Source organism: Panicum virgatum, chromosome 5K (genome assembly GCF_016808335.1).
Source record: "Panicum virgatum strain AP13 chromosome 5K, P.virgatum_v5, whole genome shotgun sequence".
Lineage (NCBI taxonomy): Eukaryota > Viridiplantae > Streptophyta > Magnoliopsida > Poales > Poaceae > Panicum > Panicum virgatum.
The window spans coordinates 48,101,455-48,166,786 of NC_053140.1; the positions used below are offsets into that span (position 1 = coordinate 48,101,455).

The window sequence follows — 65,332 nt, forward strand, 5'->3', positions numbered from 1 at the left end:
GTGCCGCACTTGGGGTCACCTCACCTCAATGTGCCCAACCAAGCAATTGGTGAAGCAACAAGAACCTCAACCAAAACCACAAGTTGAGCAAGAGAAGGCACCCCAACCTCAAGTCAAGATCAACCATGATGATCAAGTTGATGACTTGAAGATGATGAAAAAGAGAACAAGAAGGGGTGGCAAGGCAAGAGCAAGGCATCCAACTCATATTCAAGATGCCAAGATGTTAAGCAAGAACAAGATTCAAGATAAGAATCCACATGCTCACATCAAGTGCTATAGTTGTGCAATATTGGGTCACCTAGCTTCGGGTTGCCCAAACAAGTTTGAGAAGAAGGCTCAAGCAAACAATGAGAAGCAAGGCAATGAGAAGCATCAAATGAGTAAGGAAGAAAAGACTCAACAAAAGAGAAGATGCTACTTATGCCGGGAAAGGGGACACATGGCTTATTCATGTCCCTTAGGTAATAATTCTAAGCCTATTTCAATTGATGCAAATATTATGCTTAGAAAGGATGGTAATGGTACCTCATTTGTTACTATTGCAAAACATCCCGCTATTCATACTAAGGCATTGCCAAAGTATGTTGCTCCTAACTTGAGAGGACCCAACCTAGTTTGGGTACCATCAAAACGTGGATGAATGTGTGTAGGTACCAAAGGCATTGGAGGCTTGATTCAAATAAAATTCATATTCTTGATCTTATGATTGAATCAAGGAATTCAAATTTTCTTTGCATATATACAACCCAATGCCAAATCAAAACAATGAAGTCCAAGTGCTGCAACATACAAGTTTCTTTTTCTAGTTGTGAGAAATTCATTGGAAATATTTGTTGGCTTGCTAACTTATTTGTGTTAAACCTTGCTTTTGGATGAACAATCTTTTTGCAAATTGAAAAATGAGTTAAAAGTCATTTTCTTCTCAAATGTGGCTTGAAAACTAGTTCTTATGACATTTGGTTCTTTTGTGCACTCCTTGGTACAAAATTTTGAATTTTTGAGGCTTTTATGGGCTATTTATGAGTTTCCTTGATTTTACTTGATTTATTTTTGATTTCTCGTTCTTACTCACTCATATGAGTCTTTGGATGGTGTTCATGCTAGTTTTGAGATTTTTGGAATTTTATTTGAGCAATGATCCCAATTCAAAGTTGAAATTGTGAAATTTGGAAAAATTCTGGGCTGTCTGAAATTTGGTAGTGCGGACAGTCCGCGGGTAAGAGGCGGACGGTCCGCCGTTAATGAGACTTGTTTACCAGAGGCTCTGATCAGCAGAAAATTAAAGCGCGGACAGTCCGCCCATGGATCAGCGGACGGTCCGCCAGATGCACCGGTAAGCTTCGGTTACACCGATGATATGCCCACTATGCAAGCGCGGACGGTCCGCCAAGTATACCGCGGACGGTCCGCCTGAGACAAGTTGAATCTGCCCAGAAAAGTGACAAATATTGGATTAATCTTGAGTCACTTAAATTGAAAGGTCCTCAAGTTGATCATCTTTACAAGTGGTTGAGGAACCTAGGTTTGGTTTTGAAATAATCTAGAAGCATGACGAGTATTGGGTACAAGGCCATTTGATTGTGAAGTATTTTTGGCACACTTTTAGTACTCAAGTTGAGAATCAAGACCAACCTCAAGTAGAAAGAAAAGGACTTAGAGCAGACTCCAAAATTACTCATCATAACAAGTCCATTGTCTGATCAATCAACTAAATTCATCTCAAATGAGTGTCAAGAATGGTTCTTGGATAGATCACTTCTCCCTAGAGAGGGACCAAGTCGCCCAACAATAGGATTGACAAGAAAGGTGCTTGGAAGGCTAATATGGAAGTGGTGATCTAGAGTCATTGGAGATTCTTAGTTGAAAATATCAAATGAGTTGATCAAAAAAAAACAAGCAACACCCAAAGTAGAGAGATTCATGAAAATTCAAGTGATATTCAAATGGTATTCTCTCATGCAAGCAAGGATCAAAGAGATGAAGCAAGCCAACCACAACAAGATAGTGCATTTGATGATAAGGGATATTTATTTCATATGGGTGAAGAATGGTTTTCATATTGACATTCATTGTCTTCACCAAGCTATTATAATTGGACTTCATGATACTAGTTGGAGGGCTAAATTGGAATCTAATGACTATCCTCTACTCCAACATAGCAAGGTGAAATTGCTTGACATATGCATTCATACTATGCTAAGGACATGATTAATGCATATAGTCATATATAGTGATCATTCATGAAAAATAAAATAAATTTAAATGTTTTATGATGCCACTATTGCGTCTATGCTTGATATGATCTAGTGGTAACATATGACATGTTCATGAGCTAGTAAACCCAAGTAGTTGATCTAGAAAATGAGCTTTCAAGTGTTTAACTCAACATTGTCAAGATAACCCTTAGAATGAGGTGTGAAGAAGCTTGTCATTGGTTCAAACCGAGTTGAATTATTTGGGCAAGTAGTCTAGATCAAGTCAAAAAGAAAGAAGCTCATGGAAACAATCTAGTTCAAGAATTGGTTATCAATGTCAAATTCCACAAGGTGATCCATCATAATTTTACAAATGATACTAGATTCAACAAAAGGTATATCATTGTATCTCTACAAGTGATATACATGGTCATACAAGTGGTACTCATTCAAGTAGATCTAGTACAACAATGGTGGTTCCACAAGTGATCCTCAACTTTAAGTGATCAATTCAAATTAAGAAAGCTATCCTCATCAAGAAGAGCTCAAGATTCAAGTAGATTGACAAAACTCTTTGACATAGGGGGAGGAGCCCCACTACAAAGTATCAAGGTCAAGGATCCTACTAGTATCCTACATGTGGCATTTCAAGGTGATCTTCATGCTTCCACATGTTGTTGTTACAAGTGGTGTCAATTCCAATCAAATTGAAAGTGTCCATCAAAAATGAAGATTCAAGACTCAACCATCTACCCAAGTCCAATTCTTTGTATCAAACCACAAACGCTTCATATGATTGCCTACAAGGGGTATTCAAGTGGTAACCCTATAAGTACAAGAGGTATAACCTCAAGTGGTAGCCATTGATCTTCACATGGCCAATTTCATGTGGCTTCGGCCCTTTTTATGGTCATTGATGACAAAGGGGGAGAGAAATGAACAAAGATATGAATTATCCTTGGATGACAAAGGGAGAGATGAGATGAGAGTACGATCATGGACATGGATCAAGAGGGGCAATATTGAGGAGGATCAATATTCTTGGACAAGAGGAGCACACAAGTAGGGGGAGCAAGCTCATGAACTTAGTTGTTTGCATTTGATATGTGCATATTCATGTGCTTGCTTGCATTTGCATAAGTTTTAAAATTTATATATGCATTGCTTGTGTGTGATGTATGCTAGTCATAGAACTTAATTGATGATTTGATAACTAGCATGCATAGATTGTAGCTAGACTTTTTTTTACAAGTGAATCAAGAGCATTGCTAATATTGTTGATCTCATGAGGTATCTTGAGTTTTTGATGAATGTCTAGTTACTCATTGATGCTAAGGAATGAACTTCAAGGATGCAACTCAAGTTGGTATCATGCTTCAAAGGTTTATCTTATATACCTTAGCATCACTTAGTAGTGATAACAATCCCACAAATTTCATATTTATGCATGTGTGAGTTTAAAACCAAATCTCTTGAGCACACATGTAGGGGGAGTTATCACTACCAAGTTGGATTTTTATGGTGCTTATCCAATCTTTTACAAGTGGTCTTAATGGTGGATAAGAAACATAAAATCCAAACCAAGTTAGCTATTTACACGTATGTGAAGTGCTAGCTTGGAATATCCTTAATTTCCATATCTTTGTAGAGTTGTCATCAATTACCAAAAAGGGGAAGATTGAAAGGCCCTTATTTGGTTTTGGTAATTGAGTGACAACTTATGTGGACTAATAAGTGTTTATGTTGAGATACACAGGAGATTAGTCCACACAAAGACACTAGTATGAGCAACATGTGACATGGAGGAGAAATGGCTAAGTGTTGATGCTATGCTCATATTGTGTGATCGAGGAGCTCATTGCATATGAGACATGACATGGAGTTATGTGACCAAAGTGGAGAAGATCAAGACAAGGCTTGGCTTGATGGACCGGTTGCAATGGAGAAGGGCAAGTCAAGACTTTGAAGCGAGGGACCGCGAGGCGGTGAAGCTTGGGCAAGATTTGGCGCCGATGGACCGAGGCAACGGTGAAGAGCGAGCAAGGTCAAGATCGATGGACCAAAGAAGTCATGTGATGATATGGAGTGGATCATATCATTTAAGAAAGATCAAGCCAAGTGTTGACTCATAATGATGATCAAAAGGCTTGATGGAGTTTGGTGCTTGTGTGGCATCAACATTTGGGAAGATGAAATGGAATGCGCAAGGCAAAGGTATGACTTGTAGGGCATTTCATTTCACCGGTCAAAGGTTGTGTAGAGAAGTGCATGACCGGATTTAGGATAGATGGCCGTACTATCAAGAGGGGCAAACTTGTTTGCATATCGATCATCTAGTGCCACTTGAGCGATCTAACATTGCGATGTTGCTAGGATCGAGTGGCGTGGTGAGATCAAGTGAAAATCCTTTGAAAATGATTGTGAAATGCTAACACACATGCACATGGTGTTGTTCACGTGGTGGTGTTGGCACATTTGCAAAGGAGAAAGAGTTGGAGTTGATGTTGATCAACTTTGGGAAGCAAGAAAGGTCTTTTGGTTTTCTCCGGAAATTAGGTTGTCTCTTGGAGTGGAATACTGCTTTGATCCATTGTGTTTTGGATCAAGAATTCAGTTGGGTTGTGTAGCCCTCTGAATTAGCTTTCCATAGAGTCCAAGATCACCTAATTTGGACATCGGAGCTAAGATTTATGGCCGTTTTACCGAGTTACATTTCTGCTGGAAATAGACCTGCGGACGGTCCGCCCTAGACCTGCGGACGGTCCGCCCTTGAGGGGCGGACGGTCCGCCGTTATCTCGGTTGAGCTCAAACAGAACCGTTTTTGCCTCTGTGGGTGGTCCAAAATGACCTGCGGACCGTCCGGTCCATGGGGGCAGGACGGTCCGCCTTTAAAAGCTGAAACAGGCGCAGAAACTTGGTTGTTCTGTCTTGGGTGCCCAAAATGACCTGCGGACCGTCCGGTCCTTGGGGGCGGACGGTCCGCCTCCTACTGAAATTTCTGGGACAGAAACACTGCGGTTTCTGTGTGTGCTCACGTTTTGAACTGCGGACAGTCCGCCCCTGGGGAGCGGACAGTCCGCCGGTAACTTCCAGATTTAGTCAGAGACGTTTGCAAATCGGTTGGTTCGAAGTTTTGAACCGCGGACAGTCCGCCCCAGGGGCGCGGACAGTCCGCCCGGGGCTCTAACGGTCGACTCTGACACATAATCATTGCAGTTCTAGCCGTTGGTTTTAAATGGCGGACGGTCCGGTTTTTGTGAGGCGGACAGTCCGCGAAAACTCAGTTTTCACGGGATTTGAGTGTAACGGCTAGTTTGGGGCCTCCCTCTATAAATAGAGGGTGTGGCCGGCCATTTGAGTAGCGAGAGCACCTTGAGGACTTGGTGTCCATGTGTGAGAGTGCTTGAGAGCCCTCTACTCACTCTAACTTGATAGTAATCATCCGATCGAGTGAGAGAGCGATTCTAGTGCGATTGCTTTGAGAGATTGCATCGAGTGGCACTAGGTGATCGTGTTGCAAGCCGGTGTGCTTGTTACTCTTGGAGGTTGCCACCTCCTAGACGGCTTGGTGGCAAGAGACTCCGTTGAAAGCCCGCAAGAAGTTTGTGCGGTGCTCCGGAGAAGAGTTTGTGAGGGGTATTGTGCTCACCCCGCGGGAGCCGCAAAGAGCAACTCTAGTTGAGCGAGACGTGAAGAGCAACAAGTGGTCCGGCCGGATCATATGCTAGAGCTCGGTGTGAGCACTCCACGTGGGAGAGTGTGACTTGAGAGTCACCACTAGCAAGAGGATCGGCGGCAACCTTGGAGCTTGTCTCAACGGGGATTAGCTTGGTGGCAACCAAGTGAACCTCGGGATAAAAATCACCGTGTCAACTTTGTCTACTCTTCTCGGTGGTTTGCATTCTCCAAATCACAAGCATTGTATTTACATTCTTCTATATCTTGTGCTTGTGTAGTTGCTCTCTAGTGATTAGTTAGCTTGTGTAGCTTGCTAATCATCTTCTTGCTTGTGTAGCTAGAAGTAGAGATCCTAGTGTATCTAGTTAGCTTGTGTAGCTTAATTAGTTGTTCTTGCTTAGATTGTGTAACTAAGCAAGTTGAGCTCTTGGATTTGGATTGTGTATCCTTGTCCTTGAGCATCTAGTGAGCTTAGGTTGGCTTTGTGCTTTTGCTCATTAGAATTGTGTAGGAGCTCCCCCGGTTTGTGAAGTACTAGTGCTTAGGCTTGTGTGACTTGGCATTAGAATTATTAAGAGAGCTCTTACTAGCTTGGCACTCCATTTGCTTTGTGTAGGATCTTTTTGGAGGTGCCTTAGAGTTATAGTTAGAGGGGTGTAGTCTTGGCTAAGCGAATAGTTTCAATTCCGCATAAGTTTCGGTTAGCCGGCGCAATTAGTTTTAGAAAGGACTATTCACCCCCCCCTCTAGTCCGCCATCTCGACCCTACACCTCTCCTGCTCTCGCCGTTCACGTTGCGGCACGTAGCTGTGCACGCGGCAGCCTCCGGCCGGTCGCGTCGGTCGTACGCCGCTCGTGGCAGAAGGGAGATCAAGACCAGCGCGTCGTGCTTGTCCGCGGACCAAATCGTCTCCGCCTGAGTCGTCGCGTCCTGCCTCGCCTTGCTGCCGTCGCCTCCTCCACCTCGCAGTCCCAGCGCCATCGCCGGCCTCCTCCGAGCCAGCCCTTTGGCTCGATCACAGGGCCCTCCTCCCCCGTTGGCCGTGAAGAAGGCTCGATGTTGTGGCCGCGGAGGAGGAGGCGGATTTGTCGCTGGCAGCGGGAAGGGCGGGCACCGGTCCTCGCTCAGCGCCTACCCCTTCGGCGGCTTCGTTGCAGCCCGTCGCTGCCCCTGCAGGTAGTGGCGTCCGGGCTCGCAGAGGCGTCGCGCCTCCGGTCCGCGCTTCCCGCATCGTCTCCACGATTCCCGTTTGGGCGGCCCGCGTCGAACAAGCTGCCCATCTTCCTGCAGCATGGAGCGACACTTCCCAAGCCAATGCCGCTTGAACAGCAAGCCATGGTGGGCTCTTCGGAAGGACACTCACAGCAAGCCGGAGGATACCCCCAACACCGCAGCCGAGGGCACCCAGCCCGCGCCCACCGAGGGATCCGCCGACACCGCCCCGCCGGCCTCCGCCGCGAAGGCCACGGAGGCGCTGCTCCCGTCGCTCACCATCTGGCTGCCGTCGCAGCGCACGCACGACGCCGTCGTGTGCTGCCTCATGCAGACGCTCGCGGCGCCCATCGTCCTCTCCCAGCACTACGGCGCCGTTCCGGAGCCCGAGGCCGAGCACACCGCCGCCGCCGTCCAGGACGACGCCTTCGCCGCTGCCTCCGAGTCCGCCGCCGGCGCGTCCCCGGCCTCCGTCGAGAGGGTGATAGAGGTCCTCCAGGCGTAGTACTGCAAGGAGGTCAGCCGCCGCCGCCTCGAGCTCGCCAAGTCCCAGTCCGCCGCCTCACCCCCGCTCATCTACGGCCATGCCCGACAGTGCCGCCACACTCCCTGTGCCGCTGCCCGAGTTCATCGAGCCCGCAGGTGGATCCCCAACATGCACGCGCACCAGGAAACACGACCAAGAAGCCTCGCCTTGTTGCCACTGTCACCGTCCTTGCTACTGCCGCTGCCATCAGCGGAGACGAGCCATTCGGTGTGTTCCTGGGGCAAATCACGAACATGAAACAAGAATGTTGCTGCAAGTATGTGTGCGCATTGCCACCTCTGCACTTTCTTCTTCTGCACTTTCTTCTTCTTTTCAATACCACGAACATCCATTTGGAGTTCTTCCGTTCATCTTAACAATTACACCTTTGATTCTGAACTTCACCTTTGATTCTGAACTTCCCAGTTCCTAGGATTGCTTGCCTCATATTGTCAAATTGACCGTTCCCTATACCTTGACATATGGAAGGCCTGATGCAATATTTCATCTTTGGTTTCACTGAATAGTCACCTGTGTCTGAATCTATTCTCTTGGTAAGATTGTTTGACGATTTGGGATTGTAGGTTGTAAGAAGTAGAGTAGCCTTGGCCCTGAGTGACATTTTTTATTTCAAAATATTGTTTCTCACTATTCAATAAACAAAGATCCAGTGCAAAAATTGTCATGATATAAAAAGTAGCTAGGGACTTGCACAACCTTTAGGATTACTCAATATCAATAATTAGCTTAGTCCTTCAGTTTTGTTCAGTGATAGAGCAAGTCATTTTGCTAACAGCTGCGGTTCAAATAGTCTTCTTGGTTGTCTTCAAATTTTTCAGTTTTTGTGTTTTGTTTCTAGATTTACTCATAGGTTGGCAAACTGAGGTGAGTTTTTTTTTTCTAGATTTGTTCATAGCTTGGCAAACTGAGGTTGAGGTACATGATCTATATGCTTTCACTCATGCTTTGGATTTCTTTGACAAGCAATGACACTAAATCTGAAAGCCTATTCAGAATTTCAGACTGCCTATGCATTCTGTGATACCTTCAGTGTCTCCTATCATGTCCAGCAAGTAGGATTTTGTAAAGGTACAAGATCAGTTGCAATTTTACTCCCTAACAATCTCAAGCTGTATTTTGTTTTTTTTTGTTTCGGCTATGCCTTCTGTCCGTGAACCTGGTTAGGCGGGGCTCAACACAAAATGACATTTGCTGCCACGGTGGAGGTGAGCGAAGGATCCAGTACCAAAATTTAAAATTTCTCTCTTTTAACATACTACCTTCTTTCGTAAGACTTTTTTTGGGCCGAATTTGGATTGTAGGTTGTAAAAAGTAGAGAAGTCTTGGTCCTGTGTGACATCTTTTTTGATAAAAGAATCTATTATTGTTTTTTTATAAATTATCGAATAGTATTCGAAAACTTGAAAGCGTAATATATGTTTTGATCGACCTTAAATATTTTTGTTTGTGGGAACTTGGAGTAGGACACCCTGCCTCTTCAAATTCTTGTGGCCACATCAAGGATTCAAGGACAATAGACATAAGGTCAGGTATCCATTTCCAGCTGTTTTTTAGTTGCCAAATTTATGTGTTCAGATAATTTATAGTTTATCTCTTCCACTAATGTGCACCTCTATGTCAAAACTAATATGTTGATAGCATATTTTCTTTTGTTTAAAATGTATGTGATTGTGTAGAGGACAAATGTCATCAGTAGGGGTATTACATATCTCATGGCTATGGTAATAGGTTTTGTATGTTGAATATTTTTTTATGTGCTTCTGTGCTCATGGGACTTTGGTTATGAGTTGAGCTATTTGCAAGCCGAGGTAGGCTCTGAAACAGGGATGTTAGGATCAGCAGCATGCTACATTTGTCAACTATCCTTTGCTTCGGACATTCAGGCAGATAAGGTCATTGCAATCAATTGGTATTCTTTGTTAAGATAAACAAGTATCTGTGCTGCACTTGCATGATGTTAATCCTCCATGCTTAACCCCATAATTATCTTACTTAACTACAAGTTGTACTTGCAGACATATAACTACATGATAAGTGCAACTAAATGCACACTGGCATGCGCGAACGCTCTACAGGCGCAGCGTTATCGCGCCTACCATCCTAGTTTTGTTATATGGTTCGGCGATCCGCTTCCCACGTGCATGATTTTTGCTGAAATTTTTGCAAACTTCTACCACTGGCAAATGAGGACATCCCGTGGCCGCGGGGTCGTCGTTGTTTCATTCCCAGACTGATTTTTTCCGTTCTCCTTTCTCCCTCTACAGATCACATAAGACATTAAAATTTTGTGGGATTCTAAGAAACTCCATGTCCCCTCTTCCTGATTTTTTGTGCGCCTGACGGCCTGAGCCACCAGCAAATGGCGATTATTTGGTGATGGGGGTGGAAGGTGTTTCATTTACGGTCCACCCCAAGCAAAACTTTCTCCATTTTCTCTTTCCATAGATCACATCAAAGTCTGTTCTGCTGGCTGCGGCTGGTGACTGGTGCTGGTCTGTTGTGAGAGAAAATTATTGCTGACTGGCTGGTGGTTGGTGCTGTTTTGGTGTGAGAAAAAAAATATTATTAGTTGGTTGAAGAAGCCGCCAGCAGAACAGAGTGTGAATTTTTGTATAGGGTTTCTAAGATTAGTTCCGCATCCTATTGTTTTTTTAGATTTTTTTTCGAATCCGTACTGCCGGCAAACAAGGCTCCGCCGTGATCCGTGGCCATTTTTTCCTACACGGAGACATATCACTCTGTTCTGCTGGCTGCGGCTGGTGCTGATTTGTTATGAAAGAAAATTACTGCTGGTTGGCTGGTGGGTAAAAATATTATTGGTTATTAAAGGGGATCGATGACAAGGAAGGACACGGGACGCGTCAGAGCCCCAGCCGGGAGCTGGGGGAAACCGGGAAAGATCACGAGGGAATTTTAGCAACAACCCCTCTGTATATAGTTTAGCTTTACGACACCCCCTAGATTGGATCCAGTCCTGGGCCTTGGCTGACTGTTAGATCGTTTTTGCGGCCCAGATCGAGGCAGTGGGTGAATTGGGTTGCGGCATTTTCGCGTATAGACCCTTGATGACAATACATATAGAGATATTGATCCCTCGAGCTTTGGTCACGGCCGCCCCGTCTAGGAGGCGGCCGGAAAGGGAGACGGCGCGTGGTCTCCCGAGCTGTGGCGGCCACCTGCCTGCGGCCAAGTCATACCTCCTAGCTGCTCATCGAGCTCGGCTCGTCGACAAAACACCTGTGGGCTGCCTGCCACCGCCAACCATGATGGAGACATATCAGTCCGATCCGATCCGTCTCAACAAGTCAACGTCAACACGTCGCCGGCCGTGAACAGCGAAGCTAATTTGCAAATGGATTGACACGAAGACACAACAGAACCACGTGCTCTGCTCACGCCATGGACGCCGCTGTCGTGCCGCTCCTCGTCGTCGTCCTCCTCCTCCTCCTCCTCGCCGTCGCCGTCCTTCTCCGTCTGCATGCGCCGTGCGTCTGCTGTGGCAAGCGGAGGCGCCGCAACCACGGCCCCTACCCGAACCCTGTCCTCGGCAACGTTGTGCCCCTCATTCGCAACCTCCACCGCTTCCTCGACTAGGCCACCGACCTCCTCGCCGCAGCCCCAGCATCCACCATCGAGGTGCGCGGCGCGCTCGGCCTCGCCACTCGCCACCGCGGGCCCAGGAGTCGTTGACCACTTCCTGCGCGCCAATTTCCCCAACTACGTCAAGGGCGGCGCGGCGCGCGCTTCGCGGTCAACCTCCTCGGCCGAGGACTCTTTCTCGCCGACGGCCGCCTCTGGAGCCTCCAGCGCATGCGCACATCCCGCTCGCAGTGCCACTTTTTCTTTTTCTTTTTAGAAAAGAGGTTTCCCCCGCTTCAATTCAGAGAAACAAAACATTGAGAGTTCAAAAAAGTTCAGGCGTATTGGCGGGCGCCAAGGGTAAAGAGCCGCCAACTGGATCAGGTCCTGATCCGACCCTGTAAACTCCGTAAACACAAAAAACGTCACATCGAATATTTCGACATATGCATGGAGTACTAAATGAAATTTATTTATAAAACTTTTTGCATAAATGAGCTGTAAATCGCGAGACGAATCTAATAAGCCTACTCAATCCATGGTTTGCAACAGTGATGCTACAGTAACCATCAGCTAATTATTAATTAATTATGAATTAATTAGTATTATTAGATTCGCCTCGCGATTTACAACCCATCTATGCAAAAACTTTTATAAATAGACTTCATTTAGTACTTTAGATTAGTAAAATTCCTTAGCAACGGAGCTAAACACGGCCTCAGTCGCTCGCTGCGCCACTTCTCGGGACGCGTCCTCCGGGCCCATCTGCACCGCCGGCTTCTGCTTCCTCGCGGACTCCGGCGAGGCCGGTGATCGACCTGCAGGACGTGCGCAAGCGCTTCACCTTCGACAGCGTCTGCAAAGTCGCGTTCGGGGTCGAGAGCTCGACGCTGCTCGAGGCCGCGGGGGATGGTCGCCGGCCCGAGGCGCGTTCTTCAGGGCGTTCGACGACGCCGTCGACATCTCCTTCACGCGCATGTTCGTTCCACCCGACGACCGTCGTGTGGAAGGCAATGGTCACTCACTCTTGAGCGTGTGACTTTACTGGTGACTGCTAGCGAAATGCAAGACGACAAGCGAGGAGAGCTGCCGCTGTCCGCCGGCGCGATCGCGATGTTTGAGTCGCTCTCTAGTCAAAGCGTCCCGGAGAAGATTGCTAGCTCAGTTGCAGCGCAGTCCACCGGATAAGCACGTGGAAGCGAACAAGCGTGAAGCGAAGTTGACCAGGTGGATTCTGCCGTGTTTAGTTCCTCTGGCGTAATTTTTTTGAAACAGAATTTTGCTATTTCGAAGTACTAAATAAAATTTATTTACAATTTTTTTTGCACGGGTGGGTTGTAAATCGCGAGATGAATATAATGATCCTAATTAATCTATAATTAACGAATAATTATTGTAGCATCACTATTGCAAATTATGAATTAAGTAGACTCATTAGATTCGTCTCGCGATTTACAACTCATCTGTGTAAAAAGTTTTGTAAACAAATTTTATTTAATACTTTATGCATGTGTCCAAACATTAAATGTGATGGGTTTTAGGGTAAATTTTTTGGATCTATCAATTTTTCATAAACCACTGAAGGAAAGCAAAACTATTGTTTATATAGCTAAGTCCATTCAACGTCATTATCAAGACTATAGCGTATTTCAAGCTACGCGGTGTTGCACAAATAGAACATATTACTCCAATGGTCTTCTATAACGGTATGTTTTAAAGATTGAAACATTGTGATCAACAGCCGCCAACAGATATGGTGCTTTAAAGATTGTAACTCTGAAAAACTTCTTGAAACCTAGCAATTCAAGACATGTCAATAGACCAATAGGCACCCAAACTAATTGCATAGGCACAGTTGTACTTACAGCTTGAGGAGTGTAGCAGTATTGTTGCCCAAGAGCATCTCCTCCAGCGACCAGCTAAACTCCAGGGGTCGCATGGATAGGTGCTGGGTTTGATGGTGCTACCGACCAAGATGCAGGATTTACTGATATGAACCCGATCACAAAGTCAGGATGTTGCTCAGCAATCTTTACAGTTGCAGCAGTGTAATCTCCCTGAGCAAGGTTGCCAGCAGAGCTCATTTCAGTAAGCAGAAGTAGCCCTCTTCCTTTAGGCAAACCCTTCAATGACAGAACATAACAGTTACCGTGAGCACTACAATTAATCAGCTACTACCATCTGCAACATCAACTTATTTCTTTTTTAAGTCAATATTAATAGTTTCCATGCAAGTAATATATATAAAGCATAAGACACCTTCAGCTTCAAGCCATCTACAATCCCAGGTCCAGGTACAAATGCGCATTAACAATATCAGCCCAGTCCAATATACGAAATATTCCTCTCAACCAAAGTAAAAAAAGGGGGGTAAAAATTATAATAAAGGATATAAAGAAATAAGTTAACATTGATATAAAAACTAATCTTGTTTTCTTACCATTCATATTCCATGGTTACTTTATTTCCGATGTCAGCAAACTTGCGGTCTTCTAAGGCTGTGTTTAGTTCCAAAATTTCTCTCCAAACTTCACTATTCATATATCACATCAAATCTTTTGTCTCATGCATAAAACATTAAATGTAGGTAAATAAAAAAACTATTAGCATAGTTTTGATGTACACGACGAGACGAATCTTTTGAGCCTAGTTAGGTCATGGTAGGACAACAATTACCACAAACAAACGAAAAGTGCTATATTGTGCTACAGTGTCCGATGTGACCATTTTTACCATCATTTTACGGATCTAAACACAGCCTAAGACCAAAAAGTTGTACTTCTCAGCAATCTTAAAAGAAAATGTTGCCAGCGGTGGACGGGTGGAGCATGCTTGGCTCGGCCCAAACTAGGAGAATGGAGAATAAAGGGAGAGAGGGAGAGAAAGGAGTAAATGAGGGAAAATGTAGAGAATGTGAGGACCTTTTTGCAAATATTTGCCACCGTCAGATCCTCTTTGAATGATTATGTGTATGTGTTGCGTTTGGAATCTAGGATGAACCACTTAAAACAGTTTAAGGACTCAAATGGACGATTTAAAAGTGGATGAGGATCTAGATGAAACTGCAAGACAAGTTTGGAGACCTAGGATGCAATTTACTCTAAATTAAATAAAGAAGAGACATGTAAAAGGCAAACATCTTTGTTGTGGTGGAAAACTCTGGTGGTTTATCAACCAAAATCTGGTCTAAGAATCTGTTAGACTATCTTGATATAGGTAGACTGTTCCCAAAGGGGCAGGAATATGGAAACCATGACAGCGAGGGCATTGATTGGGTCAAGGAAACTTTTATCACTGCAAAAAAAAAAAAAGCCCGAACATAACAGTATGAATAAAGACAGTCCTGCCGATATTTGCATTTTCACTCCGGCCAGTCAGTGACCTAACTGGTCAGGTGTACACATCTGGCAAGCCTTACACTACAGCTAATAGTTGGCTAAATTAACAGCTAAAACCAACTAAAAAATTTACTACTGTACATGCTAGTCTATAATCAGGAACAATGAGCAGACGCCTTCGCAACAACGGTCAGGGTAAGGCTGAGTCGCCTTCAGAACTAGACCGCATATAGGAACTGCTACACTGAGCTAGCTAGACCAAAAGATGACGCCGACAGGACTCAGCACAAAATGGCTCCAAACCGCGTGAAAAGATTCCTAGGATACAGTACGCCCATAGCATACTGATGCTAGGTAGAGATTCTTGGACCATTTCTCCTGCAACGAAACAAGAGTACGGTTTATCAGAACCAAGAGAGAGTTGCAATTACTGAATGAGATACAAGAGGCTCATTAACCTTAACGTGCTGACTAGGAAACGCAGACGTCCTCAATGTCTCTTGGGTTTCATCAGTAGGCCGTCTCCTTGGCACACTTAAAACAAATGCAGCCTGATCCCAAGTTGCAGCAGTCGCGGTTATGCGGTAACCATTGTCCCACCTCTTATGGATTCCCTCACTGGGATACAAGAAGTCCAGTTCAACAACCTGGAAATTAATTGCATACAAACCAATAGATCAATATAAAAAATTCAAACCCAAGTGTAAAAAATAAATGCAGAGGGATAGGTGGAGTGAAAAAGAACTGATACCTGATCAGAAAAACCTGCATTACGAGACATGACAACTGCCCATCTAGTTCCAGCAGTTGCCATGGAAGTAACATAGAAACCATCTCGCCATTTCTTGTTTATCCATTTGTAGGGAAAAGTATCACTAACTTTGTAAGACTGTTGCGTATACGTTGTGCCTGGGTAAATTTACCAAGTAGTCAAAAGAATATTTCTGGAGTAAGAAAGGGGCTTTACTACTGCAGGCTTTAGCTTTACCTTTAGACATCACTACCAGGGAGCTGCCATTGTTTGCTCCAGCAAGTGCAGTTATATAGTAGTTCCTCTCCCACTGGTCCATTATCCATTCCTTCATATCAAAATAAATCAACCATTAGATTTCGCAATTTAGAGTTAGAGAACAGTTTACCTAGTAACTTTACCTGATAAACAAAGTGGTTATTTTGTAAAAGTTTCAAGCTAGAATGAAACAAGGTGTAGATCACTCACTTTGTGAAGGAAATGTGGTGTAAGCTCATAAACTTGAGAACTGAACCCAGTGCCAGCATCCATGATTAGAGCCCAGAGATTGGAGCAAGATGTTATGCAACTGATAAAGAGGCCATCTTCATTCCCTTTTTCAATATGCTGTACAAGCCTTGAATCTGCAACATTGTAATGGTACCTGCAAAACTCAGAGAATAGGCTCCATTACTTTTGCTCACCCACTAAGACACATGATAATGTTAGCCATTAAATAAACTTTGGGCGTTGTACGAGTTTACCTTTGTTTCATAGGCCGCCTAGCATTATAAACACTTATCCACTGTGTTGCGGGCATTCCCATCCTGATCTTCTTCTTTGGTTGTTCATCTGCCTCTTCCTCTATCAATAAGCGGCCTCTCTTTTGGCCAACTTGATGTATAAGCTTTAGAGAGTTCCAAGGGAGATTAGATGCAACCTAAGTAATGTGTTTTGAAATGCCAGATTGCAAAACATGAACTTACCTTCTGAGCACCATCAGTGTTAATTGGCCTGATATCTGGGTTTGGGCCCACTACACTATCAAAAAGCGACACACACTTTGCATAGTTGGGTTCCTCATCAAACTTTAAGTTGACTACATACTCTACAAACTCCCTGAAGGGCTGTGGGCAGAAGCAACAGAGAGATTCTGGAGATGTGGCCATTTTCTTCTTGCAGACAAGGAAGCCTTTGTTTTCACCCTGGAGATGCAAAAGAAAAATCAGGTACACATGTACATCGCTCAAATCAATACAACTGGACTGGAGGGCCCACAGTTTACCTGATAACCTTGCCAAGGTAGACGTCCTCGTAGAAGAAAGACTACTGTATATGCCAGAGATTCTAAATCATCTCTCCTGCTACCTATTCTCCCAAGATGTGCATGAACACTAGCATAGCGAACTGTTCCCCTGAAATAGCAGCAATAACATAGTAATAAGACTGGTGTATCCCTTCAGTTGATCCAGCTGTACGTGAAAGTAATTATGAGAGGTAAAACCGCTAAAGCACCACAGAATTACTTGTCACTGATAGCACATTTTGTATCTGAAAAGAGACTAAGTGAGTGATTCCATGTCCGGTGACTCCAATGTTATTTACAGGCATGCAGATCAGGACCTTTTAGCCACTAGTGAACGGGATAGGTGAATTTGTTGTGGCAATGCTGTTGAAGAAGAGTAAAAACTATAGTGATTCTACAAGGCTAAGGAAACATGCACCAATCCATGCACAGAGAGAATACAAAATGGGAGTATACTAATGATTGGCTGAAACAAGTGTGGCCATTTTCTGATGTAATGGCTAGATCCAGGAATTTTGGGAGACGGCAAACCATCACTGGACAGGAAATGTGACAGGATAATCGACATCATCATTCAAGAGCAAGGGTCAACATAAAGCTTGCTTATCATAATTCATAAAGGCTTCATATTGTCACCTGAAAACATCAGGTCGTTGATCGTAGTCAACATGGAGTCCTGTCGCACTGTCCTTCCACTTCGTAGCTGCCATCAGAAGATCAAAGAATAAGAAATTATTCCCACGCCTTAATCTGTCGTCTACGTCTATATACATAACAGCTCAATTCACATCGTTGTCAAGCTGTTGGTTGATCAATAACAAGAAAAATTAACTTACCTAATCCAAGATCAACAAGGAAGAGTTTTTTTTCTTCAGGTGTCCCTGGAGTCCCTAGCAAGAAATTTTCTGGTTTGACATCCCCATGAACATACCTGAAATTGCAAACAATTTTATTTTTAAACTTTGCCAGAAGAAGAAACAAATTCATGAAGAACAAGGTGCTATGAGGAAAGAATAATTAGTGGTGCCGACCCTTTTGAATGCATTTTCTCAAGTATGGAGATAGCTTCAATAGCGATGCAAGCAACCATCTCAACTGACATTCTGCATAACAAAGGAATGATATTATAGGTAAACTAAAAGCCAAGACAATATTTTGACCCAAAAACTATGACTCACGTGTGAGAGTTATTATTCCAAACATCCCATAGACTGGGTCCAAGCATATCCATAACCTGCACTTTTAAAACCAAGTTAACCAGCTTCTCAAAATGATCGCAAAGAAAGAAGCTAATACTCTTAATAATCCAAACTAAGTTCCATACCATAACATAGAACTCCCCTTGGCGTCCTTTGTAGTGGACTCGAGGAACCCCATGAATGCCACCGACGGCACTAAACGCGCAATAACCATGAAAGCTGATCAGCTACGTGTGCCTTAAGCAAATCCCAGAAAAACTTACACCTTCTCACACCCAGAACATAAGATCATAGATACACTTACTTGTAGACTGCCCACTCATAAGGAGGGGCATAGTTACATCCTTTACTGGTCTTATGCTCAAACTTCAATGCCACCTAGGATAGAAAAGATGACAATTTAATCCCAGTGCTAAGACAACCAACGATTCGAGATTCCCAAAACAATTGGTAAAAAGGAAAATCCTCTAGTACCTCAACTGCACCAGGACCAGTAGCTGACATGCGGTGGCCAACATATACTTGGCCAAAACCTCCTTTCCCAAGCTTTCTGTCGACTCTATACTTTGGTGAATTTCCCACCTGGACCTGTATTTATAGAACAAACAGGCAAGGATTAAAACGAAATCATTTGGAAATCAAACAATTGAAAGCAAACTACAAGGTAACGCCTTTGGGCAGGAAAAGCATCAAACAGACTGCCCACACCAACGGACGCTTTACCAGCTGAACCAAAAATTCATTTCTCGGAATCATCTAAGGAGTACCATCACAGAGCTCAACAGAATCCGCAGCAGGCATAATTAAACACCGTACAAACAGCTCACCGTGTCAGGGACAGGAGGGCCGCCCTCGTCATCGGCTACCAGCCTGTCGGCGCTGCGCGCCCCGCTGTCCGGCTCGTCCATTCCACGCCTACCCTGGTCTCCGTCGCCGCCGCCTTCCCCCGCGACGACCTCCGCGGGCCTGATCTCCTCCCGCTCCCTCTCCTCCGCCCTTGCGGCGGCCCTCGTCGCCCTCCGCCTCGTGTTTGCCGGCGGTGGCACCGGTGCCGGTGCTGCCGCCGCCGGACTCCCCTGCGCCTCTCGGGCCCTCCGCGCCGCGCTACGCAGCACAGGCATCCTCAGCCATGGAGCCTCATGGCCCCGCCTCCACCACCCCTTCCTGAGATTCCGCCGCCGATCTCGGGGAGAAGCTCTGAAGCTGAGGGGGGAGACCAACGCTGCGGCTCGCGGAGGCCGGCACCGCGACCGGGACGCTGGCTAGGGTTCGGGTTGGTGTGGGGCAGATGTGATGTGATGGGGAATGGGGAATGGAGGCGGAGGCAGGCGGTGTTGCTGCTGCTGGAGACGCGAGAGAGGGAGACTGGGAGAGGGAGGGGAGCTAGTTCGTTATGCGACCGCGTGCGGGACAGTCATTTTGCTCCGAGGACACAGGCTACACCCTCCTGTTTTCGCTGTTTCACCGTCACATGAGAACCCACGGCAGTTCGACGCCAACGCGTCATAGTAACCACTGTCACACAACATCTTACTCATTGATACTGTTGTTAGGAATAGAAATAAAGAAAAAAGTGATCGATGCATTTTCTTCACAAATAGTAATGATTCTCTTGGTTGGAACATGGAATTTTACTATTGTAATTTGTAAATAGAAGATGCTCGAAGTCTATCTTTGTCGGTACCCTGCAGCTGGGGTACCCACTCCTACTGTGTCAAGACTCGCGTAGTTATCCGTAACTACGCCTTAAGGAGCTGAGCAGCCAGACCCTTGGGGTCCGACTCCATCTCACCGGACCAACGGTCCCGGACCCGCTTCCCGCTCGGGGACGGGTCCGGTGTCACCACGTGTCCCAGAGGTGAAAATGATCGGCACTTGTGACCGTGGACCCGGACCCCCGCAGGTGGGTCCGGGACCTCCACGTGCCTATTCGGACCCCCGTGAGCTCTCGGCTCAGCTAGCTGCTCGGGAGGGGTCCGGAGCCGCCACGTGTCACGCAGACACGGACGCGGGCGCAAGCCTTCCGCTGGAAGCTCCCTCACCCACCCGCATTAAGTGCGAGTGGTTGAGGCAGGCTCTGCTGCCTCTGGGCACATGGCAGCTTTTGTCAGTCCACACTGTGGATCGCCAGATACCGAAGCGGCTCGTCAGTTACCAAGACAAGCATTAAAGACTCAGCGCCGCGCGCATGGGCGACGAGTCATGATGACCAGCTACTGATTGAAGCAACAGTGCACGCTGCTACAGTGGACTGAGTCAGTAGTTCGGCGCTTCATCATGACCTCGACGCGCGGCTGCAGAGGCTAGACTCTACTCTGACAGGACAGCTCAAGACCATCCCTGGTCAGAAGCTACGCACGGAAGCCGACGACAAGATCTCCGGATCTGAGGCATTGAAGGCCAAAGTGTAGTTTATAATACATCGCCGGGTCCACATGTCGGGGCCCCGCTCAGTGTACGTGCTCCCCTTGGACATATAAAAGGGAGAGCACGCCCGCTAGAACACGGGTTCACACAAGCACATTGAGAAGCACTCTGGAGCACAAGCTCATCCAGACAGACTCAAGCTCTCGCAACCCTCTCACTCTCGTGGGAAGGCAATACAACACACAGTGGACGTAGGGTATTACGCTCCGGCGGCCCGAACCACTCTAAATCCTGCTGTGTTCATCGTGTTCTTGAGTGAGATCGATCTAAGACTAGCTAACCCCCGAGTACACACCCTCTGGGCTTAGGCGGGTGCCTTCCGCCACCCGGCTGTGGTTTGCAGCACCACGACATCTTGCGCGCCAGGTAGGGGCGCTTTAGCTAGTTTTAGCTCATCTCTTACCCATCTCCATGGCTCGGGTGGTTGAGCACTCCCACCACCACGACGACGTGGAGATGACGGAGGGTGTGGCGTCATCCGCGCCACACGCCTCTCGCCTTCCTGCGCCAGGGGCAACCGTGCCCGTGGATCAACCACCGTCGGCAGCGGCGCGCGCTGCACGTCGGCAAGAGTCAGGGCGCCCGTCAAGGGCCCCCTCACAAGCTGCGAGCGGCGGAGCGACAAATCCCAGCTCGCAGCATACCTCACTCATGAGAGGAAGCCCGCTCCGGCGGAAAGCCGACTCCGGTCGCACCAAGCCCGCTCCGGCGAAAAGCCCACTCCGGTCGCACTAAGCCGACTCTGGTGGCTCTCTCCGGCGGGAAGCCGACTCCGGTCGCACCCCCGACTCTACATCTCTGTAAGTCCTACCCTTAGAGGCCCAGCAGGGAATAAAACATTTTCCTTTATAACTAGGTAGTACTTCCGTGTGGTCCAGTCCGGTGAGCCTCCCCTGTGGAGGGGTCCGGACCTCTGCGAACCAGGTTCAGGGAAGCGTACTCACCCTCCAGGGAGGTCCGGAGCCGTGTAGTCGTTTAGTCTGGTTCCGTACCCTAAGCCTGCATGCTCTACCGGCGAGTACCGTAGTACCTAAGACTGGGGGCCCGGAGGTCCGGACAGCTCCGGCCTCATAAACCCGTGTTCTGGCTTACATCGCACATCTCATGTACATCTAGTTATAAAGGAAAAGTTTATTCTCAGTTCGCCTCTAAGGATGTTACATTCCAATTTCAATCTACGCATTTTGTTTGCGCTAACCCCCACGTGGCTTCTTACTCTTGTGCGGTGATTGTGGTCCGAATTGAGTTGGCTAGTTAGTGACTTAGCTCGAGACCCCTCATGGAAGAGAGGGGTTCGGACCCCTGGGAACCTGCAGGTTCAGGGAAGCGCACTCATTCTCCGGGGAGGTCCGGAGCCGTGTAGCCGCTTAGTCTGGTTCCGTACCCTAAGCCTGCACGCACCACCTCCTGTGAATGAGTGCCGTAGTACCTAGGACTGGGAACCTGGAGGTCCGGACTTTCTCTTAACCTAAAGGCCGGCCCCTCGAGCTCCGTTCACTGAACCTAGCTGTCTATCTCAAAGGATTACAGCCAACAGGATTTGGGACCCGTGGGCACGCTACTAAGCATCTACCTTAAGTCATGTGCAGGTCCAAACGTGATGATGCAGCAGGTGACCCAAAGGATGGACGACGTAGGACAAGACTCTTGCGGCGCGCACTGCTGGGCGTCAAAAGCAGCCAAGTTGCTCACAGTAGTGGCCCCACCTGCGGGTTCGTTGCCTCTCCCGAGGCGGGCCCGGGGGCCTCTGTCGGTACCCTACAGCTGGGGTACCCACTCCTACTGTGCCAAGACTCGCGTAGTTATCCGTAACTACGCCCTAAGGAGCTGAGCAGCCGGACCCTTGGGGTCCGACTCCATCTCACCGGACCAACGGTCCCGGACCCGCTTCCCGCTCGGGGACGGGTCCGGTGCCACCACGTGTCCCAGAGGTGAAAATGATCGGCACTTGTGACCGTGGACCCGGACCCCCGCAGGTGGGTCCGGGACCTCCACGTGCCTATTCGGACCCCCGTGAGCTCTCGGCTCAGCTAGCTGCTCGGGAGGGGTCCGGAGCCGCCACGTGTCACGCAGACGCGGACGCGGGCGCAAGCCTTCCACTGGAAGCTCCCTCACCCACCCGCATTAAGTGCGAGTGGTTGAGGCAGGCTCTGCTGCCTCTGGGCACGGGGCAGCTTTTGTCAGTCCACACTGTGTATCGCCAGATACCGAAGCGGCTCGTCAGTTACCAAGACAAGCATTAAAGACTCAGCGCCGCGCGCATGGGCGACGAGTCATGATGACCAGCTACTGATTGAAGCAACAGTGCATGCTGCTACAGTGGACTGAGTCAGTAGTTCGGCGCTTCATCATGACCTCGACGCGCGGCTGCAGAGGCTAGACTCTACTCTGACAGGACAGCTCAAGACCATCCCTGGTCAGAAGCTACGCACGGAAGCCGACGACAAGATCTCCGGATCTGAGGCATTGAAGGCCAAAGTGTAGTTTATAATACATCGCCGGGTCCACATGTCGGGGCCCCGCTCAGTGTACGTGCTCCCCTTGGACATATAAAAGGGAGAGCACGCCCGCTAGAACACGGGTTCACACAAGCACACTGAGAAGCACTCTGGAGCACAAGCTCATCCAGACAGACTCAAGCTCTCGCAACCCTCTCACTCTCGTGGGAAGGCAATACAACACACAGTGGACGTAGGGTATTACGCTCCGGCGGCCCGAACCACTCTAAATCCTGCTGTGTTCATCGTGTTCTTGAGTGAGATCGATCTAAGACTAGCTAACCCCCGACTCCCCGAGTACACACCCTCTGGGCTTAGGCGGGTGCCTTCCGCCACCCGGCTGTGGTTTGCAGCACCACGACAATCGTAAACAATAGTTGCCATGAGATATGATTTTAGAAGAGTTAGTCAAATATGAATTTAAATTGATCATCGTGATATCGTGAACGACAAAGCGAGCGATATGTCGACTATTTAGTGTGTAATACATTTTTGAGTACAAGCAACATGACAATAGATGTCGGTACCCCAGGACTGGGGTACCCCCTCTTGCTGTGTCTAGGCAAGGATCTTATAGTTATCCTTAACTACATCCAAACAACCGGACCCCTGCGGTCCGGAATCCTGTTCTCCCAGCAGCGGCCTGGGCCGTTCCTCAGTTGGGAAAGGTCCGGAGACACCACGTGTCCCGGAAAAGGCAGGAACTCGTGCGCAAGCAGTCGGGACTCCGGACCTCCCCGAGGAGACCGGACCCCCGCAGGGTCCCGGACCCCACATGGGGTCCCGGACCCCCTGTATAATAACCGGACCCCTCGCTAAGGGAAGAGATCGACGCCCTGCGTCGGGGTGGTCCGGGGCCGCCACGTGTCTGCAAGATATGGCCGTTTGGGTTTCCTTACTAACGTTCACCCACCATTGCATTCATTGCGGTTGGTGGACGTCTGCATTGATATGACAGAAGCTGAGGCGTTTCATTGACCAGGGGACACTGTTGATCGCGTATTACTAAGGCAGTAAAGCCGCTGGCGCCGCCCATACCGCATCTGCCAGCCTACCGTGACAGATGGATACGACGGCTCGGCTTCGCCCATTATGACGCTACATAATAGCCTCAGCAGGCCACGCCGCAAGCTACGCTACTCCAACGAGCGCCTAGTTGACGGGACAAGAAAAGACCCCCCTGAGTCAGGAGAGCAGCAGTAAAGATTCGCTACCGCTGTAGCCACAGTCACGTTGGGCCCATCTGTCGGGGCATCAACGCCCTATGTATCCGCTCCCCCTTGATCTATAAAGGGGGGGGACGCCGCTAGAAAACCTCAGGCTGAGCAAGAGCCAAGGCCAGCAGAGGATAGGTTCATACACAACCAAGAACAATACATCTCACAGTGGACGTAGGGTATTACGCTCCGGCGGCCCGAACCACTCTAAATCGTGTGTTCTTGAGTCCCCTTTCTCAGCGTAGATCTAGCTCCATTGCCTAGTACTTCCCCGAGTACTCCCTCACTGGGAATAGGCGGGTGCGTTCCGCCACCCGGCTGTGGGTACCCCTAGAATCCCCACAACATTTTGGCGCCATCCGTGGGGAAGACAGGCGTTGGCTGGATTTTCGGACTTCTGGGCCGTGTTCATCCTCTGCAACGACGACCGGGAAGATGAAGGAAGGCAGCGCCACACTCACTTCACATGCCATGGCACCGGCGCTCCAATGCCCTCGGTGCGGCGGCGCACGGCAGCGACGCCTGATGTGCGTCGCCACTGCGACACCTCAGAGCCGGCGTGGCAGCGCACAGCGGAGGCGCCGCTGCGCTGCCGCCCCTACGTCGACTCAAGGTTTTCTCTCAAGCAACGGCCACGCCTCCTCTGCGGTGGCATGGCGTCGGCTCAAGGCTTTCTCTCAACATGGAGCCTGGAGCCGACGGCCATCCCGGAGGAAGTTGACCGTGTCGTCCTGCCGTCTCCAGCGCCGGAGATCCACCTCAGCGTTGCTCGGCGCTGCTGCAGACAGGACCCCGCCTCCTCGTGCGGGGGCCCCTGGCGCTAGCACCAAGGACAAGCCGGCGAACGACCGCACTTCTCCACGCGTCGCGCCGGTCCATCTGCTGCGCAAGCGCTCAGGTTTCCATCGGCAACGGCGACGACAGGGGGAGGGGGCCTCTTCCATTCAAAGCCAAAGAATTTGTCTCATGCCATGTAAGCATGTGACAGCTCTTAGGCAAGAAGGGGTCCCCCGAGCTCCCGAAGTGATGCTGGATGATGCGGTTCAGGCACGTCCAGGGCGCCTTCACCTCCGAAGAACACGCTGTATAGCATGCAGCCGTAGGTTACTCCTAAGAAAAAACTAAGAGAATTCCTCCTTTGTAATAGCGTGGCGTCTACGTGTGTGTCCAGAGCGGTCAAGGTCCGACCTTGTAAACCCGACCTCTGGCCCTATCACACAAACAGGCAAAAGCGGTCCAGAGCGGTGGAGGTCCGACCTCGTAATCCCGACCTCCGATGTATACCGTGACAACCACAATAATAAAGGAGACTTTCTTTTTCAGTTTTACCTAGGCTCCACCCTGATTACATCTATTCGCCTTGGTTCAACTATTCTTCTCTCTTGACCGGAGTTTCCCTTATTGCTAACAATCCAAGTTAAGTTGTTGGCTTGTGGTCAGGTGAAGACACCCCTTCTAGCTGGAAGGCGGTCCGGACCCCTAGGGACCTGCTCTGGGGAAGTGGTATTTGTATCCTGGGGTAGAGAAGCTCCGCGTGGCTTAGCTTGGTAATGTACCCTAAAGTTTACGTACTTCACTACCCTGTTACAAGTACTCTAGTATCCAAGACTGCTGTCTTTAGAGGTCCCGGGCTCTCTTCTAGTATAAGGCTTGGTTTCTTTGCACCTTACTATGAGGTCCGGTAACAAGCTTCATCGGATTGTCAGCAACGGTCGCTCCAAGTCCACTCCGGTGGCCCGCTCCGGCGGAGACCGCTCGCCACGGTCGCTCCAAGTCCACTCCGGTGGCCCGCTCCGGCGGAGACCGCTCGCCACGGTCGCTCCAAGTCCACTCCGGTGGCCCGCTCCGGCGGAGACCGCTCGCCACGGTCGCTCCAAGTCCACTCCGGTGGCCCGCTCCGGCGGAGACCGCTCGCCACGGTCGCTCCAAGTCCACTCCGGTGGCCCGCTCCGGCAGAGACCGCTCGCCACGGTCGCTTCAAGTCCACTCCGGTGCCCGCTCCGGCGGAGACCGCTCGCCACGGTCGCTCCAAGTCCACTCCGGTGGCCCGCTCCGGCGGAGACCGCTCGCCACGGTCGCTCCAAGTCCACTCCGGTGGCCCGCTCCGGCGGAGACCGCTCGCCACGGTCGCTCCAAGTCCACTCCGGTGGCCCGCTCCGGCGGAGACCGCTCGCCACGGTCGCTCCAAGTCCACTCCGGTGGCCCGCTCCGGCGGAGACCGCTCGCCACGGTCGCTCCAAGTCCACTCCGGTGGCCCGCTCCGGCGGAGACCGCTCGCCACGGTCGCTCCAAGTCCACTCCGGTGGCCCGCTCCGGCGGAGACCGCTCGCCACGGTCGCTCCAAGTCCACTCCGGTGGCCCGCTCCGGCGGAGACCGCTCGCCACGGTCGACAAAAGCCAGGTCCGGGAAGAGGTGCTTGCTCCCTGGGCGATCCGAAGTCTGTGTAGCCGCTTAGCTTGGTTCCGTACCCTAAGCCTACACCTTCGTCGCCCCATGGAGAGCACTCTAGTACCTAAACCTAGCAACAGGCATACCGGCCTCAGGGGTCCGGGATGCACGCTCTCTCCGTGGGCACACCAACGCAATCAACTTGCGTAGGAACTCATCACGATGGTGGCCCCACCTGCGGGTTCGTACCTCACCCGAGGTGGGCCCGGGGGCCACTGTCGGTACCCCAGGACTGGGGTACCCCCTCTTGCTGTGTCTAGGCAAGGATCTTATAGTTATCCTTAACTACATCCAAACAACCGGACCCCTGCGGTCCGGAATCCTGTTCTCCCAGCAGCGGCCTGGGCCGTTCCTCAGTTGGGAAAGGTCCAGAGACACCACGTGTCCCGGAAAAGGCAGGAACTCGTGCGCAAGCAGTCGGGACTCCGGACCTCCCCGAGGAGACCGGACCCCCGCAGGGTCCCGGACCCCACATGGGGTCCCGGACCCCCTGTATAATAACCGGACCCCTCGCTAAGGGAAGAGATCGACGCCCTGCGTCGGGGTGGTCCGGGGCCGCCACGTGTCTGCAAGATATGGCCGTTTGGGTTTCCTTACTAACGTTCACCCACCATTGCATTCATTGCGGTTGGTGGACGTCTGCATTGATATGACAGAAGCTGAGGCGTTTCATTGACCAGGGGACACTGTTGATCGCGTATTACTAAGGCAGTAAAGCCGCTGGCGCCGCCCATACCGCATCTGCCAGCCTACCGTGACAGATGGATACGACGGCTCGGCTTCGCCCATTATGACGCTACATAATAGCCTCAGCAGGCCACGCCGCAAGCTACGCTACTCCAACGAGCGCCTAGTTGACGGGACAAGAAAAGACCCCCCTGAGTCAGGAGAGCAGCAGTAAAGATTCGCTACCGCTGTAGCCACAGTCACGTTGGGCCCATCTGTCGGGGCATCAACGCCCTATGTATCCGCTCCCCCTTGATCTATAAAAGGGGGGGACGCCGCTAGAAAACCTCAGGCTGAGCAAGAGCCAAGGCCAGCAGAGGATAGGTTCATACACAACCAAGAACAATACATCTCACAGTGGACGTAGGGTATTACGCTCCGGCGGCCCGAACCACTCTAAATCGTGTGTTCTTGAGTCCCCTTTCTCAGCGTAGATCTAGCTCCATTGCCTAGTACTTCCCCGAGTACTCCCTCACTGGGAATAGGCGGGTGCGTTCCGCCACCCGGCTGTGGGTACCCCTAGAATCCCCACAACAATAGATTACAAGTTTTGAATATCCATTATGTATCCACAACATTGCTACATTAGATAGCGTGTACGACTTTGTATTTGCGTGGGACACGTGACAATGACAATTGCAAAGATATTTCAAATCTATTTAGTGCATACTAGATGTTTGTGTACAAACAACAACATACAAAAAAGCAAAAAAAAAAACGATGATGTTTTATAACTTCTACATGTATCATAATAATGAATAGTTTAGATCTATGTACAGTAGCATGTTTTGCTATTTTCTCAAATATAACCACAGAACTGTACGCAACATGACTATAATTATTAACATCTCACCCATAGAATTAGAAAGATTGCACCTTCATAATCAAATTGGACACCTATATCCCAGGGCCATATAAAATCCGTTACACGAAATGCACCAAATCCAAAACAAGCCACCCCTGCAAAAAAAATGAATTCCAAGATCTTGGGAAAAAATCCAAAGAAGATTTCCCGTCCTCTCATCACGGAATATTTCTAGATCCTAATATATCCTATGCCAGATAGCTGCTATGAAACACAAGGCAGGAAACATAATATGTGCACCTACCACACCTTTATAACTCCAAATACCCGAATTCGTTACAGTTCCTCTTGAAATACTCCAAACTCCCCGCAAATTGGTTATTCCTAAATGAGTTGTGTTCATTATATGTACTGAAAGGAATCGATCTGTAAGGAATCGATCTGTGTCGTATGAACATGATACCAAGACAAATTCATGGAGATACCCCTTTAGCAACAAAAAAAATAGACACAACAAAAGATAAAAGAGAACCGGTGTCAACCATAGTCCAAATCAGCATAGGCGAAATGTTTACAGGTTACCGCTTCATGGTAAACTCACGTGTACCCACAGCAGATTCGAACAAATTCGTCTTTTTTTTTCCTTTCCCATACCGCCTGTGTTCCCGTGCGGTGTGTCTGGTGGTGCTGCTGGGACGGGGGAGTTCCCAAATTTTGGACTCGCTGACCACCGCAGCGACCCGCCCGCGCGGCGGATCGTTTCCGCCTCGGCACATTCATTTTCTTTTTCTTTTTTTTGCGCGCTGCTTCGCGCGGTTCGCGCTCCCGCCCAAGGACGCGCGCGACGGCGCGGCGCGGGACGCGGATGGGCTCCCGGGGCTTTTGCATTTGGGAGCGGGAAGTGGAACAGGCACCACCGCATAGCCGTCCCGTACCTAGAGCGACGACGACGTCGAGTCGACGGCCGTCTGGCCCTGGTCGTCCAAACCACCTCCGCCCACGTCCTGAACGCCGTCTCCTCGGTCCTCACATGCCAGATCGCTACCCGACGCGCGGTGCCGGTGCGTGGGCCCCGGGACCAGCCGGAAGGGACGCGTGCCCAACGCCCTCCTACCAAACAATGCACAGCGCGGCACGTCCACTGCTGCCTGGCCCTGCGATTTGAATCGCGCCAGCTTGACGCACTGCACAACAACACAGCGCTTGCAAAATAATGCACCGGTATTCTTCAGCAACAAGGCTCATTCAGAGTACAGGAACTCTAACATGGTCCGCAAGCGAAGTGTCCGCGTTCAAGACAGGGACTGATTGCATCGAGGAAAGAAACCCTCCGGATTTCAAAATGCTGAACAGTTTGCTCGAGAGTACAGGAATTGGCTCAAGTGGGTTGTGTGGTATATTATAGCCTCTGTTCGCTGTACTGTGGCTGGTGTTCGCTGTACTGTGGCTGGTGACTAGTGCTGATTTGTTGTGATAAAAAAGTACTGCTGGCTGGCTGGTGGCTGCTGGCTGGTGCTGGTTTGGTATGAGAGAAAAATATTTTTGGCTTGTTGCAGCGAACAGAGTATATGTCAAGGTGTGCATACAAGCTAGTACATACTCTTTTAGAATCGCCAATGTTAATTAAAGTGTAAAAGAATGGATTATATTGCCCATGGCCAATACTACTACTTTACAAAAGATGGAAAAGGGGAAGAAAATTAAAAGAATGAAATGTTGGGGGGTTAATACCGCATTCAAGTCCAACCAGGGAAGCTCAAGCGTGTGGAGCTAGAATCAGGGACGATTGCCTGGATCGGCAGGAAAGAGGAGAGCTCAGAGTCTATGGCAGGTTAACATTGGCCAGATCCCCCATGCCTGATGCTCCTTCTCTGGATGCGAAGTCCTGTAACATTCAAAAACATCGCGACAAAACAGAATTCGGTTAGAGGTTCACATGCACATTAATCTAGGCCAAAACATCCAGAATGAGAATATGCAACAGCATAGTGAAGTACCTGAAGGCGGTGCAGCAAGTGCATCAAGAACAAATGCACAAACACCTGGTGCAGGCATAACAGATTTAGTCAGTAAGCAGTCTTAATTCGATTAAAGGGCAAAAATACAGGAAACTGAAGTTGTGCTGTTCTTGCCAGATAGAATAGCAGGCTGACTCGAGCAACGGGATGTCGCCACAAAAATCTTGTTGCACGGACAGCTCCTGTATCTAGAAGCTTCGCAGCCTTTTGTAACTGGAACAAAGAATATGCATAGAAATAGATGTGAATATTGATGGTTCATTCCCCATCAATTTAAAAAGTGTAAACTTCCAATTTACACTGGTTATATCTACCTGCTGATTAGCTGTTGCCATGTGGCGATGATGAAGAGGAAGAGGCCTACAATACCCATAGTTAATTGTCTAGTATTGCTAGATTTTGCAAATAATATGGAAACATTTAATACTGCATATCCTCAATTGTCATGAAATACAAGAATGATAACATAAAACACATTTTTCATGTATTGTAAAAAGCGTAACAGTTAACATACTCTAATGCCTTGATATCAGTATCTTCTTCCCACGACGATGCTGATCTACGAGTTGATTTACTCCTTTCTGCTTCGATCTATCAAATGGTGGGCATTCATAATAGCAACAATATAAGAACATTTTCAGTAAAATGGTCTGGGAAAACAGCAACAGCGGGAGCATAAATTATCAACCTGCACTTCATGGAATTGCTTCAATGATTTCTCCAGTTGGAACTCCAATGCACCCTTTTCACTGGCCATGGATTCCAATTGTGTTTGTTTGTGGTACTGGAAAAAGGATGCATGCAGAATCACGTTACTTCGCAATTGTTGACGTCCAAGGATATATAGAAGAATCAGACAGGCTGATTGCATACCAGCAAGTCAGTTAGCTCACGATATCTCTTCTCTAGCTCAATATGCTCCTATAGCCAGAAACATCCACAAAAGTAAGTGCTAGTATGGTATGGTAGTAACAAACGAGTATTAGCTTAATAAGATATTTCATAACCTAAATCTGAATGACTTGGTTAGGGCCCAGCAAAGTAATAACTATTTCACCTGTCTAGAATAATGCTCTGCATCTCTTCTCATTCCAGCCATTTCAACTCTCATCTTCTGTAACTCAGCCTGCATCATGAAAATGTGCAATGCATAAATACAAAACAACATCCATAGCAAATTGATTAGCATACCAATGTTTATGTTAAATAAAGTTTGAGTCCTAGCTACAACTTAAAAATCAAATCATGCACATCCAACATTACAACAAATGGCTGAACGAAATACTGAATCTTTTTAGTTAGCTTATGAAATTACTGTCACCTCCAAGGATGATATCTTTGTCTCTGCATCTCGTTGGCTTTGGCGTGCACGCTCAACTTCTTCCTGCCATGCTTGCATCTGTTTTCACAAAAGTAAAAGATATAAACACCATGTCGTATCATTTTTTTTTCTTTCCAAAGCAATATACATGCATGCGAGCAGGGGTTACTTTTAGAAACACTAGGAACCTGATCTTGACACCTTGTGTAAACAAGAGGCATTACACATCAAAGGCATGATGTAGAAACAACTTTAAGTACTGAAAAAAATGATTCTTTATTTTCACCTGAAGAACTTGATTAGCTTCTTCGGCAGGCTTTTTCTGCGCACGGCGATTTCGAGCTTCCATTTCCTGAAGTTCTTGTTGCAACGAAGCACATTCAACCTGAAATAACCAGAATATCATAAGTAAATAGGATAATAGAATGGTTATGACGTCAAAGTGTCATACAAAACACAAGGTGGAACAAAATTTACCTCAAGCACAGCCACCTTGTGCTCCAATTCCAGTGCTCTTGATGAGCTTTGGTCAGCAGCTCTCTGGATGACAAAAGAAGAGTTAAGATCAGTATTAGAGGATCGCCAATTATATTAAAAATTAGCTAGCAGCACTAACACTGAGATCTGCATGCAATATTGGAAGTAGGATATGCATAACAATTAACAAATACTGAATTGGAGCATTGAAGTTGATCAGTTACATGACTTTTACCAAGATTACGCCTCTTATTGTAATCATGTTGATGCTTCAAGTGTAAACCTCTGAAATCTAAATTTGTAATTTATGTTTCCAACGTTGAAAAAGCTATGTTGGATCCAAGTGTTAATATAGCAAGAGAAAACAAAGCATAATAACACCTGAACAGGACAGATTAACAGAACCAGGATGACCTTTCATTGTTACGTTGTGAATAAATATGGCACGGAACCTTAACAAGAACCAAACATTTGCTTAGCACCAAGGTGCTACTATCCGATAGTATCTGAATAGTTGGCTACATAATTTTCGCATCCTTGCAACAGAGATCCTAATGATAGTTATACCTCGTAAAATTACCTGGATTCTAGCAAGAGCATTTGATGCCTCAACAGCTCGATGTTCTAATTCTACTTCTCTCTCGACAGCTGCCTGTATTATAACAGAAAGTGATTAGAATATAACACAAGTAACAATGGCGGATACGAAGTGCTAGAGAGACTGAACATGGACAAATTACCATTTTTGTGGCATTATGTGCAATGCGCTCTTCTTCAGCCCTACGCTCTGCGGTAGCAAGTTCCTCCCGTAAAGCCTAATTTAAACAGTGTGTTTGGAGGTTATGTATCTGATCAGCATCATGGGGGCTGTGACAGAAACCGTCTTTGCCTTACTAACCTGGATGACCCTGGTTTCAGTAAGTTCACGGTTCCTCTTGAGACCATCCATATCTTCCTGGTTCAACAGACAACATGATATCTATTAGACAACATGATTATATTGGACAAATGCTCATAGCTACTCATACAGTTATATTGCTTCAGGTTTAAATCGGAAAGTGGGGATATAGCAAGAAGCATCACATAATGAAAAAATGGTACTATTTTCTGAGAACTTCAATGACACCAGATATAAATCATAATCGATACGCATTTCAGAATCAAGCAATAGAACTGTAGAAGGCCATTCCAGGTTTATAACTCCTCTACCCAATTAGGGTACAGGCACTCAACCTGGGTTTATATCTGGACTGTATGTGTTCCAATTCACCTTTTCAGTATTCCAAAATGAAGAGCACATGTCAAAGCAACAATATTATCAGGAAGAAGAAACTAAAAAAAATGTGCATTTAGCTCTACAATATCAAATCCGAGAGAGGGCACCCTCTTTGCCAGCACATGTCAACCAATAAAAATTATTAAAGCCACAACCACAAGTAAATTAAGTGTTAAAAGTGTTTACGGATGCATGTACACTCGCAATAGTATGCTTATAGAAGAAATAATGAGAAGAGACTAATGTAAGACGAAACCTCTAAAGAAGCTAGCTTTTCTTCTGAAGTTGCTGCTCTTTTCTTCCAAGAGTCCAATGATTTAACAAGAGATTCGATCTCTGTGTTTTTTGCAGTCAAAGCATCAACCATATTCGACTCAGCTCTTGAACCTTCTACTCTGGACATTGATAATTCTTGCTGTAGTTGCTTTATGTGAACCTCATATGAGCTAGACTTCTCTCTCTGGCATGTTGTATAACATTGATGTATATTAGAAGAAAAGAATCAGCATGCAATTGGACGGAGATAAAAGGAAAAAAAATCAGAATAAAGTGTGCGGGCAATTGGACCTCTTGAACAAGAAGTTCCTCCAGCTGTGCGTTTTCAGACTTATACTCCTGGAGGCGGGATGAAAGTCCAGCACAAACCTATTGGTAAGTTGAAAACAAACAAACAACTTAACACAGATCTAGCCAACGTAGATTACAAAGTGAGGCAACTGAGCTTATGCCGATCCTTACCCGAGCTAACCTAGCTTCTTTTGATTGCCCAGTCTTAACAGCACTTTTTAACAATCCTTGAGCCTGCCAATGATAAACAGAACAAAATGTATTGTGGGAAAGGAACAAGTGAACGTATTCACATAACAATCAGAACATTTTGGTCACTGTGATTCTCATGCTGGAACATACCTCCTCAAGTTGATCTTGTTCTTTGGCCGAAACTGAATCCGATTTCTGTGCGTGTTGATTTTCTATGCTTTCTGGTGAATCTGAAACATACTCTTTCTTTGATTCATGCAATTTGACAGTACCTTCTGTATTTGACGAATCAGACATATTCCTGTCCTGGATAACAGCCACAGCTGAGTCTCTCTCCTCCAAATTAACCACTGGACCAGTCTCAGCAGTCTGGTTACTGCTGCTCGACTCAATTTTTTCATCTGGAACTGAAGAAGAGCTCTCGACAGCGATCTCTGAATTTCTGGAACGTGCAACAGCATCCACAGTGGGAGCTGCATCCTCAGAGTTTATCTCCATCGGCTGGACTTCAACCACGTTATCAGCAACAGTCCCAGCCCCATCAGTCTTAAGATCATCAGTAGCCTTCTCTCCTTTCTCCAGTGTACTCTCATTATTCATTGCCTTAACATCAACTGGAGCAATTTCAGGTTCACTAGCACTGGCATCAACACTTGCTGAATCTGCTGGTGCTGAAGGCCTGATCTTCTCAATCTTCATCCGCTCTCGTGGCGGTTGCCTACTTTTCCTTTCCCTCTGAGCACCTGTCTTATTACCACCATCAGCAGACGTGAGCTTCAATGGACCCTGCAATACAAATTACAGCAAGGCATCAACAGTGAGTCTAATGTTGCAATATGTAAAGAAACAAGATATGCTCAAGAAGGATATTAAGTAGCTGACCTTCTCCCTCGGTTTTCCCTTCTTCCCATCCACTTCTCGGCTATTTGATCCTTCACAAACAAACATTAGACGAATACAGATTAGACCACCCGCTAAAACGTGCACCGTATAAACCACGAAGGCAAGCTACCTGAAGGTTGAGAGGTAGACTGCTCATCCGACAACTCAGTTGCCACAATCTTGGCCCTCCGGTCGACGACTTCGAGCAAGTCTATTGCAAATGAACACAACTTTTAAATTCCATTGCAAAAATTTACAGCGTAATCAAGCAGGCAATGAGACAGTGATGGGTTCAGTTGGTTGAAATTGGGCACACCAGAATGCAGTGCTGCCAGAATGATCAAACCGAGCACACTAATAAAGCCAAATAGTAAGGAGGTAATCCTAGTCTCACGAATTAATCAGTGTTGGGAGAGTACGAGAGTTGTGAGACGGGGGAGGGGGACGGCAGATCTTCGCCGGCGAGGAGGGGTGGATCTGGAAGGCGCGGCGAGAGAGGGCAAGAGAGGTCGAGGGGTGCGTACCTTCGGCGACCTTGAGCCAAGAGGCCATGGCGGGAGGGAGCTGCGGGTTGCCCGCTGGTGGCGCAGTGTGACGGCGAGCGAGCTCGATGAATTGGCCGGTGTGAGATCTCCGCCCGCGGCAGTGGGGTTCTAAGGTGTCGCAATGGTTGGTACTTGGTAGCGTACTAGCGTGGTAGGGGAAGGTTCGGTTTGATCGGTAGGTGCTATATAAATAAGTATCATTCCACCATAAGCGTGCAAGCCCGTCTAGCTCAGTCGGTAGAGCGCAAGGCTCTTAACCTTGTGGTCGTGGGTTCGAGCCCCACGGTGGGCGTTTTCCTTTTTCGCATTCTCTTGCTTTTGGCAGTTTGGCTTGCTGTTTCTCCCTTTATTTTATTTTTTTCCTTGACGTGCTTACATAAGCATGGTTTAACCGTAATGCCATGCGCCCTTGCCCGTTGGCATAGCGCCGGATCCGCATCCGTTCCGTGAGTAATCATTGAACCTCGTTGACATATCACGGAGGAGAAGTAAGAGAGCGACAGCGACCAACAAGTTAACGGTATCATGCCTGAGCCTGTTTTATCTTTGCCATCTTGTTTCGTAAACTGTAACTTTGTAGTGGCCAAGATTTTGTTTACCTAGTGTAATGTGTGCCTCGTTTCTAAACTCAAATTTAATGTTTACTTTATTTAGATGTTAACCTTGTCAGGTTTCAAGCCCAAGAGCTGAAGCAGCTTTAGTCGAGGGCTCATATGTATCTTGTGAAAGATGGTGAAGCTCAGCTAATGGTCCATATCATGGAGGAGGAGAACGTAAGAGACGGCAGCGATCAACAAACTTACGGTATCGTGTCTGAGCCTGTTTTATGCTTTGCCATCTTGATTCGTAAACTGTAACCTTGTAATGGCCAAAGCTTTTGTTTACCTAGTGTAATGTGTGCCTCGTTTGTAAACTCGAATCTGATTTTTTATTTTTTTTCTAGATGTTAACCCTGTCAGGTTTCAAGCCCAATAGCCGAAGCAGCTTCAGCCGGGCACTCATATATATCTTGTGAAGATGGTTAAGCAACTCCCTGTAAAAGCCCACTGGGACTCAGCTAATGGTGCATTTAACATTTTATTGGAAAAAATGTTGAACAAATAGTATGAAAATGTTGAACCAATATTTAAAAATATTGACCAATATTTTAAAAATGTTGAACCTCAACGTTTACTCCCACCTTCTTCTCCGGCGCCGACATAGCAGGCGGCAGTGCCTCGCGCAGCAGAGCAGGAGGCGGCGATGCAGCACGCAGGGCGCGAAGCAGGCGGCGGTGGTGCAACGCCCGGGCACGGAGTGAGCGGCGGCGACGGTGCAGGTGGCGGCGGCGCACGGGCAAGGCGCGGGGGTGATGCAGGCAGCCGGCAGTGGCGCTCAGAAAGAGAGAAGGTGAGAGGAAGTTAGGGTTTGAAGTAGATTCAACTGCTTAATTTGTTTGCACGAATCTCAAACAGTAAAAGATAGGGAAAAAATCTTTCAAAAAAAAATATAGGATTCCCACCTTCATCGCCACAACCAGCTCCAAGGTACGTGGGCTTCTCGGTACGTGTCTGCTTCTGCTTCTGCTTCACATGGACTAAGAGTATCTCCAAGAGTTTGCCATATTTTACTTTGCATATCTTGTGTTTTGCCAACTTCTAAAAAGATATGCCAAGTAAAAAAAGAGCTTATCTCCAACAGTTTGGCATAATTCACTTGCCAAATCTAGATCTAACTTACATCAAGAACCCTGAGAGAGAAACAAAATTATATTTATGCCCTTCCACCTCTTGAAAACTTAAATCAGGAACCCTTCTCTGTTATTTATTTCTTTTTTCACCCTCCCACCTGACTAGAAACCACGATGCCAACCGCGCGCCGCGCGCGCATATTTACGCGCTGGAGGCTGGTTTTTCCCAAGTTGCCAAAAATTGCCAAGTCTTTTGCCAAACTGTTGGAGGAGTATTTTTAACGTTTTTGCCAAAAATCAAAAATGACAACTCGATTTGCCAAACTCTTGGAGATGCTCTAAGGGGGCCGTATTCTTCTTCTTTTGATGGGAACGGACTAACCTTTAGCGACTACAAGTCTTTTTGTTAGGTTCTATATTTTGTATAGAAGTTGTCTTGACAACTTTTATGGAAATTGTACTAAAAAAAGTTGTATGATGTAATTGTGCGTAAAAAGATTGTGCAACAAATCTTCCTAATAAATATAACATCATACAAGTTGTGCTAAAAAATTATCCTCCACAAATTATTAGAAAAACTACGCATTAAAATTTTATGTATCTTAAAAGATGTGCTAAAAAATTATTTTTCAAATTGTTACTGAGTAAAAATTATACGTAAAAGTTATGTGTATGTAGCGAAAATGGCCTCTTATGTCATATTTCAATATAATGTTTTGGCGATTGATGACACATACAACACTTGGACTAATATGATTGTTAAGATGAACATTTCCAGGCTTTTAGGTTCAAGTGATGACACAAGTGATGAACATCACACGGGGGTCGAGGGGGAGCCGCCCCTCGCGGGTCTCAGGGCAGCGCCCTGAAAGCTCTTCGGTCCAAAGGACAAGAATCGAAGAAACCGTGAAGAAAACCAAGTCAAAGAAATCAAGACAAAGACATTTTGCTATCACCGGTTAAACCGACGTAGGGCAAAATGAACTCACCGGTGCAATCACAGAGAAGGCCTGCGGGCTAGGGTTTGGCACTGGATTAACCGGCGTTGGGTGTTTTACACTCGTCGATGCATTGACTTGGAGTACACCAGGCTAGGGTTTTACACCGGTTGAACCGACGCTAAAAAAATTGCATACGTCGGTGCATTGACAGATGAAGACAGAGGAAATTCAATACACCGGTTAAACCGACGATTAGATATTGGTGAACGTCGGTGCAGTTGTCCAGAGAGTTAGTTTTTCAGCAACTACACTCACCGGTTAAACCGATGCTGCATCGGTTGATTACGTCGGTCGATTGAGGTAGCCGTTGAAGTATAACGGCTAGTTGGAAAATGCAATCACCGGTTAATCCGGTGATGACAAAAACGGGAGCATCGGTTTAACCGGTGATAGCATTTTTTGTCAGCCTTTTTCCAACGGCTAATTTGGGGTGTGTGGGCTATATATATGCCACCCCACGGCTCATTTGAGAGTGCTGGAGACTAAGGAAGTCTACAAGAGCCAAAGATCATCTCCAACCACCATAGAACTTCATTGTACATCATATAGGCTTAAGCACACTTGTGAGAGTGCTTAGTGCTTGTTTAGGCTTAGTTCTTGAGAGAACTAGCTTGAGTGAAAGCCTTGCTGCGGCAAGCATCTTGTGATCCGTCGTGTGACCCTCCGACTTGGTGTGGAGTGGCAACGATACTTTGTGCGGGGGAAGAGGAGACCCCCTCCTTGGTGGAGAAGCTCCGTAGTGGATTTCGGCCGGGTGACCGAGAGAGACGGTGGCGGTGCACGAGACTCGGTGTCTTGTGGGCACTTGACTTTACTTGCCGAAAGCGCCTTGGTGGTGTAGTGCAAGACGGTGATCGGAAGAGCCTCGGTGTCCCATGGACGTAGGCGTTTGTGCCGAACTACGTTACATGACCGTGTCTACTCGGAAGTTTGCATCCCTCTTGCAATTACCTCTTTACTTATCATATTACGTTTCCGCATCTACTCTATCTTGCTTGCCTTTACTTTCCTAGTTAGTTTAATTAAGATTGGCTATAGGTTGCAAGCATTTTGGGGTAAGTAGAGAGTAGCAAAGATAAACCTTAGTCATAACTAGCATGTATATGACGTGTTAGGTTTATCTTATGCAAGTAGTTTGAGCCCTAGGTTAAAAAGCGATTAGCGACCCTATTCACCCCCTCCCCCTCTAGGGTCGGACACCCCGGTGATCCTTACAGTGTATCATAAATGTTATGATGCAAACTTATTTCTTAGAAGGTGTGTAAAAAGAGTGATGCTCAGGAGGCCGATTAACTATCGCTTCATGTGATGATTTACCAAACCATCATCTGGAGAATCTAGGCACTTTAAATAGACCATCAAACATCAGACCAATAAACTGAGTCTAAATTTCTCTAATTAACTTACAGTCGCCACGAATAATACTCTCGCGGGAAGAAAAATGAACTAACTGAGTCTAGATTTCTCTAATTAACTTACAGTCGCCACGAATAGTACTCTCGCGGGAAGAAAAATGAACTAACAGATGCATGCATGCACCGGAAATAAAATTGATTATATAACCCACATGCAAGAGGAGTTCATACTAACAAAATCTATAAATTTTAAACCAAGCATCCAAATTAAATTCCGATTACACTATTATTTTTTTATGACAAAACCTTCAAAACAAGACCACACTTACCTATGTTTGCATGATATTTTTTAAAAATATTTTTGGAATACTTTCAGCTAGTGGTAACAAATATTTTAACAAAATAAATGAATATTTTTTTATGAAAAAAACAAATAATAATGTAACAGACAGTAACATTAAACTTTGAAAACATTTGATTAAAGGAAAAAGTCCATATTTCCCCCTCGAACTTTGCCCAAAGTTGTAGGGTTGAGATGGCGGACTAGAGGGGGGTGAATAGTCCTTTCTAAAACTAATTGCGCCGGCTAACCGAAACTTATGCGGAATTGAAACTATTCGCTTAGCCAAGACTTCACCCCTCTAACTATGACTCTAAGGCACCTCCAAAAAGATCCTACACAAAGCAAATGGAGTGCCAAGCTAGTAAGAGCTCTCCTAACAATTCTAATGCCAAGTCATACAAGCCTAAGCACTAGTACTTCACAAACCGGGGCTCCTACACAATTCTAATGAGCAAAAGCACAAAGCCAAACCTAAGCTCACTAGATGCTCAACGACAAGGATACACAATCCAAATCCAAGAGCTCAACTTGCTTAGCTACACAATCTAAGCAAAAGCAACTAATTAAGCTACATAAGCTAACTAGTTACACTAGGATCTCTACTTCTAGCTACACATGCAAGAAGATGATTAGCAAGCTACACAAAGCTATCTAATTACTAGAGAGCAACTACACAAGCACAAGATATATATGAAAGTAAATACAACGCTTGTGATTTGGAGAATGCAAACTACCGAGAAGAGTAGACAAGATTGACACGGTGATTTTTATCCCGAGGTTCACTTGGTTGCCACCAAGCTAATCCCCGTTGAGACAAGCTCCAAGGTTGCCGCCGATCCTCTTTCTAGTGGTGACTCTCAAGTCACACTCTCCTACGTGGAGTGCTCACACCGAGCTCTAGCACATGATCCGGCTGAACCACTTGTTGCTCTTCACGTCTCGCTCAACTAGAGTTACTCTTCGCGGCTCCCGCGGGGTGAGCACAATACTCCTCACAATCTCTTCTCCGGAGCACCGCACAATCTTCTTGCGGGCTTCAACGGAGCCTCTTGCCACCAAGCCGTCTAGGAGGTGGCAACCTCCAAGAGTAACAAGCACACCGGCTTGCAACACGATCACCTAGTGCCACTCGATGCAATCTCTCAAAGCAATCGCACTAGAATCGCTCTCTCACTCGATCGGATGATTACTATCAAGTTAGAGTGAGTAGAGGGCTCTCAAGCACTCTCACACATGGACACAAAGTCCCCAAGGTGCTCAGCCACCTCAAATGGCCGGCCACACCCTCTATTTATAGAGGGAGGCCCCAAACTAGCCGTTACACTCAAAACCCGTGAAAATAGAGTTTTCGCGGACTGTCCGCCTCACAAAAACCGAACTGTCCGCCATTCAAACCCAACGGCTAGATCTTCAATGATTATGTGTCAAAGTCGACCGTTAGAGCCCCGGGCGGACTGTCCGCGCCCCTGGGGCGGACTGTCCGCGGTTCAAAACTTCAAACCAACCGATTTGCAAACGTCTCTGACAAAATCTGGAAGTGACCGGCGGACTGTCCGCTCCCCAGGGGCGGACTGTCCGCAGTTCAAAAAGTAAGCACACACAGAAACCGCAGTGTTTCTGTCCCAGAATTTTCAGTAGGAGGCGGACCGTCCGGCCCCAAGGACCGGACGGTCCGCAGTTCATTTTGGACACCCAAGACAGAACTACCAAGTTACTGCTCCCGTTTCAGCTTTTAAAGGCGGACCGTCCGCCCCCATGGACCGGACGGTCCGCAGTTCATTTTGGACCACCAACAGAGCCAAAAACGGCTCTGTTAGAGCTCATCCGAGATAACGGCGGACCGTCCGCCCCCCTTGAGCGGATCGTCCGCAGGTATATTTCCAGCAGAAATGTACCTCGGTAAAACGACCATAACTCTTAGCTCCGATGTCCAAATTAGGTGATCTTGGACTCTATGGAAAGCTAATTCAGAGGGCTACACAACCCAACTGAATACTTGATCCAAAACACAAGGGATCAAAGCAGTATTCCACTCCAAGAGACCACCTAATTTCAGGAGAAAACCGAAAAACCTTTCTTGCTTCCCAAAGTTGATCAACATCAACTCCAACTCTTTCTCCTTTGCAAATGTGCCAACACCACCACGTGAACAACACCATGTGCATGTGTGTTAGCATTTCACAAACATTTTCAAAGGATTTTCACTTGATCTCACTACGCCACTCGATCCTAGCAAAATCGCAATGTTAGATCGCTCAAGTGGCACTAGATGACCGATATGCAAACAAGTTTGCCCCTCTTGATAGTACGGCCATCTATCCTAAATCCGGTCATGCATTTCTCTACACAACCTTTGACTGGTGAAATGAAATGCCCTACAAGTCATACCTTTGCCTTGCGCATTCCATTTCATCTTCCCAAATGTTGATGCCACACAAGCACCAAACTCCATCAAGCCTTTTGATCATCTTCATGAGTCAACACTTGGCTTGATCTTCCTTGAATGATATGATCCACTCCATATCATTACATGACCTCTTTGGTCCATCGATCTTGACCTTGCTCGCTCTTCACCGTTGCCTTGGTCCATTGGCGCCAAATCTTGCCCAAGTTTTACCGCCTCGCGGTCCCTCGCTTCAAAGCCTTGACTTGCCCTTCTCCATTGCAACCGGTCCATCAAGCCAAGCCTTGTCTTGATCTTCTCCACTTTGGTCACATAACTCCATGTCATGTCTCATATGCAATGAGCTCCTCGATCACACTATATGAGCATAGCATCAACCTTTAGCCATTTCTCCTTCATGGCTCACGTTGCTCATACTAGTGTCTTTGTGTGGACTAATCTCCTGTGTATCTCAACATAAACACTTATTAGTCCACCTAAGTTGTCACTCAATTACCAAAACCAAACAAGGGCCTTTCAAAAGTCTAAAGTTCAACCCCAATCTACAAAACCGTCTAATTGACACCCTTTATCTCCTCAAACCAGACATCCGACCCCCTCAACCTTTACATCTCTAGCTTTCCATCCATGTTGATGCCCCATCTACACCTCCGTTGTAGCCACACCTGGCCAGCCACCATCCCCAACACCTCTCCCTTCTTGCATCGACGTCTAGCACCACACCTGTCCTTCCTCCCCAGGCTACGCATAGCAGCTCCACCGTGCCATTCCTCTTGGTTCCATGGGTGGAACTAGGGGTATGCCCCTGTATTCCTTTGCATACCCAAGATTTGGGAGGAAATACTAATAAGTATACACAGATTTAGAATATATCCAAGAGTTTGCTATGAAGGATCTTGGTCAGCTCCACCACTTCTTGGGCGTCACTGTTGAGCCTCGCCCGTCTGGTCTTCTCCTTCACCAGCGGCAGTACGCACTTGATATTCGGGAGCGGGCTGGGATGACTGAGTGCAAGCCCTGCTCCACTCCTATCGACGCTCAGGCGAAGTTGTCTGCTGATCTGGGTGATCCGGTGGCTGATCCTACTGCCTATCGGAGTCTGGCTGGCGCTTTGCAGTACCTCACCTTCACCAGGCCGGACCTCACCTACGCTGTTCAGCAGGTCTGTCTCCATATGCATGATCCCCGGGAGTCGCACCTTGCTGCGCTGAAGCGTCTCCTCCGCTACGTCCGTGGCACTGTGGACCTCGGCCTGGTCCTTCACCGCTCGTCCTCTACTGAGCTGGTGGTCTACACCGACGCTGACTGGGCTGGCTGTCCGGACACTCGCCACTCCACTTCCGGCTACGCCGTCTTCCTAGGCGGCAACCTGGTCTCCTGGTCGTCCAAGCGGCAGCCGATTGTCTCCCGCTCCAGTGCCGAGGCGGAGTACCGTGCTGTCGCTAACGGCGTGGCGGAGGCATCCTGGCTACGATAGCTCTTGGCGGAGCTCCACAGCCCGCTCGCCAAGAGCACGCTCGTCTACTGCGACAACATCAGCGCCGTGTATCTCTTCACCATCCCCGTCCAGCATCAGCGGACAAAGCATGTGGAGATCGACTTACACTTCGTGCGCGACAGAGTCGCCATCGGCGATGTTCGGGTACTCCATGTCCCGACTACCTCCCAGTTTGCCGACATCTTCACCAAGGGACTACCCTCCTCGATCTTCTTGGAGTTTCGCTCCAGCCTCAACGTAGCAGGTGGCTAGTTGTGGCTGCGAGGGGGGGTATTTGACCATTGTACTCTCTTCTTGTCCAGTCTTGAACACCGCTGCGATGGTTGTTCAGACTGGGGGGGTTGGCTTTCTTGGGGTTGGCTTTCTTGTTGTCCAGTCCTGAACACCGCTGCGCCGGTAGTTCAGACTGCTGGGGGTGTTGGTGTATATGTTAGCCCATGTATAGAGGCCCATCTAGAATCCCATGTATATGATCTATATATCCCACCCTTCTAGGGTTTGGAGGAATACAATCCATTATTCTCTCCTACAAACATATTGATGTTTTTTTTTCCACAGGCTTGCCTAAGTTCAGAACCACCTGAGGGATTTACTGGCTGAAGGTTAGTTCTTCTCTTGACACTACCACTTCAGTTGCAGATACTGCCATATCTTGACTGCATGCCGTAGGTGTTACATATGGTTTTGTTCACTCGCAACATTGAGTCCAGTGTTTTGCATGATCTAGGGAAACGTCGTGTGTGTTAGCTAGCTCTTGGCCTTAACATCTCATGCGGCAGCAACATCCTCAGCAGAACATATTACAAGTTTTTACGACACCGCGTGACAGTGACACTATTGATTCTTTAAGCCTGTAGTACGCATATGGAGAAACAAACTCACTTTTGCTAGCTCTTTTTCATTTTTCTCTGCAGAAATTTGAAAGCAGAAAGGGATGTGTATTATTACACCAATTGAAACCTACAAAAATTTTAAACTCTTTAGATGCTGCTTCTGGATTATGAATTTGGGCTTCAGAGACCAAAAGGCTAAGTAATTATTCAAGATGAAGGCATTTAGCTTTTGTTTAGTTCTGTAGCTTCCACGGCATCAACATAATTTCAGCAAATCACTTTTCTTTACTTAATCTGCACACATGTAGACATGTATTTTCTTTTTCTTGATAAGGCTTCATGTTTCTTGACTATCTATTTTCGTTCTTATTTTGTACATTCCTACACTAGGTGGAGAATACAGCACGTAATCAAACAGTGTTTTGCTAACTGGTGGAACATCTAGGTGTCATTACTCACTAATTGATTTTGTTTTTTCAGAGGATGCACCCTTTTTCAGGTTGAATTGGAAAAATTGCGCCTCTTATGTGAGAGGATAATTAAGAGACAAAGGTTAACTATCAACCGCCCTTTGAATAATTATATGTGCTTAGGCTAATTAGATGGAGTTAAGGAGTAAGTGCATGGTGTGGAGGTTTGGGACACTACTTGGCCTTTTACGCAGCCACACGGAAAATCGTAGTATACTTTATGGTGGCCCAATTTAGTTTCATATCAAACCCAGCTGCATCCTGACATCTTAGATCTTGTGAAGTTTGTAATATACTGCTTTTTAGATACAGGCCTTCTCCCTGACTTTTTTGAAGGCGTGTGTGGAAACTGGTTCAGGCAACTTTCTGATTTTCTTAGGTTGCACTTACAGTCTTTGTTAAAAAAAAATCTGTTCATTCGGATAGTTTTCTACTTGTACATACTTCATTTATGTGCTTTAGTTGACTACAATTACTCCGAAATACCATAAATAGTTTTTGCCACCAATAGCGGTGCACGAGCAATCAACTATAACAAATAGTTGGTATGAAATTTTTGTATCACCCGTAGCAACGCACCACAGTTCCTGGATCCCTGAAAAGATCTTATCATGCAGCGTGTAACTCTTATCATATCCATGATCAATAAAATCTGGTGCTGATGCTAAAAAAAACTAGTACTGTATTATCAAAGTGCCATAGTGCACCAATATCTAAACAAATGCACTTCTAGCTACTCTCTCTCATTTTAAATGTAAGGTGTATTAGTTTTAAAGCTTAGTTGTGTGTGGTCGAAGAGTATGGAGAACTCTCCTTTTTCTAAAAGAACATTTTTAAAACTAAATGTGTGTATATATATTATATTTTGTCCAAGATCATAAAATTATAACAACATATAAAAGTAACTTGAAACATAAAATGTGACAATTGCATCATCATCACAGGGATCCCACACCGCGAGTCAGTTATCTCGCTGTCCCCACCCGTCAGTTATCTCGCTCGTTCATCGCCGATTCCACCGCAATCTCAATCTGCGTCGGCGGCTCGGCGCCATGCTTCTCGGCCGCCGGGCGATCTTCCCCCTCGTCCGCACCACCGCCACCACGACGTCTGCCGCGTCTTCACCCCTGGTGTTGCTGAGTGTCGGCCACGCGCTGAGCGAGCGGCGGCGTTTCACGGAGGCGGAGGTGGCGGCGTACGCGGCGGTCAGCGGCGACCGCAACCCGGTGCACCTCGACGACGCCGTCGCCCGGGAGCTGGGCGGGTTCCTGCGCGGCCGCGTGGTGCACGGGATGCTCGTGGCCTCCCTCTTCCCTTCCATCATTGCCGCCCGCTTCGTACGGGCGCTCCTTCCTTGCTATTTTCTCCCCGGCATTTCGTCGAGCAGCACGTGAGCGTGGAGACTCACAGCGAGCTTTGGCCTGATGCTTGGTTGGTGCAGCCTGGAGCGGTGTACGCGAGCCAGACCCTCAAGTTTGCCGCGCCGGTGTACGTCGGAGATGAAGTGGTCGCTCGAGTTCAGGCACTCCACATCAGGACCACGACGGCGAACAGCACCACAGCAAGCCGATACGTGTATGTGCTACGGTACAGCCTTGCTCGCGCCTTTGCCTTAATCGTAACTTCAGCCTAACCTAGTTATTGATTGTGCCGCGCAGGGTCAAGTTCGCGACCAAATGCTTCACAGACGAAGAGGAGGGCTCTCTTGCGATCGAAGGGGAAGCCGTGGCTGTCCTACCCACACTGGAGCTCAGCTCTGAGTCAACTACCAAGTAGTAATAAAAAGGTGACGAATGCTGTTGCTTAATTGTAGTACTAGTACGAGTAGCACAATGCACAATCTTCGCAAATCAGAACACCTTGTGCTGTCCTTCAGAAATTTTTCATATCCCACATGAAAATCCCTCTCCTCACTCACGCTGCTTATGGCATATACTGTGTGCGAATTGAGCTTATTTTAGCGGTCACACTTTTTGCAAGGACAGTGAAGTAAACCTGTTGCTTACTCTATGAATCCAGGTGAGTGTGTTTAGTGGGCCAACACCAGCGCCTGTCTATCTTGTACTATCATGTCTGTTAACTGCTGGCTACTCTCTACTGCCATTTCATCAGGGGCTTCCACAAACTTCTGGTATATATCTTTTGCAATTTATCAACGAGGCTGATAGTATGTGAGTTCTTTCATAAATAGAACATGATCTTACCATATATATAATCAACTTGTGCCATCCATGGAAGTGATGGGATCTGAGCACGAACAGTGCCAAATCAAGACATTTTGTGTTGTTTTATTCACTTTTGAATAAAACACCTTCTAACGGTGTCGACCGGCCAATTTTCCCATTTATCTTTGGTTCCTTTCTTGGCATTCTGTTAGCTTGATTGTTCGATCCCACCCGAAAACACATTCTTGTACCTCATTTGTCTAGTGATATATGGTGAATTCTATGCACCCAAACTTCTTGACATACAAATATGCAGCATTCATTTTAGAAAATGGTCTTGGGGCAATCACCTTACTTTAGATACTCCTGATGGCAATAGCTATTACTGATTTAATGAATAGCTTGGATCTTGTCAGTATGGCAGACAAAATAATAACAGCAAAAGAGCTGCTCAGCAGTATGAAATCAGCTGCCAAAGCATTGGGTAACTAAAGTAGAGATCTGAATATATATTAATCAGCTGGAGCCTTGCGCCTCTTGTTCTCTCTGTCTCAAATAAAAATAGAGATCTGAATACAGAGTATGTAAAATTAACAATTCCTTTTCTTGGGAGACTTGCTCGGAAAGCACAAGATACTGTCGAGAAAGATTGCACAAGATACTGTTGAGAAAGATTCCATGCATGCACGCTGCAGGGCCGATTACCCTTAATATCATCTATAGAATATCCTTAGCTCGATAGCGACGAAGAATTTAAGTTATCGCCAATAGCTCGCCCTCGCCCAGCCCGCAGCTCCCCATGCCGGCGGGGATGCCGAACGAGCCTATGCTGGCGGGATTGGGGAGGGTCAAGCGGAGAGGAGGGGTTGACGAAATGACTAGGAACCGAACGGGCGTCGCGAGACGAGCGGACTGGAGAGATAAGTTGGGCCTAGGTGTGGTAATGGGCTATGGTTCTAGTGGTCACTTTACAGACTATTTTTTTAACTCAAAATTATATAGAGTTAGAGTCTAACTCTTTTACGACCCGGCCCTTAAATTATTGAGGTCAAATTTGACGACCCTTTACCACCCCTCAGGGGCATTTGACCCACAAAACAAATGTATGATAGATTGAGATACAATACAATTTTAACGGAATGGCTAGCGGATCTGACAGGGAAAATGCTAAGAAAGGAATGAAATATAAATTGTGGTGTCAAATAAAGGAGGTAAAATTTTGCAGTTTCAATATGTCATATAGAGAATTGGACTTTCATCTAGTGCAATATAGGAATTTTTCTCAAGAAAAAGCCCGCGCACGGCCGGTTTGCGCTGGCCGGCCTATCCGCTGCTACCGTAGGCAAGGTTTAAACGTCATGCCATGCGCCCGTGCCCGTTGTCACAATGCCGGATCCATGAGTAATTTCACACTTGTTACAGATGGTTGCGGACGGGTACTTCAAAAATCATCGAACCCCGTTAACATGTACTATCGCGGAGGAGAATGTAAAAGAGCGGTAGCGAGCGCACTGTGTACTGCTGAGGTCTATAAATCTGGTGCCTGAGCCTGTTTTATGCTTTGCCATCTTGATTCGTCTAGATTGTAACCTTGTAATTGTCAAGCTTTTGATTACCCAGTGTAATGTGTGCCTCTCATTTGTAAACAAATTTAGTGTAGGCCCCAGCAGGAGAGTGTCTACTGTCTAAGCGTCTTGTGAACCATTGACCCTTGATCGTGTAATCCTTCCTTTGCAGTCTACCAAATGCAGAACGCACCCATGCAACTCCAGAAGCACTCTACCTATGTTTCATGGTACCACAGTCACGGCATGTTGGACCAAACGAAGCAAGCAACCGTGAGCTCTGTTATGCGTGCACCTTTAGAGCAGACGCATCACGCATGAACCGTACGGCAACGGGAAGGGCTGTCAAATGCTTGGAGCTGCACAAAGCCAGCCTTCCGTTCCATCCTTTAATTTGTCCCCTCGCGGCCTTGCGGTCACTTGCATTTCACTTCACCCATTTGAAAGTAACCGAAGTCATTTCTTGCGAAATGGTAGTCGCTCCAGAAGCAAAGCCTTTTTCTTTTCCTCCAGCAAGGGAAAACAGGTGCGTCTCCTGAATTCCTCTCTGCTACCGCAGCCTCGCTGTCCCCGGTACGGCGGTACGTGTTTGTGTTGGCGAAAAGGAACGCGGCGCGCCGCAGAGCTTCCTCGCTGCAGGGAGCAGAGTGCAGAACGCTCGGTACCGACGACCACCGACGCCCTAGAACCTAGATCGACGCTTACGTGGAGGGTTTGCAGCAGGGTTTTTTTTTCTTCTATTGATCTCTGACAGGCAAACGCGAGCTCAGAGACAAGCTCGTCAGTCACCGTCAGTCACAAGGTGACTGTACGTGCTGGAGGATTTCGAGCTCGATCGGCGGTTGGCGCCGCGCCGGCGTGGGCTCGGGGTCTCATTTCAGAGTCTTGGATTTTTCGAATCGTGCAGCCTAGAAACAGATGAACGAACCCTACTGTGGTCACCAGTGCAGCGGTGCACACCACCAGTCATGGCATGGAAACAAAGGCACCGGAGGAAATATCTCCTGCCGGCTCCGCGAGCAGGCAGGGTAGGTCGGGCGGGCCGGCACGGCATCAGCTCACGTACCACTCGTGACTCGCCCGAGGATAAGGCGTCCGCGGCAGGTGGCGGCGGTCGACGCCACGGCTCGTGGGGCTCCCCTGGCCGCGGTGGCGGGGCACGGCCGGCCGGCCGGGGCATCTGCGCGCCTCCCTGCTGCCTGCCTGCTGCCCACCGCGGCGGGGCCCCACGGCCCCGCAAAAGAAAAGCCGGTGCGTGGTGGGGGCGCCTCACGCCCGCGCACGTGCCCCGCACTGCTCGATCGGCATCGTCTCGCTTCTTCCCCCTCCCCCTCGCCAACGCCGATCGCCACCGGCCGCGGGCGACCCGAAGCGGCCTCCGCGCACGTTACCCCCCGAAGAAAAAGCCCCCGCGCGCGCACGGTGCGCTGGCCGCTCGGGTGCCCGGCCGGCCGATCTGCTGCGACCGTACGTGGGCGTGCATGTGAGCGACACCAACCGGCACGCCCCCACCCGCCCGCGCCGTGCCACGCCCGCCTGGCTTTAATAATGAACCTCGCAACAAAAACCCGGCGCGCGTAGCAAGCAGCATCTGCTGCGTCGTGCTCCATCCAAAGCCGCCGATCGATCGATCGAGCTCCTCGATCAGGTCCTCTCTGCTAACTATACTATGCTACCTCTCGGCACGGCTCGATCTGGCTGGTCATAACGGCTAAAGGAGAATATAGTGCGTAGTATAATCGGGGGAGGTCGTGGCATTGACCAACGACCGAGAGTACGTGCGTGCGTGCAGTGCAGCCAAGAGCTAGCTAGTGGCCTAGCTCAGCCAGCAGATCCGTCGAGGGTGGGTGTGTGCGTGACTGCGTGTGCCTGCCTGCGCCCTACTCCTAGCTTATATTCGTCGGTACGGTACAGGAGTAAGAGTAAAGGTTGTGTGACCCGATCGAATGGTACCCATGAAACGAAACGAGCATAGTATACCGCACCCGGGGGGCATAGTTTAACGATCCCGTTCCATCTGGATCGCCGAAACGAGCGCGCTCTGCGTGCCTGGGATCACGAGGACGCCCGGACCGAGCTTGGAGGGCCCCGCAGCCCCAGTATTTGTTTGTACAGTAGCCGGCTAGCCGCAGGCCACGAAACGCGAACACCGTCAGGACGCAGGGGTCGTGGAAGTATTCTACAGTTTCTACCGTGTCGCGCATCGCACATATTCCCCTCCCGGCCTCTCTCTCTCTCTCTCTCTCTCTCTCTCTCTCTCTCTCTCTCTCTCTCTCTCGGGGGCGGGTTTCTCAATTGCCACCCCCCATGTGAGGACTGAGGAGGCCTCCGTCATCGCGCGCCTTGCCGCGGCGCTGCCTGCCCGCGATCGGCGACGCCGGATTTTATACTCCTCCACTTGTCCCCCATGGTAGTGAGTGCTCCACATGCGCTCACAGTGCCCGCGGCAAGCTACCACCACCACCTAGCTTAACTTACTGCTCGGCGCTGTAATCGCTAAGCTACGCTACTGTTACCAAATTACTCCTCACCAATGCAGGGCCCACCCTTGCGTTTCCATGCATGTTCATGCATGGGTAGGTGAGGCAACATGCATGCAAGAGCTAGCGTGGTAATCCATGAGCAACATAACATACTACGCATTCACAGGAACAGCCAGCCGGTTAAATTGTCCTTTGCAGAATCGCAGGCCGGATGGAGACAGGTGTGGCTTGCCTACGGTGGTGACCTGCCGCCACTGCCTCGCCCTGTGCCCACACTCACTCTGGCAGTCAGTTTTCAGTACGCATAGTGCGCAGCCAGGCTAGCGAATGCTGTGTTTAGTTCCCCTGGAATTTACTGTAGCACACTGTAGTATTTTTCGTTTGTTTGTGGTAGATATTATCCTACCATGACCTAACTAAACTCAAAAGATTCGTCTCGCAACGTACATCAAAATTATGCAATTAGTTTTTTTATTTACCTACATTTAGTACTCCATGTATGAGTCGTTTGATATATTTAATGTTTCGATGTGATGGAGATGTGATGGAAAGTGATGTTTTTGTGTGGGTTTTTGGTGTATCTAAACACAGCCGAAGTCGCCAAGGTGAAAAACGAAGCTCTGATGAAACTGTCTCAGAGTTCCCGCGGCGATGGGGGCGCGGCGACGTTTTGATGAGCTCAGCCACTGAGCCGCAGCAGCGTGCATGCATGCAGTCGCAGAGCGAGCCGGCCGGGCGGCATGCAGTTCTTTTTTTTTACAGCGAGGAATGAGAGGGGTTTCATTTTTTGTGCCGATTGGATCAACCCGAGACCACCACCAGCCCTACCACCATTGTATTTGTTCCCTTGTTGCACCGAGGAGGCAACTCTTTCACGCAAGATTCTAATGATCACGTGCGCCCGGCCGGGCTGCGACGGGCTTGGCTTTTGTTGGCACGCTCGCTCGCTCGCTCGTCTCCGGCGTGCACGGCCGTGTTCGGTTGCGCACACAACATCTGTGACATGTAATATCTCTGGCGTTCACCCGCCGGCTGGATGCATGCTTGCCATGGCTGAGGCTCACCCTATCCACAGACTGTATGTGTAGCATAGGGAAATAGAGAATGGAGATGGCATGAATGTAGCGAATCTTCAAACCAGGAAATGAGGCGAAATTTTCACTTTTCCTTTTCATGTTCTGGCAGCAGATTGGGAACTACTGGAAGAGAACAAACTAATAATAGCCTTGAGAGGCTGAATTACATAATTCTAACAAAATGAAAAAAAAGCTAAGGAATTAAACTCAGGACAGGGTTCTAATAAGAAGGTTAGGAGCGAATGTAAGCTGAAAAGAAAACAGGTCACAAACAGAAATCGACACGAAAATTTCGAAGAGCTGAACAGAAGCACGCGAACTAGTAAGCATAAAGAAAGAGGAGGAAAACTGGGGAAAAGAACTCCTAATAGAAGATTAGTAGTTCTTCCATAGTTTTTTTGGGGAGTTCTTGGGGTTTAGCTGCATTAATTATTACTGGGCTAACCGATCAATTCTAGCACAAGCTAGACTCTTGTCTAGATAAGCTGCCGGTAGTCTGCCCCTAAGTGGTGGTGGATCAGGAAATGATCGTCGCCGGCGATGACGGGCGGCGCCGCGGGCCCGTCGAACAGCAGCGGGCTCGGCATGTGCATTATCCCGCCAGGCCCACCGCCGGCGATCACGTGCGGCGGCTGGTGCTGCACCTCATTCTGGCGGCGCAGCTCCAGCACCTTGCGGTGGGAGTTGGAGTGCTTCGACATCACGAAGGTGGGGCTCGCCGCGGGCCGGTACTCCGGCACCAGCCTGCCCGACTTGTACCGCACCCCGCACGCGTTGCACAGCGTCTTGGGGCCCATGGGCCCCGTCCTCCACTGCGGCGTCTTGTCCGTCTCGCAGTGCAGGCACCGCCGCCCTTCCGCCGACGCCGCCGAGCCGCCCGGCTGCGCCCCGGGCGCGCTCGAGGGCTGCGCCTGCGGCACCGGAGGCGCGTCCTTCTTCCTGGACGGCTTCGACGGCTTCTTGGCGGGGAACGCCTGGGCCGAGACTCCGGACTCCGCCGGGGAGATGGCCATGGACGCCGGCGACGGCGGCGAGGCCGGGGGCGGGGGGAGCACGAGGAGGCGCGACGACCAGTTGCCTGGCGCCACGCGGGAGCGCTTGCTACGGGCCTTGGCGGGGACCGGCGCCTCCGGGAGGAACATACCGGGCTGCGCCGCTGAGGCAGCCGAAGCCGGGGCCGCAGGGGCCACGGGAGCCGGTGGCACGTTCACCGCCGAGGAGAACCCGCCGGAAATGAGCTTCAGCTTCTGAAGGTCCTCGGCGGCGAAGGCATCGTCGCCCTCACCCATGTAGTTGGACAGCCATTCCAGCTCCGCCAATTGATCGTACTGCGCAAAATAATTCACCGCAAGTTTAGCAACCGAGACTTCTATCTCTGTAGTTCCGTTAATGCAGTTGCTGGAAATTTTATAAGGTAACTTTGCAGAATTCTCAGTGTGGACTGTTCAGTTAGAAGTTTTCTATTTCCGGCATTGTTGCTATTTATGCCAACTTTATACAGATTCTGGAGGACCGAAATTGATGGTTAATTGGAACCCAAATGGCTCTTTTTTCTGATGGATTGAAATTAAACCTTGTAACTGTGCTCCTACAAAACCACAACAAATCCTCCCACGCGGACACATTTCTTCTCGGTTTTCGGTTTATTGGTTCAAGGAATAGAATTAGAAGAGAACACGAGTAGGCAAAATTTGGCAGAAGAATTCAAGCGAATTGACAGAAACTTACCGGCTCGCAGAATTCCCCCGCGAAGTCGCCGTCGCCCAGCCCCGAGAAGGAGTTGCTGCAGCTGTCCAGCGCCGTGACGGTTGACGAGTCGGCCGAGAAATTCCCGAGGCCGCCCTCCTCCTTGACGGGCTGCAGGCACGGTGGCGCCTCCCCATCCCCGGGCGCCGCCTCCCCATCCCCTTCCTCGTCGTCGTCGTACGGGAGCACGAGGAGGTCGTCGACGACGAAATGGTCCCCGCACCCCGCGGGCTTCCTCTCGCGGGGGGCCGCGCCGCCGCCGTAGTAGCCGTACTCGGCCGCCGCCGCCGCCTCCATGAGCTGCACAGCACTGCGCGTCGCACCAGCACCGCAACGCCCCGCGCCCCCTGCGTTACTCGGCCCGGGTTTGTTGGTTTGCTCCTTCGGTTTTGGACGTGTGGGCGAGGAGAGGGGGAGACGGAAACGGAAATGACGAGAGAGAGAGAGAGAGAGAGAGAGAGAGAGAGAGAGAGAGAGAGAGAGAGAGAGAGAGAGTTTAATTGGCGTGGAGCTGGAGCGCGCGGAGAGAGAGGGAGAGATGAGACGGGATGGAGAAGAGGAGGGGGAGGGTCAGCTGGAGCGAACGATTCTTAAGGAGTAAATAAAACGGGAGCCACTGAGCCACCACGCCGTCCCTCGGCCCTCCGCTAGTAAAACACGCCAACTGGCCGAACTAAAATTTGAACGGGCTGTTGCTACCGCTAGGACGTCTCGTTGAACGCTCCGTGGTAATATTGAGAATACAAATTTGCAGTATAAAAATCAATATGCAATATCACATGTACCAATATGCAATATCAGAAGTATGTACCAAAGCGTATCGCACATATCCGGATGTGAAGAATAAAAATTTCCGCGGCAACATTGTAAGGTTGTTTCATTTCATATCCAATCAAATTCATGCAATATCAGAAGCATGTACCAAAGTGTATCACACATATTCGGATGCGAAAAGTAAAAATTTCCACCGCAACATCGTAAGGCTGTTTCATTTCATATCCAATCAAATTCATGCAACATCAAAAGAAGGCTACTGTAACATCAAATTTATACGGGTGCAATACGAAAAATATTGCCTCCACGAAATCAACCCGCAACCAGAACACACCCATTCTAACATGAATTTCAACTTCAACATTTTGAATCGACCGTTGAAACATTCAAAGAATTCTACTGCAACACTATGGGAGCCTCTCCGCCCCCTAGGTCTTCTGCCGCTGGCGGCCCGGAGCTCGCTGCCGGCCTTGTGTGCGCCGCCGCCCCGGTGCTCCAGCGATCGCCCTCGCTCGCGCTGCCCGCACGCGCCACCGGCCTCACGGGGCTCGCCGCCGCTGGGATGGCGCCAGGCGACCACGGCTGGGGCGGATGATCTGTGGTGGCACCAGATCGTCACGGTTGGGGACGGACCGAGGAACGGAAGGAGGCCGGCCGGCCGTGGCCGCAAGCCCGCAACCATTGGGGGAGTGGGCGGGCATGACCTGACGGGGAGCGCGCGAGCACAGCTGGCGAGAGAAGGCGGCGGCGGCGGCCGGCCAAGCTGGCGTGGAGCAGTTGCCATTTGCTTCCTCGCTGAGTCACCGGTTTAGAACATACCGGCCTGTGTTCGAATTTTTCAAAACTTCGAGTACGTATTGTTGCCAATTTCAATTCGGAAGAAAGAAAAATATATATGGCTCTAGAGTAGAATAATAAATTATGAAATTGAAATGATTTTTTATACTATGAAAGTAAAATGTTAAACATATGCTACTATCCATTAGCAGGCAACTAAAGTCCTCGTACTATCACGTGACTCCACTGTCTGTTACTCTACGTAACAGCAGTACAAGCTGGAGCTTTACGTTGCAAGAAGTTAGCACCACCGCCTGCAACGCTAGCGCGCGGTGCATGCATGGACGACACACAGCAGATTCCGGTTGTCCCTTACGTCTGCGTGAGAACAAAGCGCGCCTGACGAGGCAGGTGGTATTCTGCGAGGCGCCCGTCGCGTCACATGGGGAGCTGGTAAAATGACTAAAATCCAGGCGCCCCATTATTGGGATCACCGTTCGTTCCAGGTAAGGTGGTAATCACCATGTGAGAGGGAGCTCAAATTCCCGCGTAGTTTTATCGTATCGACCTTGGCCGTTTCCGCCGGGCCAGGCACGAACCTTCGTTTTTTACTGTGGGAATTCGATATGCAAGGTGGCCACTGGCCAGGATAAACTTGGTAGCAGGAAGAATATTTATATATTTACCTTCTCCTATCCGCTTCAAGTCCGGCCACCAGTTAGGCCAAGTATATATAGCCAGGTGGTGCATGCATGCCTAGCTAGTTGCCCGCTCAAAAGGCCCGCGCTGCACCGGAAGTTCGAAGCGTGCCCGCACCCTGCAAGCACCGGCGCGGCAATTATGCAGCGGGGACAAACGGCTTTCGGCTAACATGTGGGCATCACTACGGAAACTGAATATTTGCCGTGTGCCTAATTATTTGCCGTGAGCCAAAACACGGGCACACGGTAAAGAACCCTTTCGCCGTCGGATCTTGATCTTCGCCTCTCTTCGCTTGCCTTTGTCTTCGCCGTCGGATCTTGGTCTTCGCCTCTCTTCGCCATCGTCCTCGCCGTTGGACCTTGGTCTTCGCTTCTCTTCGCTTGAAGCCCGAGGCCCTTCGCCCACTCAAGAAGCTGAGTCGGCAGAAGACCTTGTCCCTGGGACTGATTGGTCCGCGGCCTTCGATCGATGGCCGAAGGTGGCGTCCCCAACAGCAGCCCCTCGAAGTCGTTGTCCATCCTTGGAGGGGCGATGACTTCGACTTCTTCTCCCGAAGCGCCACCCTTCGGGCCTCGACCAATTGCTTCGCGGTCCGGTGAGGCCTGAGTCTCGTTGAATTTCTTGCTAGTCAATGGAACAGACATCGAGGCATCATAGGTGCATTTATGAATATATTTTAAAAAGATTTGACTTTTTTCCATCGATGCGGTTTACGAGGCGCCTGATGCGAAATGCCGACGCAGCCCTTCCGCGCGCGCTCGCCCTTCAAATAGTATGAAGGGAAAAGAGGTCTTTGCGCATCCTCGTCCCCCTATAAAGGTGAGAGCGTGCGGACGGGGGAGGCACGCTCCCACTGCTCTCCTGTTCTGAACGCTCTCCTTTCTCCTGCCTCGACGTCTCTTCGACGTGGTCTAGCGCGGCTTCAGCTCTTCTCCCTTCGCCAGCACCACGGCGACCTCCCTTGATCCCGAAATGGCTCCGAAGAAGAACAAGTTTCCACCTACCACCTTCTTCGGTTCGACTAAAATGACCTTGGCCATGTTGGAAGACGTGGAGAAGCGAGGCATTCTGTCTCCCGGCCTCGGACGGGTTCCACCGAAGACAGATGTCTACGCGAAGCCCCGAGAAGATGAAGTGGTCGTCTTCAAGGACTTCTTTCTAGCTGGGCTTCGCTTTCCTCTTGACCCCGCTGCCGTCGATATCTTCGCACGGTATGGCGTATTCCTTCACCAGATGACCCCGAACTCCTTCGCCCGGATCAACCTCTTCATGTGGCTGTCGAAGACCTGCCGCATCGCCCCGATCCCTGGGAACTTCACTCGGGTGATGCGGGTACACTACCAGCCGAAGAGCATCTTCGTGTGCGGCTCCGACGGAAAGTCGACAGAGATGGAGCCCCAGTACGGGTGCTACACCTTCACGTTCCAACAGACCGCTTCAAGACCCGTGGGGGCATCGAAGAACAAGTGGCCAGGGGACTGGTCTTCCTTTTGGTTCTATTACAAAGTGCCCCTCAACCCGGAGACGAAGCGCCACCCTCTGGTTATCTGGAAGCTTGGCAATCTGGGCGACACCCCAAAGGTAGATGTGGCCCGCACCCCTGCCAACGAAGCGTACCTGAGCATCCTTCGCGGGGTGTCGAAGGTGCTGAGCATGCGGGACATCATGGAGGAGTTCGTCGCATGCGGTTGTTTCCCCATGAGGGAAAACTGGACCGTGTCATCCTGGGCCCCGTCGGAGAAAGAAGTTTACGGGCTTCCAATGCCCAACTTCAGCGAAGTCTTCAGACTTCAAAAAGAACGTGAGTTTTTTTTTGCGAAGGCCTTATAATTTTTGTCTTCGGCCGGCAGAAATTTATGCCGCGGAGGTGGAGGCCCGCGCCGATGAAATCCTTGGTCCCATGTCTGGGTCTGAGTATGATTTGCTGCAGACAAAGCTCGGTGGCACGCGAGGCAACCGGGTGTTCTCGTTCTTTGAGATCGAGGCACTGCAGCGCTCCGTCGAAGCCCAGATTGCCACTTAGAAGGCGACGACCACAGCCGGAGGCGCGGGCGGCGCCACCGCCGCGCTTGAGAAAAAGAAAAGGAAGAAAGGCGGTTCTGGCCCTGGTGGTGCGAAGCGCTCGAAGCTTTTTGACTTCCTTTCTTCGTCTCCCCTGCGCAGCACTGGGGAATCCGAGGATGACGGGGGCGAAGGAAGCCCCGTCGCCGCCGCCTCGCCTCCCATTGCCGCTCTGCCTATCGCGGCCGTCGATCCACCACCGAAGCTCCCGCTGGCTCTGGAGTACAATGCCATGGAGCCAGACAGCGATGACGAGCTCGCCCAGGAGATCCAATCCATCCTGGCAGCCACGGAGCCCCATGTGACGAACTCGGTCGCAGCCCCTTCGTCCCCCAAATTGATATCAACGTCTTCGGATTTGTCATCGTCGTCAAGCGGCAAAGACATCGAGGGGCATGGGTCTGGTCCCCAGAAGCAGGCCATTGCCCCTGACGTAGGCACCACTGGTGCTGTCGGCGAGGGCGGTCAACTTCCACCCGCCGGGTCCACCATCCGAAGGCCCGCAACGTCCACCTCGACGGAGAGCAGCAGCTACCACATGAGCACCTCCAACCCTGTTGAGGTGACTGCTGCTCTCGGCATGCCGGAGGCGAAACTGATCGACGACAACATCGTCGGCAGCCTTCGGTTTTCAAGCAGCGATCGGGAGAGGAGGTTCCTCGCCGAGGCCGGCTCCTCCTTCGGCTTCCCCCTTATGGAGAAATGCTTGATGGCCTCCAGAGTGAGCCAAATTCTTCAAGACGTCGAAGACCTCTCCCTGAAGGCCTTTGTTGCTTCCCGCTGCGCCTCTCGTCAACTCAAGATTGACAACGAGCGGACTTCACAGTTGGCGGGAGTGGAGGAGCGCGTGGCCAGCCTTGAAAAGGAGAAAACTGCTCTTGAGGAGGCCCTCATTGTCGCACGGGCTGAGGCGAAGAGCCATGCTGAATTGATCGAAGCTGCCCGCCTGGACGCTCGAGCGGCGGAAGAGGCGAAGGCTATTGCTGAAAAGGCCAGAACCGAAGCCAAAGAGGCACGAAAACTTGCCGAAGACGCGCGTGCCCGAGGGAAAGATGTTGTCTAGCGATGGCGCACCGCTATCAGCTCCTTTGCAGATTTGGTGCAAGCTGATATACATGGCCTGCTCGGGAAGTTCGCTCTTGACCCCCCGGAGATATCGCAAGAAGAAAACATCGAAGTGGCGGAGCTCTTTCGCTGGATCCGTGCCTCCTTGGCGATGGCCAGATCTGGCGCGGACTTCAAGTGCGAGCTGTCCGCAACGGTTGCGGTGCGTACACTTAGTGCTGCCGTCTGCCGTTTGCTTCCAGCGGAGAGCTGCCATTGTCGATTAAGATTCTTCCCACATCATTCCCAGCGAAGTGTACCGAATTCTTGCCAATGTTGGCTCTAATGACGAGGGGGTCATTGTGTGTGTAGTGTTGCAGTCGAAGATCTGTCTGTGTGAAAGATATCGGGACATGCGACCACGGGGTTCGAAAACATTTGCCTTCGCTCACATGAGACATGGTCCTGAAGTATTCTTTGCGCTGCCTCTTCGTCTCGTGCACTGGTTCATTTGATCCTCCAGAGATGGCGTTGATGATGTTAACCATACTGCCAGAGGGTGCATCGCCTGCTCTCTCTGGTATCTGCCCTGGTTCAAGCTTTGGTGGTGGGGGTAAGGGCGTGGAGCTCCTTGACCATGTGTTGGCATACTGCGGAGCAGGTAGCATCGGCATCGGCTGGTGCAAAGATGGTGGCATGGATTGCTGCGAAGGCAATGACATTGGGGGGTGTATGATGGGTTGTAGTTGTAGACTGGGTATGACCCTGGCCAATTTGGTGTTGGGGTCCAAGTGGTGGGTGGAATGGAGACTTGTTGCGGTGGTTGCGAGGTGTAATTTACTGATTTTGCTGATTGAGCATTTTTGCGCTCGAGCTCTGCCTTCGTTTCAATTGCGATTGGGCATTTATTTGTCCAATGACCTTGATCTTTGCCATGGAAATAGCAAAATGGCATTTTTTCTCTTTGGCCCCCCTTTTCTCTTCGGCCTTTCTAGTAATGGTCTTTGCGATTGTATTTGTCTTCGCGGCTGGACCTGTCATCACGGCTAGACCTGTCTTCGCGTCTAGGCCTGTCGTCGCGATGATCCCTGCCACTCTTGTTATTGTGGTGCCTGTTTTCTCGCGACTCCTCTTCGGAGACACTGTTGACAGTTTTCTGCTGCCTCGACTGGTCGGAGTGCCATGGCTTCTGGTGTGACCTCTCGCTGTTCCGTGACTTCCTCTGCTCATTTATTTTTTCGAGTTTTTGCCTCTTCGCACGGTCAGATACACAATATTCTTGCATTATCTCGAACAATTTGGTGACCGTCTTCGGCCTTTGTCGGGTTAAGTACTCCCCGCACGGGCCTAGACAGATTCCTTTGACCACTGAGTCAATAATGCTCTGATCGGTGACGTCTGGCCCTCTTGTGCGAAGCTTTATCAGGCTCTGAAGGTACTCCTGTAAAGTCATACTTCCTTGCTTCAAGTTGTGGAAATCGCAGGACGTGACTTCGTCGGGCCTGACGGCTCGAAAACCTGAACGCAACTGAGAACGAAGCTGGTTCCATGAAAGAATGCTTCCGGAGGGTATGTTTGCATACCATGGCTGAGCCAGGCCTCGCAGCGCGAGGACAAGTGCCTTCGCCTTGCACGTTGTGCCTCCTCCTGCTGCCTCTATGGTGGCTTCGTACTTTAGGAGAAACTCTTCGGGGTCAGACTCACCGTCGAACTAAGGCAGTACTGCTAGGTTAAGACGATGGGGCCATTGTATCTCTTCCAATTCTTCGGACAATGGTGTTCTTCGCGGGTGACCCCTTCGATAATATTCCTCCTCCTTCGGCTCAGACTGATCAGAAATCTCTTCGATTGGAATAGTCCTTGTTCGGACCCTTAATGGTGCTTGTCTTGGTGGGTTGGTTGCAACCGGTCCTTCGGCAGTGGCGGTAGTGGCTGTGGTGCCTGCATTTTCTCGAGCAGCAGTCGTTGTGCCCTGATCTTCTCTTGTAACGCCTTGTAGCGAAGCTCTTCTTCTTGTAGCTTGTTGTACTGCTCCTGTCTTTCTGCTTCGGTCAACATTATTTCATTCCCCTTCGCCCTCGTTACGATGTGTGGCTCCGTGGTTTCTTCCTGAAGAGCTTGTCTCTTGGCTCTTCGCGCCTCTTCGAGGCGAGCATCAACTCTTCGCATTGCTGTGATGTCTTCGGCGGAGATGCCGAGGTCCAGCAGATCGACCTCGTGCTGTCAGTCTGCGATAGTGTCGACGGAGGTGTCCTCGACGCCGGCTACGGGGTCTTGCCCGGCGGCAGCTTCGTCTTGCGGAGGTGTCGTCGTCGTCGTCGTGTCTGCCGAAGTGGTGGTGGTGTCTCCCTTCTTCTTCGCCGCCATGTGCTGTGGCGTGGTGAGTCGAACCGACGGGTGGGCGCCAAACTGTTGGTGGAGAGTGCCTCCGGAACGGACGAACACTACAACAGTCAGAAAATGCACGCACAGACAATTCGGAGTTAGCACAAAGCCTTCGCACGATCAAGTGGAGCTTTCTCTCTCTCTTCAATGTGTCACATCAATGTACAGCGGTCGGATATTTATAAGTGACGGTTCACCTACCGCCCTCTATTATTACATCGTAATGCCCCCTAACAACTATATTCCCGGAATATTCTAGGGACACGACCGTATTTTTACATCATTCAGCCGATCACAGCCGGGTCCCTACTGCCCACTAGGCTCAGACTCGTACATCATAATTCGGTGAGCTCCATCTTCACGGCATCCGGTGCGATCGCTCCCCGACGCCTATCTTCGCTTGTCTTCGTCTTCGCCGTTGGACCTTGGTCTTTGCCTCTCTTCGCTTGCCTTTGTCTTCACCGTCGAATCTTGGTCTTCGCCTCTCTTCGCCTGCCATCGTCTTCGCCGTTGGACCTTGGTCTTCGCTTCTCTTCACTTGAAGCCCGAGGCCCTTCGCCCGCTCAGGATGCTGAGTCGGCAGAAGACCTTGTCCCTGGGACCGATTGGTCCGCGGCCTTCGGTCGATGGCCGAAGGTGGCGTCCCCAACACCGGTAACGGAAATGGGGTTGTCTTGCTATTTGTGGATTTTGATCTCCACGATTGCACTCGTCGTGCCACGGGAAAACGCATTTATGGAAGCAGACGAAGGGATTGCTGTGATCATCCACGCACAAGAACCGAGACACCGGAATTCCATTTTCCCAAAAGATTATGGTGGCAGCCCAGCTCAGCTTTTTCGGCTTTTGCAAATTTTTGTTGATTGGATTAAAAGGAAAGGGCGCCTGCAAGGAAAAAGGTGCGCGATGTGAGCGCCATTGCTTCGCTTGGCTTGCTTGCTTGAATCGGAGGCTTGTGATTGTGTGATGTACTCTCTCGGTTTTAAATTATAGGTCGTTTGATTTTTTTTACTCTAAATTTGACTGCTCGTTTTATTCAAAATTTGTCTTGGGTTGTTTTATCTATACAAGATCTTCACGAATGTCTTAAATTGACAATATTTGCACATATTTTTTAAATATAAGACGAGTGGTCAAATTTAGAGTAAAAAAATTCAAATGAACTACAATTTAGAATGGAGACAGTACTTCCCCTTCAGTTCCAACTTTGAAATTTGCCTGTATTTATATTATTTATGTTGTTTTGGACTTGTAGCACCAGGACGGGTCGAATATTTTATGGGCGGCCCACAAACTCCCGGACCCCTCGGCCCAGTTATCTTGCAGGCAGTAGGATGAGCGCGAGGGGCCCGCGCGCATGTGACTGGGAGAGTGGGACGGCGGCGGGGTGGATCGGTGTCAGAAATCATGAAACGCTGCCACGCTGGCCGCTGGAGGCTGGGGGCAAAAATTGGTACCCTACGTGTGTGTGTGGATTTAAGCCACGTGCCCGCCCCCACCAATCTCAAAGTAGCGGCTCAGGGCGCCAATACAAGCGAGCCGGATCCGGATCAGCCAACAGAGGAAGGGCGGAAAGAAGAGGCCGGCTCGCTGAAGAGGACCAAGGTCGATTGCGGCACGGTGCTGCGCGAGAGCACGTGTCGGGATCCTGTTTCGCCGTTTGAGCTGCACTGGCCCCATTCGTTCTGGCCTTCCGTGTTGCTTCGTCCGCACGTGAGATTGTGCCGTGGCCCACGGGATGGGCGATGATGATGGGTCAATGGGAGAGGATTAGAGAAAGTATACATACATACAGTATTGTATATACATACGTAGCCTCTAGTGGGAGCATCTTTCCGGTTTCCGCGGCTAGCCGGGACGGCCGGATGGGCTGGTATGGTCACGTGAGCTAATCATGTGACTCGAGATTTCTGAGATGTGGTCATGTGCGCCGTATTCTGAGCTGAGCGAGGCTGCTTGAGCGTCTGCAACTGCAATCACCGGACCGGTCGCCGCCGGTGCCTACCGTATAGCACTATAGCAGCTGACCAGCGCAGGGCTGCGGGCCTGCGGCCTGCTGGGGGGCCCTCTATCCGCTGTTGCCATCAGCAGCAGAGCAGACCTGAAAAGTCTGAAACTGGCAGCAGCTGCACTGCATGCCTGCATCATATTTTCATATCGACTGGCACTGGCGCCGCGCAGTGATCTGCGTTACCCGTTCGGCATCAGCACTCAGCAGGTTCGTCCCCTCCGTTTCTCGCGGTTTCATTCCCTCTCCTCTCTGCCACTGCCGCTAACGAACGTGCCATTGCCTAACACGCCTTTCGAGACAGGTACAGCAGTGGATCGTTCGTGTCATTGTCAAGGTTTCCATTCGATTCCTTTTTAGAGCAGGTACTATGGAGCCACCTCAGCTGGCGAAATGCATGTGCACGTCAGCCGGATCCGACGTGGGAGAGAGAGAAAGGAAGAGAGAATGAAACGGGCGATTCGTTCGGCGCCGGCTGGAGCGGGCAATTTGCATTGTACGGCAACGTGCGCCTGCCAACGACCTCTCCACTGGCTCCACATCGCTCCTGGACTCTGCACAACATTGAATGATACATGGGGCCACCACCCCGGCACCGCTGCTTGAGCTGATGTGGAACGCGAGTCGTCGACGAATGGGCGTAACCGTAAGCCTTGCTCTTACCGTGTGCCCGTGGCCGTACAATATAACTATCCGTTCAACATACAGTATCTATGAACAGTTCGGCTCTGCTAGAAAGTATGCCTCACCAGTCACCAGTCACCACTAGAGTTTTTTTTACCGACCGGTCTGACAAAACCGCCGCCCTCCGATTCCGGTAAACTGGACCGGTTTGACTGGTTACCGGACCGGTTTGACCAGTTACCGGAAAAAACCGGTCAAATTCAAATTTCAAACAAAAAATGGCAGTTCAACCGGTTAGCCGGCCGGTTTGACCGGTTTACTGGTTCGGTTTGAGTAGTAACCGGTCGATTTGAGTGGTAACAGGTCATATTCAATTTTTTTTCTTTTTTAGTTTAAATTCAAATGCCCACAAAGTGTACTAACTGAATGTTTGTATAACATGTTTTAGTCTAAATGAACCATTCAACCCTCTTTTGTACTACTTTTACATTAATACAATGTATAACATGTTTTACATTGTATTTGTATACTTTTATATGCACACTTTTTTTATTTAACTTCAAATGCTCGTAAAATATACTAAATGAACGAATATTTGAAAAAATTTGACACCATCAGATTCGTCGTAACTTGAAGTATTTTTAGAATTTTTTTGGGAATTTTTTATTTTTTAAATTCAAATTTTGAATTTAAGTCGGTTTGAAACTGACCTGAACTGGAACCGGTCTGGACCGATTTGACCGGTAACCGCGGTATCCGGACCGGTTCCGGTCGGAATTTAAAACCCTGGTCACCAATCCAAAACGATGGTCCCACTCCACCAAGCTTATTAAAACGATAAAACGACGAAACGAATAGAGGGTAGATTTTAACGAAACGATGGACGTTTTAACGTTTAAACGGACGTTTTAACGTTTAAACGTTGATTTCACAAGAGAAAACGTCGTGAAAACATCGTGAAAACGTCGTTTTAATAACAGGGCACTCCACACCCGGGGGGCTCGATGCTCCACGTCGTGGCGCTGGCGGCCTAAGGCTGACCACAGTGGAGGGAGCAAGAGCAAATTTGCTCCCTCCTCGTTTCCCACGCCATTTCTGTCTACAGTGCATCTACAGTGCCAAACAGTATATTTGCTCCTTCATTTCCTCCTTCCACTGTG

General features: G+C 49.0%; 5 protein-coding genes, 1 long non-coding RNA gene and 1 other non-coding gene across 12 annotated transcripts; 3 read left to right on the forward strand and 4 right to left on the reverse strand.

The window, feature by feature from the left end:
- The first annotated feature begins 6,790 nt into the window (after nt 1-6,790).
- On the forward strand, nt 6,791-10,280 carry LOC120710742 (MFP1 attachment factor 1-like). The gene has a single exon (XM_039996332.1). It carries the CDS (start codon nt 7,170-7,172, stop codon nt 7,593-7,595), a length of 426 nt encoding a protein of 141 aa, XP_039852266.1. The 5' UTR covers nt 6,791-7,169; the 3' UTR covers nt 7,596-10,280.
- Nucleotides 10,281-12,684: 2,404 nt separating this feature from the next.
- Nucleotides 12,685-13,707, reverse strand: LOC120708015. The gene is made up of 3 exons (XR_005689218.1): nt 13,476-13,707; nt 13,082-13,339; nt 12,685-13,011 (listed from the first exon to the last, which is right to left on the reverse strand). It is a non-coding gene; the product is annotated as an uncharacterized LOC120708015 (long non-coding RNA).
- Nucleotides 13,708-14,511: 804 nt separating this feature from the next.
- LOC120708014 (casein kinase 1-like protein HD16) lies at nt 14,512-19,161 on the reverse strand. The gene is made up of 16 exons (XM_039993093.1): nt 18,617-19,161; nt 18,264-18,377; nt 18,094-18,167; nt 17,915-17,984; nt 17,769-17,824; nt 17,622-17,693; nt 17,427-17,521; nt 17,227-17,293; nt 16,570-16,699; nt 16,271-16,489; nt 16,049-16,191; nt 15,774-15,948; nt 15,543-15,633; nt 15,306-15,463; nt 15,013-15,201; nt 14,512-14,932 (listed from the first exon to the last, which is right to left on the reverse strand). The coding sequence occupies exons 1-16, from the start codon at nt 18,908-18,910 to the stop codon at nt 14,873-14,875; spliced, it is 2,007 nt and encodes a 668-aa protein (XP_039849027.1). The 5' UTR covers nt 18,911-19,161; the 3' UTR covers nt 14,512-14,872.
- Nucleotides 19,162-29,437: 10,276 nt separating this feature from the next.
- On the reverse strand, nt 29,438-35,322 carry LOC120708016 (golgin-84-like). Its single transcript, XM_039993094.1, has 21 exons — nt 35,169-35,322; nt 34,775-34,855; nt 34,645-34,694; nt 33,913-34,548; nt 33,742-33,804; nt 33,571-33,648; nt 33,260-33,463; nt 32,626-32,682; nt 32,468-32,542; nt 32,308-32,379; nt 31,728-31,790; nt 31,537-31,635; nt 31,251-31,328; nt 30,987-31,055; nt 30,803-30,850; nt 30,618-30,713; nt 30,444-30,520; nt 30,244-30,289; nt 30,044-30,142; nt 29,909-29,953; nt 29,438-29,796 (listed from the first exon to the last, which is right to left on the reverse strand). Exons 1-21 carry the CDS (start codon nt 35,194-35,196, stop codon nt 29,734-29,736), a joined length of 2,127 nt encoding a protein of 708 aa, XP_039849028.1. The 5' UTR covers nt 35,197-35,322; the 3' UTR covers nt 29,438-29,733.
- An 86-nt stretch (nt 35,323-35,408) lies between these two features.
- On the forward strand, nt 35,409-35,481 carry TRNAK-CUU. The gene has a single exon. It is a non-coding gene; the product is annotated as a tRNA-Lys (tRNA).
- Nucleotides 35,482-43,888: 8,407 nt separating this feature from the next.
- LOC120708017 ((R)-specific enoyl-CoA hydratase-like) lies at nt 43,889-47,107 on the forward strand. 6 transcript variants are annotated; one of them, XM_039993097.1, is made up of 5 exons: nt 43,889-44,844; nt 45,707-46,099; nt 46,204-46,349; nt 46,421-46,548; nt 46,782-47,107. In XM_039993097.1, the coding sequence occupies exons 2-4, from the start codon at nt 45,815-45,817 to the stop codon at nt 46,536-46,538; spliced, it is 549 nt and encodes a 182-aa protein (XP_039849031.1). In that variant the 5' UTR covers nt 43,889-44,844; nt 45,707-45,814; the 3' UTR covers nt 46,539-46,548; nt 46,782-47,107. The 6 variants fall into 6 exon arrangements, with proteins under 6 accessions (XP_039849031.1, XP_039849032.1, XP_039849034.1 ...); XM_039993098.1 differs by having other exon boundaries at nt 46,875-47,107; XM_039993100.1 differs by having other exon boundaries at nt 46,204-46,337.
- Nucleotides 47,108-52,120: 5,013 nt separating this feature from the next.
- Nucleotides 52,121-54,337, reverse strand: LOC120708019 (GATA transcription factor 12-like). The gene is made up of 2 exons (XM_039993101.1): nt 53,780-54,337; nt 52,121-53,379 (listed from the first exon to the last, which is right to left on the reverse strand). The coding sequence occupies exons 1-2, from the start codon at nt 54,092-54,094 to the stop codon at nt 52,528-52,530; spliced, it is 1,167 nt and encodes a 388-aa protein (XP_039849035.1). The 5' UTR covers nt 54,095-54,337; the 3' UTR covers nt 52,121-52,527.
- Nucleotides 54,338-65,332: the final 10,995 nt, after the last annotated feature.

What these genes read in the sequence shown, in the direction of transcription:
- LOC120708019 (XM_039993101.1), bottom strand. Translation starts at nt 54,094, where the DNA reads ATGGAGGCGGCGGCGGCGGCCGAGTACGGCTACTACGGCGGCGGCGCG. An exon ending in CGGGGGAATTCTGCGAGCCG is followed by an intron (nt 53,380 to 53,779) that starts GTAAGTTTCTGT and finishes TATTTTGCGCAG; the next exon opens with TACGATCAATTGGCGGAGCT.
- LOC120708017 (XM_039993097.1), top strand. Translation starts at nt 45,815, where the DNA reads ATGCTTCTCGGCCGCCGGGCGATCTTCCCCCTCGTCCGCACCACCGCC. An exon ending in CCATCATTGCCGCCCGCTTC is followed by an intron (nt 46,100 to 46,203) that starts GTACGGGCGCTC and finishes TGGTTGGTGCAG; the next exon opens with CCTGGAGCGGTGTACGCGAG. An exon ending in CGATACGTGTATGTGCTACG is followed by an intron (nt 46,350 to 46,420) that starts GTACAGCCTTGC and finishes TGTGCCGCGCAG; the next exon opens with GGTCAAGTTCGCGACCAAAT.
- LOC120708014 (XM_039993093.1), bottom strand. Translation starts at nt 18,910, where the DNA reads ATGCCTGTGCTGCGTAGCGCGGCGCGGAGGGCCCGAGAGGCGCAGGGG. An exon ending in GCCCTCCTGTCCCTGACACG is followed by an intron (nt 18,378 to 18,616) that starts GTGAGCTGTTTG and finishes CTATAAATACAG; the next exon opens with GTCCAGGTGGGAAATTCACC. An exon ending in CTGGTCCTGGTGCAGTTGAG is followed by an intron (nt 18,168 to 18,263) that starts GTACTAGAGGAT and finishes TTTCTATCCTAG; the next exon opens with GTGGCATTGAAGTTTGAGCA.
- LOC120708016 (XM_039993094.1), bottom strand. Translation starts at nt 35,196, where the DNA reads ATGGCCTCTTGGCTCAAGGTCGCCGAAG. An exon ending in AAAAGCTAGCTTCTTTAGAG is followed by an intron (nt 32,683 to 33,259) that starts GTTTCGTCTTAC and finishes CTGTTGAACCAG; the next exon opens with GAAGATATGGATGGTCTCAA. An exon ending in ACTTGCTGCACCGCCTTCAG is followed by an intron (nt 29,797 to 29,908) that starts GTACTTCACTAT and finishes TGAATGTTACAG; the next exon opens with GACTTCGCATCCAGAGAAGG.
- LOC120710742 (XM_039996332.1), top strand. Translation starts at nt 7,170, where the DNA reads ATGGAGCGACACTTCCCAAGCCAATGCCGCTTGAACAGCAAGCCATGG.